Consider the following 72,089-nt stretch of genomic DNA (forward strand, 5'->3'; position numbering starts at 1 on the left):
TTCCTTCTTTGATTGCTTGCAGGTAATCCGGGCAGCTTCTCTTCCAATGTCCTATCTTGTGGCAGTGGTGACACTCTGCCTCCTTCGGGTTAGAGCAGGGCTTGGCGGGATCAACTTTGGTCCCACTAGAAGAGGCACCATCTCGGGCTTTCACCTTGCGATAGTTCTTCGATGAAGCTTTCCTCTTCTTTCCCTTCCCTTGTCCAATAGCCAAGACAGGAGCAGCGGGCGGATTGGGAGTAGGTGCAACAGACTTGTCTTTGAAGTTGCTCTCAGCAACCCTCAAGAGACCTTGGAGCTTGCTTAGGGTGACCTCTTCTTTGTTCATGTGGTAGGTCATCCTAAATTGGTTGTACATCGGAGGTAAAGAGTGAAGCACCATGTCGATCGCCAAATCCTCACCGAAGTCAACATTTAACTTGCGAAGGCGGTCGACATACCTTTGCATCTTTTGCAAGTGCACGGTAAGAGATTCTCCATGACCCATCTTCGCGGAAATCATGTTAGTGAAAATCTCGTACCTCTCTTGTCTCGCGTTTTGGTGGTACCTCTCCAATAGGTCTTGGTGCATCTCGTACGGGTACATGTCCTCGTAGGACTTTTGGAATTCGGAGTTCATGGTGGCGATCATGATGCAATGTACCTTCGTTGCATCTCACTCATGAGTTTCAAAGGCGGTGATTTCGGCTGGAGTAGCGATTTCGGTATTGATTTTCTCGAGCTTCTCATCAAGGACATACTCTTTGTCCTCATAGCGAGCAATGGTGCGAATGTATCTTATCCATTCGCTAAAGTTCGTTCCATCGAAGGTGACCTTTTGGCAAAGGCTCATCAACGTGAAAGAACTAGCAGCAGCGTTGTTTGCGTTTGATATCTACAATTAGAAAAGGACAAAGATAGATTAGAATAAGAATCCCTAATTATCACCCAATAAGAAAATTAGGGCTAGGATCCAACAATAACATTTACATACTAGAAAAGGGATGCCGTAATCTAACATGCAAATAAATTGAAGGTAAGTGAATGACGATTCACTAATTCTCCATCACAAAACTTAAACTATTAGTCCTAAGTGTTTTTGAGAATTTCTAGGTTCGGATGAGATTCATTGAAACTATTCAATGGCATGTTTAAATCTCGATATGCCCCTCTTGTTTGTGACTGGGATACCGAGGATCACAAAGCGGGTGTGAATTACCATGCAAATTCACATGGCGCCTTCATTGTAACAATCACCTATTCGATGTGCCGGTAAACCACACACGCTCCATCGAACTATGATAAACAACGAATCACCCTTTGCCACCTTCGCTTAGAACCAATTAGTGTGCCGGTAAACCACACACGCTCCACTAACATCTTAGCAAGGTGCAAAGTGTAATTTCATGGGATTGCATCAATTCACTTTTCCTAAAGTAACTAGGATTGGGAAATTTTAAAATATGTGTAGTTAATTTATATTTCTTATTATACTTTTAATGAGAGGATGAGGTTGCCCTATCCTACCCGTTCGGCTAACGACCCTCCACCAATCAAGTGAGCGGTAGGTGAGAGTGTACACCCATTAAGCGCCATTTTATAGGCCGCAACCTTATACCCACCTTATAGATCGGCTTCGTGAATGAGGCCTACTAACGGTAAGACTAGCATTTAGTTATACATATATATATTATTCTAGTAATATCATATTAGTATAGGGTTGTATTTTAAAACTTTTAAAATCTAGGGCTTGAAATTTAAGTTGTCTAAATTAAAGCTTTTAATCACAAAAGTAAATTTCAAAACATGAGGGTAGGTTTTAAACATTTAAAACATGGAGGATCAAATAACAAATAATTCCAATTAACAATTAATATCCTAATTATCTATATTTGATTTATTCAAGATTTCTTTTTAAGATAATTACCAAAATAATTAAAATAATTAATTAATTATCATATAAGGAAATTAAATATTTAATTAGTTGATAATTACCCTTAACTAGATCAAGATAATAGTCATATTTATCAGAAAAACGAATTAATATTGATCTAATTAGTTTATGGTAAGTTAAGATAAGATAAACACAAAGAAATCCCGAATCTGGCCATTCCTGACGCCTGGACTCGCCGAGTGCACAAATGGACTCGCCGAGTCAGGCCTACTCGCCGAGTCCACTTTGAGACTCGCCGAGTCCATGACTCAGAAACCAAAAATTCGAATTTTGCAGGTTTGTTTCAGTTAATCAAGCAACAATTTACAGAAAACCAAGCTAGGCTCTGATACCACTGATGGATTTTAGCCATAAGAACTTTCCTATGTGCGCATGCAAAACCCTAATGCTCGGATCTAGGCTTTCTAATAAACATGCTTTGAATCCAAGACTTCTAATTACTAATTAGGTTAAACAAGGACATTGAAACAGATCTAGAATCATACCTTTGAGTTCCTTGTTGATCTTGAGGTCTTGGAGCTTCTAGAGTCACAAATGTCACTCCTCTAATGGCTTACAAACACCAATAGCAAGGAGAATGATTTAGGAGAGAGGAGAGGGGAGGAATTCGACCAGAGTTCTCTTACTTAATCAGAAGTATCGAATTCCCTATGCCATGGGGTCTATTTATACTGGTAGACTCCTTAAGGGTTACAACCTAAACCCTAATTGGATAATCTTCTCTTAAGGCTATCCAAATCCATTCCTAGATAAGCATATGGACGAGTTTAGCTTTCCTAAAGCTCTTAGAATCCGTCCAAACCATATCCTAATGGATTTACAGTCTAAAGCTTAACTATCAAACAATTGACAGTTTATACCCCTTTATTTAATTAATCTCTTTAAGTCACCAAATTAATTCTAATTAATTCTATGACTTATATTAATCAAATAACAAATATATATTATTCATTATATTATTCCCATAATATATTAATAATATTTATTCTCTCTTAATAAATCATCCTATCAAGTTGCTATGGTGAAGGCAACCCAAAAGGACCATGCACAACCGGATATAGTTACAGCCTTAGACACTATTCCAACAGTGTGTACATTCTTTACTATTCATTTGTTATGATATTATACATGACGTCCTCCGCCCCCGAATGTTTCCGTCGTTCTGGTTTGGGGGTGTGACAATGAACGATACATTCACGTGGGTACTCTATTTACTCTATGGTTGTCTTATTGACACATATTGCTAAGGAATCCTAAAGCAGTATTGTCTAATCAATTATCCTTTAGGATAGGTCCCACGAGATCGTCATCTTAGGATCACAGAGTGAGAATAATAGGAATGAGTAATTGGGTTATTTGCTTGATGCGAAATATATAATTAAAACTAATAATTTTAATATTATGGGTTGAGAACCATATGTGCTCACCAGGCTCCTAAGCCTGACACACTCAGTTTCTGTGTATCACACCTAGCGATACGAAGGTTTAAGCATACTAGTGTTTGAAGTCATTGAGAGATTTAAGGAGTTTTAGGCTATTAAATAAATTGATGTAAGGCATGTAAAGACTGGTTTATGCTTATGTTTCGGAAATGCTTTTGATATTGATATCATTTCATATTAATAACATTTTTGGACAAATTCTGCACTAATAAAAGAATACTCTGTTTAAATAAGCATAAAGAAAAAGGTTTTAATTGACTGTAAAATTGGGGATGTCACACTATGCTTACAAACAATTCAGGGATTATACAATGAAGATTTTTACAAGAGCCCTTGGTCTTATTCCAACTAAGAAGGTTTATCAGACACTCTTTGAGATGTAGAGTTGGTTCGTTCCTCATTAGCACATACAAGAGTCTTGGATTGTAAGGCTTACGATCATTATGAAGTGCTCGACAGACTAGAACCTAGAACAAATATGTGTTACTTTGTTATAAATCCAAACAAACCTTTTGGGTAGTTGTTTTACAAACTCTAGGAGAAAAAAAATTGTTGTTTGACGGGTTGTTTTCTAAAAGAGGGAGTTGATATCCAAAGGGCTATTGGGAGCCACATTAATCTTGATAAGATTCAAGAGTCAACCAACGAAGAACCGAGATTTTGCCTTAACGCTCAACCAAAGGTTAAAAAGCCTATTGAGAAATATGACATGCCTCTAAATCCTCCTCATATTTATGATAGAGGGCATCATGTACCTAGTAATATATATTATATACTACTGAGAAAAATAAGTCACTTGTAGATGGCAATCAGAATATACCAACTATTGAAAGTTATGGAAGGACCTAAAGACTGCAAAATTGAAGAAGGCTATGGAGAGTGAGATTCAGTTCATGAATGTTTAGAACCTGGTTGATTAAACACGTAGACTTAAAACATTGGGTGTAAGTGGATCTTCAAGAAGAAGACAAACATGGATAGGAATACACATATTTCTAACCAAGATAGATTATGAAGAGTGTGTAAGCTTGAAAAGTTCATTTATAAACTAAAACAAGCATCTCATAGTTGAAATATTTGTTTCAATGAGAAAACTCAAGAGTTTAAATTTCGAGAGATGAATATGAGCCATATGTATATGTCAAAGCTAGTGGAAGTGTTGTAGTCACGCTTGTATTATATATAGATAATGTATGATTAACAGGAAATGATGTCCTAACTTTGCAAAGTGTAAAAGCTTAGCTTAATTTTTTTTTTTTGCTATGAAACACATTGGAAAGTAGTATAAGTACTGAATATAAGGATGTGTAAAGTTAGATCTGGGCAATTCATTGTATTAAGCTAAAGTACATAAAACCTTGAGGAAAATCAAGATGTAGAACTCCAAAAGAGTTTGTGCCTATAAACAATGGCTTAACGTTGAGCAATGTTAATGTCTGAGTTCTACTAATGAGGTAGAGGAAATGAGCCGAATACCACGTGCTTCTACTATAGGATGACATGTACTAGATCTGATGACTTTTATGCCTTGCCCATGAAAAGTCGATATATGATCAGTTTGGCAAGAATTGACGAATTGAAATAAAGAACATACCTAAGTGTCCTATGAGGAAAAATGAGATGCTTTTGCTAGTAATGAAGAGATTAATGTAAAGTTACATTGATATTAGGTTACATACTAATAGAGACGATTATGTTCGCAGTCCGAGTTCATGCTCTTACTAAATAGTGAGGTTATAAGTTGGAGAGTACCAAGTAATACATCATAGTGGACTTAACAGTAAAACTTGAGTATATTTCAGCTAGTAAGATTGCAAAGAAAACTATGTAGCTATAAGATATTCATCAGTGACCTCATTGTTGTATTCAATCATTGGTGGTCCTTTTAAAGTCTTTTGTGACTATAAGGGTGAAATCACATTGAATGAGGATTCCAACTCACACAGGCTCACATGGAATATACTCAGTAAGTACCATGATATTTGATAGTCAGTCGAATGTGATGAAATTGTAGTCAATAGAGTCATATCGGAAGAGAATCTTGTTGATCAATTCCGTAAGCCAATGTCACCGACCAAGTATGATAGTCATGCAAGATCAAAAAGCATTAGATTTACAAATGAATTGTCTTGAGCACATTTATTTAGTTTGATTTTAATTTGGGAACTTAAAAAGTATAAGTTTCTATCTGATTTTGCGATTATTAAGTGGATATATTAATATATGATGAAGATCAGTCATTAGATTAGTTTATCACTGTGTTCCTCGTTACATGTTTTGACCAACTTCCAAAATATCAATTTATTCAAATTTCCATAGCCGTTCCTACTTCTGTAAGTAAGTAGTGATTTAAGATTGTCATAGAGCATTGGTAGATTTTTCATGGAGATGGACATTGAATAAGATTACGACCAATACTCATGAGTACTTTAAATAGAGATCTTAAAGTATTGGAGTAACCCGCGCTTAGAGTTTACTTCATGTATTTTGTCACAAGTAATTCTAAGAGGATAAAATCATATATACTTCAAACAGAGATACATGAGGTTTTTGTCCTATAATTTATTGTGTCTTGGTTTCTCTCCAATGTTGTTCTTAACTGGAAACCATACAAGGATTGACCAGATATGACATGAGGAATAGCGAAATCTATGTAGTAAAAGTTTATTTTGTTCTTCTGCCTTAACAGGGGAAGTAGATATATGCAGTCCCCTCGATGATTTGGTGTTGACATCATAATGCATAGTCATGCTCAAACTGAATTGATAATGGATCAGTTGTGCAGTCTATTAAGGTCGAAACAAGTCTCTATTGGGAAACATAATCTTGAACTTTCGAGAAGGACATTATTCCATGTATCACGTTCATATAGATATCTTGAATAGAAAATGATTATTTGATCACTTATCTCTAGGTTGTATCATAACTTAGAGTTATGAGTATGACAGTATTCATTGGATGGCATACTCTCTACTTATTACTAGTGAATATTAGACCATATTGTTGTTGGTGACTTATGCAAATGGGAATTGTTGGAAGATAGTACAAAAAGTCACAATAAGTTTGTAATCTTACCAATAATAGTAGGATCCTTTTGGGTTGCACGTAGGAAAAGATTAAAGCAATAATTGACAAGAGATAGATATTTAGGATTTAATTTGTTAATTTATTAGTTATTAATAAATTAATAGAAATTAGTAAATCCTTAAGGTTTTAGCGTGATAGATAGTTTCTTAGTGACCAAGCAACCACTTTAAGGAACCCTTAATCCCTCCCTTATAAATAGGGGTGTATGGCTAACTCTTAAAGAGGCTAGAAGGAAACCAAGAAACGGATATCTTATGATTATCTCTCAAATTTCAGATCTTCCAAAATCTCCCTAAGATTTACACATATTGGCGAGATCCGAGACAACATCCCTAAATCATTTAGGATTCAGTGCCATTTGCACTTCTCGTGTTCATCAAATTTGTTGATCTTCTCCTTGGGTGTGACTACGAAAGAGGAGTTTTGTTTTAGGTTCTTCACATCCTCTCTCCATCGAGAACAAGAAAGATTTCAAAGCCTTCAAGGGTATGATTTCCAATCTTTTTTATGGTTGTATTTTAGTTGCATAAGATTTGGTTGAACATGGATCCTCTATTGAGTTATGGGATCTTTTTTTATTGCTACCATTGTACCTTTATGGCCTACTATATGTTCCTTTGTATCCTAATAACCCAATAGCCTTCTTGTTAGATATATAATATTGAGACCATGAGTTGTATGGTACATATGTATGCATGTTTATGTTTGTTTATGATAGTAAGATTATGCTTTTGTATCACGTATATTTCTATGTATCGAGTTTAGAGAGGGTTCTTATTGTTCTACATGAGAAAGTGTGAGTTTGTGGAGTTTATCCAATGAGCTTCTTGAGACATAAATCAGGATTAGGAAATTAAAAGCTAAGATATGATTGTTGAGAGAGGAAGTACTAGGTTAAAGGAAGTGGAGGATTGGCTTTGTGGTCTTCAAGCAAAGAAAATGGGCATTTTATGCCAAACAAAGGGGTCGATGGTTGTGCGGGTGAATTTTATTCATTTTTTACTACCATTGTTAAGGAATGGGACTAGATATTTTTGGTGGGAATCTTCTTGAGAAGGTATGTTATGTTCCTTGTATGTAGGTTGTACCGATGATGGGGTTGGTGTAGTCTTTCAAGCTATTCGATGAGATATAAGATGGCCTCTTTAGGTAACGACTACACCATCGACCATACACATGTTATAACTATTCCCTTTTCTTCAACTATTTAGAACTATCCTCCCACATGATCCCAACAACGATATGTTACTCATTGACAACATGGTATATTCAACCCTAAAAATCAACTCAATCTCAACAACATCACCACACATTCACATATCATTGACCTTTCTAATACCAACTAAATATCCACCATGGATGATGAGTTTCAAGCTTTTATTAGTAACAAGACATGGGTACTTGTACCCTTCCCGACAAACACAATGTGGTTATTTAGGCATACATTAATATTTGATGCTTCCTTAGAGTGCTACGAAAGATGTCTAGTAGTTAATAGAAGGTCTTAATATGTTGGCGTCGATTGTAAAGAACCATTCAGGTCGGACTTCAAACCATGTGTAATTTGAACCACCCTCGACATTGTTATATCGATCACACAAATGGTCAATCCACTAAATCAATGTATAAATAGAGAATTTGTGTCGTATAAACATCATCTAATATTACACGTTGACAATGCCAAGTGAACAAAGAATATAGTAAACAAATTTCATACCCAAAAATTATAAAATAGCAAGTCAAATTTGGAAAATGTAATATTGTTACGATCTTATGATTTTATGATTCTACAAGTGAAAAACGATCCCGATCATACTACGATCCCGATATCACATCTTTAGTTTTATTATATAGCCGAGTATCAAAATTCGTCTATTTATATTTGAAATCCAGCGTAATAAGTTGCAAAATGTCTTCTAGATCATCATTATTTTATCAACTCAACTCGAGTTAGGCAGAGCACACCTATTGTAATCCCTTTATGATCTTATGTCTTACTTATACGTGATCAAAATAATCTTATTTCTAATTAAGATGACTTTTTCTTAATGTATGTGCTTTATAACAACAAAAATTATGGGTGATTCTTAAGAAGTTAAAGTTAATTACATCATCTTGCAAACAAATTTGAATATAAGCTCATTTTGGTAGGATCTTAGGATCACGATCCGATCTTATGATCACAATTTTGCAAAACGTAAAATGATTTTAAATGAGATCTCCATTGCGACAACCTTGCTATTTACTATTGTGATCTCATTGTTTAAATCATGTTTATCTTATTTTAACCAAGAATGTTAGTATGAACATTCAATTTAAAATATAGAGATGACAGAGAAAACAATTCAATATTAATGCTAGATAATACTCAGTATTGATGACATGCACTAGATATTTTGTTGCACAATAACTATAATTCACGCCATTGAAAGAAATATAAATTATATAATTTATTTGATATGTCATTACTTGAAAGACAAATTGAATGTAAAAGAGTTATTTTTTGTTTTAAAAATGGAATTCTTATAGATTATAGGGCAAATATAAAAATAGTCACAACATTTTACATGTAATTGGGAAAAAAAAAATTGTTGGCTCTAACCACAAATGAGACGTGGAGTTATCATTCTAATCAATTTAACAATTTAATAGGTTTTATGGTTAACTTCGTTATCTTTTTTGCAAAACCAGCCCTAAAATAGAGTTTAAAGTTCAAATTTAATTCTTATAGTTTGCAAAAAAAATTACACCACTTGTCCAAAACTCGGTTTATGTTTTTTAATTTCTTTATTTTCATTTATTTTTTATTTTATATTTTTTGTTTGTATATATATATATATATATATATATATATATATATATATATATATATATATATATATATATATATATACACACACTTTATTTATTTTCTTTTTTAGTATATTATTTTATGTTTTTATATTTTTCGTATTTTTAGTTTTTTTTTGTTTTTATTTTCAAATTACTTTTAAATTTTTTTGTATTATTAATTTTTTAATTTTTTCGTTTCTTCTTGACCTTTTTCAAAAAGTATAAAATGTATCCACATATTAGAGTATCTTATAATTTTGAAGTTTCGTTTTTTTTATGGATTTCTATTTTTCTTTATAATTTTGGTAACTTATGGTTTTGTAATTGTTTTTTATTTTCATTGACGTAAATAAAAAGTTATATTTATGTTTATAAATTCGACCAAACTTCCTAAAAAATAAAATGAAAAAGTGAACAAATTAAAATACAAAAACTACAAATTATATTAATACAAAATAGTATATAAAAAACGAAACTAAATAAAGTATATATATATATATATATATATATATATATATATATATATATATATATATATATATATATATATATAATCAAGTTTAGTTTTGACTAACAAATAAAAAAATAAATGAAAATAAAAAAAATTACAAAACATAAAACTAAATTTTGAACATGTGGTAGAATTTTTTGCAAACTGGACCAAATTTAAACTTAAAACCTATATAACTCTACGTCAAAATAATAGGATTTTTCTAATTACACGTGTAAAAATTTCTTTTATAGTATTTGCCATAAATTATATTATATATAATAATATACTATACCACCGCCTTTTTCCATATATATCATACATTAATAATCAAATATATATAATTTGTGTGATGCATAAAACCGACATCAGTTATTATTTATTGTTTCTGGAAACGTGGAAGAGATTGATTGCCATGAATGCGTGTGAGTATATATATATATATATATATATATATATATATATATATATATATATATATATAGCCGAGAATCAAAATTCGTCTATTTATATTTGAAATCCAGCATAATAAGTTGCAAAATGTCTTCTAGATCATCATTATTTTATCAACTCAACTCGAGTTAGGCAGAGCACACCTATTGTAATCCCTTTATGATCTTATGTCTTACTTATAGATGATCAAAATAATCTTATTTCTAATTAAGATGTTTTTTTCTTAATGTATTTGCTTTATAACAACAAAAATTATGGGTGATTCTTAAGAAGTTAAAGTTAATTACATCATCTTGCAAACAAATTTGAATATAAGCTCATTTTGGTAGGATCTTAGGATCACGATCCGATCTTATGATCACAATTTTGCAAAACGTAAAATGATTTTTAAATGAGATCTCCATTGCGACAACCTTGCTATTTACTATTGTGATCTCATTGTTTAAATCATATTTATCTTATTTTAACCAAGAATGTTAGTATGAACATTCAATTTAAAATATAGAGATGACAGAGAAAACAATTCAATATTAATGCTAGATAATACTCAGTATTGATGACATGCACTAGATATTTTGTTGCACAATAACTATAATTTGCGCCATTGAAAGAAATATAAATTATATAATTTATTTGATATGTCATTACTTGAAAGACAAATTGAATGTAAAAAAGTTATTTTTTGTTTTAAAAATGGAATTCTTATAGATTATAGGGCAAATATAAAAACAATCACAACATTTTACATGTAATTGGGAAAAAAAATTGTTGGCTCTGACCACAAATGAGACGTGGAGTTATCACTCTAATCAATTTAACAATTTAATAGGTTTTATGGTTAACTTCGTTATCTTTTTTGCAAAACCAGCCCTAAAATAGAGTTTAAAGTTCAAATTTAATTCTTATAGTTTGCAAAAAAAATTACACCACTTGTCCAAAACTCGGTTTATGTTTTTTAATTTCTTTATTTTCATTTATTTTTTATTTTATATTTTTTGTTTGTATATATATATATATATATATATATATATATATATGTATATATACATATATATATATATACACACACACACTTTATTTATTTTCTTTTTTTGTATATTATTTTATGTTTTTATATTTTTCGTATTTTTAGTTTTTTTTTTGTTTTTATTTTCAAATTACTTTTAAATTTTTTTGTATTATTAATTTTTTAATTTTTTTCGTTTCTTCTTGACCTTTTTCAAAAAGTATAAAATGTATCCACATATTAGAGTATCTTATAATTTTGAAGTTTCGGTTTTTTTATGGATTTCTAGTTTTCTTTATAATTTTCGTAACTTACGGTTTTGTAATTGTTTTTTATTTTCATTGACGTAAATAAAAAAGTTATATTTATGTTTATAATTTCGACCAAACTTCATAAAAAATAAAATGAAAAAATGAACAAATTAAAATACAAAAACTACAAATTATATTAATACAAAATAGTATATAAAAAACGAAACTAAATAAAGTGTATATATATATATATATATATATATATATATATATATATATATATATATATATACGAAAAACTTAAAAAAATACAAATATATATATATATATATATATATATATATATATATATATATATATATATATATATATATAACCAAGTTTAGTTTTGACTAACAAATAAAAAAATAAATGAAAATAAAAAAAAATTACAAAACATAAAACTAAATTTTGAACATGTGGTGTAATTTTTTGCAAACTATAAGGACCAAATTTAAACTTTAAACCCATATAATTCTACGCCAAAATAATAGGATTTTTCCAATTACACGTGCAAAAATGGTTTTTATAGTATTTGCTCTAAATTATATTATATATAATTATATACTATATCACCGTCTTTTTCCATATATATATATATCATACATTAATAATCAAATATATATAATTTGTGTGATGCATAAAACCGACATCAGTTATTATTTATTGTTTCTCGAAACGTGGAAGAGATTGATTGCCATGAATGCGTGTGTGTGTATATATATATATATATATATATATATATATATATATATATATATATATATATATATATAGCCGAGAATCAAAATTATTTATATTTGAAATCCAGCGTAATAAGTTGCAAAATGTCTTCTAGATCATCATTATTTTATCAACTCAACTCGAGTTAGGCAGAGCACACCTATTGTAATCCCTTTTATGATCTTATGTCTTACTTATACATGATCAAAATAATCTTATTTCTAATTAAGATGTTTTTTTCTTAATGTATGTGCTTTATAACAACAAAAATTATGGGTGATTCTTAAGAAGTTAAAGTTAATTACATCATCTTGCAAACAAATTTGAATATAAGTTCATTTTGGTAGGATCTTAGGATCACGATCCGATCTTATGATCATAATTTTGCAACACGTAAAACGATTTTAAATGAGATCTCCATTGCGACAACCTTGCTATTTACTATTGTGATCTCATTGTTTAAATCATGTTTATCTTATTTTAACCAAGAATGTTAGTATGAACAGTCAATTTAAAATATAGAGATGACAGAGAAAACAATTCAATATTAATGCTAGATAATACTCAGTATTGATGACACGCGCTAGATATTTTGTTGCACAATACCTATAATTTGCGCCATTGAAAGAAATATAGATATATAATTTATTTGATATGTCATTACTTGAAAGACAAATTGAATGTAAAAGAGTTATTTTTTGTTTTAAAAATGGAATTCTAATATAAAAACAGTCACAACATTTTTACATGTAATTGGGAAAAATCTTTTTTTTTTTGTGTTGGCTCTGACCACAAATGAGACGTGGAGTTATCACTCTAACCAATTTAACAATTTAATAGGTTTTATGGTTAACTTCGTTATCTTTTTTGCAAAACCAGCCCTAAAATAGAGTTTAAAGTTCAAATTTAATTCTTATAGTTTGCAAAAAAAATTACACCACTTGTCTAAAACTTGGTTTATGTTTTTTAATTTCTTTATTTTCATTTATTTTTTATTTTTATATTTTTATATTTTTTGTTTGTATATATATATATATATATATATATATATATATATATATATATATACACTTTATTATTTTCTTTTTTTGTATATTATTTTATATTTTTCGTATTTTTAGTTTTTTTTGTTTTTATTTTCGAATTACTTTTAAATTTTTTTGTATTTTTAATTTTTTTATTTTTTCGTTTCTTCTTTACCTTTTTCAAAAAGTATAAAATGTATCCACATATTAGAGTATCTTATAATTTTGAAGTTTCGGTTTTTTTATGGTTTCTAGTTTTCTTTATAATTTTTGTAACTTACGGTTTTGTAATTGTTTTTTATTTTCATTGACGTAAATAAAAAAGTTATATTTATGTTTATAATTTCGACCAAACTTCATAAAAAATAAAATGAAAAAGTGAACAAATTAAAATACAAAAACTACAAATTATATTAATACAAAATAGTATATAAAAAACGAAACTAAATAAAGTATATATATATATATATATATATATATATATATATATATATATATATATATATACACGAAAAACTTAAAAAAATACAAAAATATTAAAAAAACAAACAAATATATATATATATATATATATATATATATATATATATATATATATATATATATATAACCAAGTAGTTTTGACTAACAAATAAAAAATAAATGAAAATAAAAAAAAATTACAAAACATAAAACTAAATTTTGAACATGTGGTGTAATTTTTTGCAAACTATAAGGACCAAATTTAAACTTTAAACCCATATAACTCTACGTGAGTGCAAAAATGGCTTTTATAATATTTGCTCTAAATTATATTATATATAATTATATACTATACCATCGCCTTTTTCCATATATATATCATACATTAATAATCAAATATATATAATTTGTGTGATGCATAAAACCGACATCAGTTATTATTTATTGTTTCTCGAAACGTGGAAGAGATTGATTGCCATGAATGCGTATATATATACCGGCATTCACTCCCATTATAAGACCTCTCTTTCCTCACCATATTTACTCCCACAGTCCCACTCCATCTTCTTCGTTAAAGGAGTTGCAGGTTCACCCATGGCCTAACATGGTGGCCGCAGAAAAGTTGGGATGCAGCCAAGGATGACTTGCCGACAGCCATTAATGACCTTACAGTGTATTGCAGCCATGCATGGATAATCCATTCGGCAAGTTGTCCTTGGCTACATCCTTCTTTCTGCTTCTCATGCTTGGCTTTTTCTTCTCGCTTATTGGGTGATAATTATATTCATCGTCTTTTCGTTTTATACCATTTAATTTTCTTCGAGTTTTGATTTTATATTCGGATTGCTTTACAGATTATGAGATTATTTCATATCATTCAATTTCTTCAAGTTCTAATCTTATATTCGAGTAGTTTTACAGATATGAGATTAAGATTATGTTCAATAACGAGTTTTTTAAACAATTTTTAGTTTTTAATTTTTAAAGAACTCGAAGAAAAAAAAAAAAGAAACTTTGTTTAGGAGTATGAGCCTAATTATTTTATTTTAAATTAAAAACTTCTAAAAAAGCTATTTCAAATAATTTCTTGTGTAGATTTTAACAATTACTTTTGCGGAGCTTTTCAGTAAAACTAAACTTTGACGTTCTGCTAAACTTTGTTCACAAGAGTGAACTTGATATTTTTATTTTAAATAAAAAAACATTTAATTCAAAAGCTATTTTAAATAACTTAATGTTTTTATTTCAAATATAAAATTTCAAATTCAAAACCTACTTTTCAATAAAAGCTTTTCAATAAAATATGAGTGAGTTTAATATTTATATTTTAAATAAAAATCTTTTAATCTAAAAGCTATTTTAAATAGCTTAATGTTTTTATTTCAAATATAACATTTCAAATTTAACAGCGACTAAGCTTCTCAATAAAATATGAGTTTAATATTTTTACTTTAGATAAAAAAAATAAATAAATAAATAACTTTTAATTTAAAAGCTACTTTAAATAGCTTAATGTTTTTATTTCAAGTATAAAATTTCAAACTCAAAAGCTACTAAGCTTTTAAATAAAATATGAGTCTAATATTTTTATTATAAATAAAAAAAAAAATTAATTCAAAAATCTACTTTAAATAACTTAATGTTTTTGTTTCAAATATAAAATTTATAATTCAAAAACTACCTCAAATTGTTTTTAACATCAATTACTTGCCCAACTTTTATACACATAAAAACTAAACTCAGCTCCTAGCTAGTTTTGCCACCAAAAAACATTTGACCTGACAGAAGGAGCAACTCTTGTTATGGTTTCAAATCCCTTCTGAGTCATAGATGGTAATAATTTGGAGTAGATTGGTTTGTCATTCCAAAAAAATTATAATAAATAAATAAATAAAACCTAGTTTTGCCAAATGTATATCCTAAATTTTGCATATGCGCATTCATTCATGAACTACCAAGTACGAGTAAATACGTTTTATGTGCTTCTCTTTTATATGTTAAGCGAGGCAGTAACATCAAAATGTAGAAAGATTCTAACTTGTAATTTCCATTAAAACCACGTTTACAAGATAGTCATCTTCCTTCATATATACATATTACACACAGAATTTAGGCTTCTAAGCCACAAGAAAATGAGAAAACATTTGCACACACTTCCTAGCATATTGTTTCACACAGACTCGGGCTCGACTTTTGCACTATTTACAAAATAAAAGCACACACTAACATAGTACAAAGGTACCCTATACACACACTAACATTTAGACACATTACCCTTTAGAAGATACTAAACACAACTCATCTCCCATAAGATACCAAGGTTTTATCTTTACTCTCATCTTTCTTTTCCAATGTTGACTTCAAGGGCCGAGGAAGTGGAAGTGGAAGTGGTAGACTCGGTTCTGACAACGACCCAGATACTGATACTGCTGATATTGGTACTGGTACTGGTGGTGTGACCTCTTTTGGAGTGTACACAAAAGAAAGGTCCCGGTTTGCACCAAGTGCGACAAGTTCTTTCTCTTCCAGACCTTTTGCAGGAGCTAAACCGCATCGATCGGGTTTGTGTTTTGCTAATGCATCTTTAAATTTCTTGATCTGTATGATAATTACATGTCATTAGCTTCAAATTATCGTCTTTTTCTATCATTAAAACAAAAAGAAAAAAGAAAAGATTGAGGAATATGAACACAAACCGTGGCATTTGTACAGCTGAAGCTACAAACACGACCTTCAGCCCCTCTGTAAAATCGAAAGAATGGAAGAACATGAACGTTAAGGCTATAACACATGGATTTATGATCTTCATAGTTCACTTGAAGGAATTGTACGTCTGGATTCATCTCTGCTAACTGACATATCTGTAAGAAAAATTAAATGGGTGTTGGTTAAAGATTGAAGATTGGGAGAAATTAAAGATTTGATTTTGAAATTGAAATTGAAATTGAAACGAACCTTTGGATGAAGAGCTTTGCATCCACCACAACCAGGTGAAAAGAAATCAACGACAACAAGTTTATCGCCTGCAAGCAGAAGAGATTCAACAAGATCTTCTGCGCCTGTTATTTCCTTCATGTTTGGTTGAAGACCTTTCTCCCACCATCTTAAAGATTTCCCGATGCTTAAACTCATCTGTTTCATCATAAGTTCAAGATTCGTAAATTAGTTTGATCCACCAGACAAATGCCCAAAGATACTGACAATTGGAAGAAACAAGAAAGTTTAACAATCGAAAGGAAGAACAGCATCAAAAAAGCTCATGAAGTCGCTTCCATTCCCGAGTTTTATGAACATGGTGAAACAGTAATCAAGTATTTTGTAAGAATTTGTATCTGGTTATGTCATCAAGTTCTTCTTTTTTCTTGTTTTTTTGGTGTAAAGAAACGATTTTTATGCTAAATGCTATGAGAAAAAAACTAAAGCCCAAATCTTCATAATAGGGTAAAGTATACGCAACAATCAAAAGCAATAACGAGCAATTGCAGAAACCCTTTTATCATAAATCACGCAAATTCTATAAAATTTTGTAAGATTCAACATTGAATGAAGAAAAAGGTTAATGAGTTGAAATCAGAAAGCAAACCTTAACATCAGATGCAGCAACCGCTTGGGTAAAGACCCTTCTTTGTTGACCACCGCCTAAAGCCACCTTCCGACCAAAGAAATCACCGTCTGCCGATGATCGGAAAGTCAAAGATGTTGCCGATTTTGAAGAAGACGCCGGCATCTTTATCATTACAGGAGACGATTTGTCCAGTTTATTGCAAAGTAAACCATGGTTACAGGTAGAAAACATATAATCGTTACTTATAATCTTAGCCATGATTCCTGGGTTTCGCGAATTCAAATTGAATGTAAGAAAAGGGTTTTTTGAGATGCAGGATGAAAGGTTTTTGGATTGCGTTTAGTCAAAATCGGAAAAAGGGAGTTATTGAGAGACTATGCCTCTGTGATTGATTATTGTGTAATCTATACTATACGTGCAAGAGTATAAAGCGGTTTCGAAATTGAGATTGAAGAAATTTGTGGGGTCCTTATTTTTTCTTTGTGGATAGTTTCACTTTTTCTAGGATCCGCTTTTCCTATTTTATTTCAGATAACGTAATCCAACGGTGGATGATGTGGTTTACCAGTTCATGACAGTAGGATCTGTCTTCTTTGATTTACACTTTACCCCCTTGTACTTATATAATTGTCTATTTCAGTCCTCAAATTTTGAGTTTAGTTTTTCCAAACTCAAATTGTATTCTAAACCAATTTTATTACTAACAAATGTTCCTATAATATTTTCTAAAAAAAAAATTTAACTGTTAAATATTCGCTTGTTTCCTTACATATACCATTCCAAAACCACCTATATTACATGTTTGAATTTGAATATTGTAATACTTGTGAGCAAATTGAATTGGTGTCTATTAATTATATGACATCTTATTACAATTTTGTAACATGTGCTCTTGTTAAAAGGAATCTCTATTTTGCTTGATGAAATACTTGTTAAAATCAATTAGCATTGTTTTCACACAACTTTGTAGAGAATTTGTTTTTGGACCAATAATAATTAACATGTAAACTAGAGATATACAATAATACAAACCATGAGTTAAAAGTTAAAACATCATACTAGAAAATGAACATCCTATAAAACTCATGGGGGCAAAATGTAAATATTAGAACGAGATGAAATTCATGCGTCAGGACCACGATAAATAGATAAGGTCCTATATGGTAGATGGAGATGCACGTGACCGACCCCTTCATCACCCACGTGGATCCACATACGTTAAAGCTTGAGAATGTAAATTGACGATATTACCCCTGTGTTGAAAAAGAAGTGGATGTTATTTGGATAAAACTCGTATGAACACAAAGGAGAGACATAAACTGATAATCACTATGACCTTTTGTCACCTTTATTCGTACAAAACCTAATTTTCATGGTAGGCATGTGTTCATGTCAAAATCACTTTTGCATAAAGTTGAAAAAGTATTTTTTTTTTTTAAAGTGTCACATTTATTTCGTACAAACCTATTTTTTAATCGGGTTTTATGTTTTGCTAGCTGAAGTATTCCGGCCAAACTGAATAATCATTGGCTTGCTTTTAAACACAAATCCATTTACTAAATTCTGCAAAAAAAAAATATTAATAATAATTACTTCAAGTATTCATATTAAAAAATAACAAAACTAATTCCAACTAAAAAGAAATTGAAAACCATACAAGAGCACGATGAGCAATGTCAACTGATGGGAATGTTACAAATGCTTGACCCCTCATTCTTCCCTCCTGAAACCCAAAAACAAGTTTGACTTTATTTGACTTGAAATATGAGATTTCCAATTATAAGAAATTTGAATGAGTTTATGAAAATATTAATTCTTAATTGTTATTTGTTACCTGCATTAACTTCACAGAAAGATTTGTTTTAGCTGTTTCAATGCTTCCAAAGAACGAACCTACAGCAAAAAGTAACAGAATGGAATCAATCATTACATTCCATTGTTATGTTCAATTCCATTCCCTCTTTGATCACTGCTTACCAAAGACAAAATAGAAGTCATCTACAACCACATCTTTTGACAAGTTTTTTATGTACAACACAGGAGCAGGATTTCCAGCATTATAATTCTGCAAAAAAGTAAACTTACAATAAATATAAATCTTATTTACTAATTACAGTTTTTTACAGTTTACCTTAAACATTGGAAGTGATAAAATTTCTTCAGGGGGTAATTTTCCATGCTCTAAATCTTCAATACTAGCAAAAGATTTACTACATAAATTCTCATTCTCCATCTCCTCCACATCTTCTGCTATTTCATCATCTATTTGTTCAGTTTGAGTTTGTTTAGGAGTAATTTTAATCTGTAACAAAAAAGAAACATAACAAGTAAAAAAAAAAAAAAAAAAAAAAAGATATTAAACAAAGTGTTAATAGTAAATAAAACCTGCAACACGGGATTTTTCTTTTTTATCAATGGAATCTCTTTAGGAACTAAAGTTGCAGCTCTCAATCCAACAGCTTCATGTGCTACATCCTTGTCAACAGCGGGACCCACAATGGATTCCCGTTTTATACGCTTTCTCCTACCTCCAACATTTTCCTAAAAATGTATAAATAAAGTATTTGTGAAATTATAATTATAATTATATTGACATGAAAATGGAATTAGACAATTAGTTACCTCATCTGAAGACTCCAATTCTGATTCACCACTTGAGAGATGTGCAACTACAGGAGGGGGTGGGGGTGGGGGTGGGTGGGTAGGGGGTAGGGGTGGGGTGGGTAGTGCTGCACGAAATGGGGCTGGAATATTCATTTTGTTCATCAAATGCAACACCTATAAAGAAACAAGTGATATAAATAATTATTGTATTATAACATAAAATGACAAATTTAGGCATGAAAAATATCACCTGTGTGTAGAAGCGAGGAACAGCAATGAGAGCATTTAAAATGTTGGTCAAGATATTCCCATCTGGTGGAGGGTATGCATATCTGAAGTTAAGTAATTAATTTAGTTTAATAATTAAAAAAAAGAAAAGAACTTTACAAATGTTAGTTAATATACAAAGATTAAAAATTAAAACAAGGAAAACTTACTCAAGGTGAGGAGGAAAAGGGTACTCCACACCAAGTTTTTCAGCAATAGGTTCAAATGCTGACGTGGACTTGGTCACTGATTCTTGCTTCAAATCTTTGGCCACATCAGCTTCATCCTTTGCTGACATGGCGTTGTTCCCTAACTTTGGTTTGTTTTGCTGAGTTTTAGTATCATGTGGTGATGTTGTAGCTCTCTCAACTGACAAGACTTTACCAAGAAAACGTAACCTGATTGGATATTAAGCAGCTATATAACTTAAAATTTTATAAAGATATAAAAATTTATAAGCTTTGAATTAGTTAATTAATTACCCATTTAATTGGCGTTGTGCTTGAGTTGCTAAACCGTCATTATTGAAATCAACAAATGCACAGTTCCTCATCCTGCATTAATAAGACTCATGTCAATTAACTGAAATCAAGAAAACATTAAGTTAAGATTATTTTATCTTTCAAGTTTCAACAGTTGACAATGAAGCTATGAAAAATGTGAATCACAGTACCTTCCAGTAGTGCATGGACGAACAGAAGAAGCACCATAATGGGAAAAAAGACGGGTGAGGGTATCATGGGGAATAGCTTCAGGAAGATGACGTATCAAGAGTGTAGTAGATGTGTCTTTTTCTGGTGGTTTTGTTGAAACTTCGCCCATGTTTTGAAATGCATAATTGTATATCCCTTGAGGATTATTAGGTAGTGGTTGAAAAGGTGGAACATTTGCCATTAGAGCGTCTGCAGTGATGAGTCCAATTATAAGTTGTTGTTTTTAAAGCTTTGGTTGAATTGAATCGCATATACAGAAAGAGAGAAGAACATGAATCGGATGTCTAATGCGCGAGCATCAAAATCAAAACCCTACTCAATTGATTCTCATGGACAATACGTCGAACACCTTGTGTGCCCCTGTTCTATCAACCCACAAAAAATATATCACAAGCAAGGAAAAAACCCTAACTTGAAACGCAAATTATACATCATGCAGAACACATCCCCATTCCCAATACCACCACCATCCCACCAAACTAGTTACAATTTCTGAGAAAGAAAATTAGCGGGAATTTGAATTTGGGGCGTACCTGTAAAACACAGTCGAAGCTTATTTTCTTAACAAATTTCCACCCAGATGGCCAAATAGCAAATTGAGTGTCTGTTGATCAAAATATACAGCTAACGGTAGAAATGTAGAATCAAGAAGACAGAAAGGGAACACGAGACTGACGAGAGCAGTCGAGCTCGAGCACAATGCTAGACTACGGGCCTTAGGCCTAAGACTCAGCAGATTTCAATATTTCATAATCAAGATCAGCCCAAATTGGTTTCTTCTAGAGTGGGCTTATTGGAACCCCAATCGGAATACGAAAGTCTGAACTTGGCAATCAATCATTTTCCTCTTCCCCACAAAAATGTACATCGAACTTGAAAGCCATGATTTTTCTAAAAGTCAGCATGCATTTAGGGGTATTTGGTATTCGGGTTAATGATTGAAAATAATTACTGTATTTTATATGCAACAGTTATGTACTTATATACTTGTATAATAGAAATGGATATACAATATATAACGTTTCGATTGTTTGGTAAATTTTGGTAGAGAATTAATAGATAAAATTATAAATTAAGATATTCTTGTATATTGTTGAGTTATTTAGATTTAAGTTATGATTATTAAGTTTTTATTAATTATAACAATATTTTCTTGGGATGTTAACCGAACTAGTCCTTATAAACCAATCATTAACAAAAAAATTTTTTTTTTTCAGTTTTTGGAAAATGGTCCCATTTTCTAGAGCGTCACATTTCGAAGTAGTTACGGTAGTTCCAGAATTGATGAGTGGTTGGTGAGATTTGACTTAAAATTTGAAATTAGAAAGCATACATTCTAAATTGACATTGTGCATTTCGGACTATCTTTGGACATTTCGGATAAATTCTGGAATATTTTGATAACACATCCTTTGTTTTCTATATTTCTTTCACTTACAACTAAGAATTTGGAATTGTTTTTTCTGACATTTGAAAATGAGTTCCTCAAATGCATGGAAAAAGCTTTGTGAGCACCTGTTTGTTTTTATAATCTTAAAAGAACTAACCCGAAACTTTTACCAACATTAAGAAAGATGTTACGGACCATTTTCAGTTATGTTTTATGGCTCTAGGATGTGTTGTAAAATACTTTTCTAGTTTTTTAAGATATAAATTGTTTAATTGCAGTTATAAATTTTGTTACAATTGATGTTGCAAAAAATATAGATTTATACATTTTTGAGTTGACTTTACCGATGATTTACATAGATGCTCAATGTTCATATCGGGTTTCGTGGACAAAAACCATTAGACCATGCCTATAGTGTTTTGGTTTGGGCATGTCACATAGTTTCGAATGTATTAGGGATGTTAGGGGTGTAGCGTCCATCACTAATGTTTGAGTAGCATCATTCATGACAACCATAACAAATTATATATGATTGTTTAAAATCATATTATACTTTCTTTATATGTGATACCCACGAGTGCTTCGGACTTGCATACAGTGCAAACAAGCATTGTCTATGTTAACTTCAAACAACTACATGTAGCTTTCCATTAAGTCAAACGTAATATTCAACAACTTTAGGTCATTCCTGTAATGTTATACTCGTCTACCTTGATTTTTTATTCCGAGAAACTCTTGTATATCTTTGGACATTGTAATCATTAGAATTTGCATATTATAAAGCACTACTTTCTACCTTCCTTGGCTTCTGAAATCGGTAATGGGATTTTCAATACCAACGACCGATCTTGTACACGGTAAAATTCACGAATCATTTCTAACGTAGTCCTATCAGCAAGACCCTATTGTTTAACATCAACATGTATAACTTAATATTGATGGAGGTGACGTGATAGTGAATGTTGAATATTGCATATTGTGATAAAAAAAAAGATAGAATTTTTTAACACAATGATATGGTTCCAAAAATAATTAAACTTATAAAGCGGTAACTAGTCCATGGAGTTATCAACGTCCAAAAACATGTCACACTAATATAAAATAATAGTTTTCTCCAATATTTGTCGGCTTTCGTTTTATGGAATTTCTTTTTGCTTTCAGTTAATCTTTTAATGTTTTCTTTGATTTTCTTCTTACTTTCATGTTTGGTAGCGGTGAGTGTAGCTTTTTTATTGTCAAATCCCATATTTCTCCATATATATATATATATATATATATATATATATATATATATATATATATATATATATATATATATATATAGAGAGAGAGAGAGAGAGAGAGAGAGAGAGAGAGAGAGACAGAAAGAGAGTTAGGTTCAAATGTTTTCACTATCTGTTATCTGCATGTATGATTGATTCTGGACCAATCATTTTAGTTATTTTAAGAAAGTAATTAATACATATTAAATGCGGAAGATGTAATTAATACTCATTATATCTTCAACATGTAATATGCATTAATTACTTTCTTAAAATAACTAAAATGATTGGTCCAGAATCAATCATACATGCACACAATAGATAGTGAAAACAAAATAACCTAACCATATATATATATATATATATATATATATATATATATATATATATATATATATATATTAAAATTCTCCTACCTTAGCTACAGTAACTTTGTTAAAGATTTGACAAAAATGGTATTTCCTTTATATATATAGTTGTGTCTCATTTTAACTTTGCTAAGGATTTGGCAAAAAAGATCCTTTTTTTATATATACATGCTTTTTGTCAATTTTGCCCCTATTCTTTAGTCATTGACACATTTTGTCCTTCCAATCAAAATTTTTACATTTTTTAGAAACCTTTTAACATTCAAAGTTTGGCCACAAAATTTTAAGGAATTGACAACTTCGGCCCCTTTTCTAAAAACTTTCTAATTTCAACCCTTTAATTTTTTAGTCATTTTGACATTTTTGGTCCTTACAGTCTAAATTTTTATATTTTTTCATAAAAAACACACAAAACGGCCCGAGGCAAAGTCCGGGTTTGTCCTCATATTTAACTTTTATTGTTTTTTCCTGTCCGTTGCACTTTCTGCCGGCTCTCATTTTCTTTTTTTGGTATATTTTTAATATATTGGTCCGCATATTTATTTTATTGTTTTTTTTTCATGCCTCTACATATCCGTCTCCGTCTGTGAAAATTAAGGGTCGAATTATCACACTTGCAACTTTTAACAAAAATAACACTCAAATCAGACACACACGGCCCATGCGGAGCATGGGCAACATATTGTGATATCCCCCTTTTCACGGCCAGAAAAGACCGATTTTTGTTTATGCTTTATAAAAATCAGAGTATCTCTTTCAATAAAAACGTTGCGGAATTTGTTCCCAGAAAAACATGATAATTTCATTATCAAAGCATTTCCGAAAAAATGTATTTTTATTCCTTTAAAAACATTTGGGATGTCATCGTCAATACAGAAACATAAGCATAAACAGAACTTACATTCATTTTACACTAGTGACCTATATCTCCTTAACCTCTCAGTGTAATATAACTTCACATCGTCACCTGTGATACAAGTAAATTGAGTGGGTCAGGTTGGTAACCTGGTGAGTACATAGGGTTTTCAACCCACAATAATATAATTATTATGTTTAATCATCAAATAATTAACCCAATTACCCATCCCCGTTATCTTCTTTATTCCTAAGTACCTTCCCTAAGGATTTATCCTAAGGGACGTCTCCTACATCATATTTACCTCTCGTCTCCTTACATCGCATTTCCTTATATGTTTGTTCCTAAGGACTCTCCCTAAGGATCATTACCTACATCGCGTAGACAATATTGATTCAGGGATTACTTCCTCAATACATGCCCAACAAGGGTTAGGGTATCATCGCATGAATACGTAGTTACAACATCGCCTGAACTCGTAATTCATAGTAAAGGGTTAGAGTATCATCGCATGAATACGTAGTTACAACATCGCCTGAACTTGTAATTCATCACCTACAGGTTATGAGCCTGCTGGTGTTTCCATGGGGTTGTCTATAATAGTCCGTGGTCACCATCTATACTCTGGTAGATGACTACATCTCCAAATTATCGACGGACAAGGTTATAGTATCTTTCATCCTACATCATCGATTCATTATCACTTATCTATCCTCACCTAATTATCATCACCTATCTCTCATCACTACAAGAAAAATAGCCTTTAATGACGCGCAAACAATGACACTCACTGATTCACGTTACGCATTTTTGGGCGTCCTTAAAAATATTGTCAGACTTCCAAAATTTGAAGGATAGTGGACACGCATTTTTGCGTGCCCTTAAATTAGTGTTTCAAGAAAAAAAAAATTAAAAACACGGAGGGCGCTTTATCTTAAGCGTGCGTCTTCTGTAGGTGTCGCTTTATAATTTTAAGGAAACGCGCCTTGAGAAATAACGGGGGGAAACGAAACCCTAAAATTTTGAAAACCCGCCTTTCTTTTCTACCTTCTTTTCTTCATCTTCACAATCAATTCTCCCCTTTTGTTTCTCTATTTCGATGGTTGTTTCCCTATTTCCCTAATCACGTCGTCGCTGCGAATCACACACCGAAGGCTGAAGCAACGAAAACATTGTAACTTTCTCTTAATTGTTTCATGGTGGTTGAAAAGGTTTTCCTTGTGTATCAGTTACCACTATCGTCGCCGTCATCTGACCTTCACTTGGTTCTAACGAAAAGGAAAAAGCGTGGTTTGTGTATTTGTAAACCCGATATAGAGATTTTTGGGTCCGATTTTTTGGGATTACCATAAATCCCCCTAAATCCAACCATTACACTTGCTCATTCATTCCCCATAAATCCCTTCATCTTGATTACGATCTACAAACCCCCTAAATCCCCCAGTTAGAGTATCTACCATGGATGCTGTACGCCGACCTAATCTCGATCTTAGTAATTCTTCACCCATTTCATCAATTTACACCAAAACCCCTCAAACACCAACCTCTTCAACTTTTCCCTATAAGTACCGATTATCTTCTTCCAATTTCAATGGTTACCATAGCAAGTGTAAAGTACCAACACCACCTCAAGCTTTACCCAAGGCAAATTCGAACGAATCAGTTGAATCCAATAAGAAATTGATTGATTCAACTGCTAAAGGTTTGATCGGGCTTGCTGCTGCAGTCTCTGTTTGTTTAGATTCGCCAGCTCTTGCTGAGTCCTTGACAATAGCATTCCCATCTTCTCGTACTCATGAGGTAGGTGTTCAGTTCGATCATCTTTTTTAGTAGTTTGTTTTGGTCGTGAAGATAAGGTGTTCGATCTATTGCTTATATGGGTTTGGTAAAATTTGATTTCGTAACAGGTGAATGTTGTGCAGCGAACTCTCGTAGAGACTTGGGGTTTGAGATGCAAAAAATTGAAGATCACAACTTATAAACATATCTACCAAAAAATTTTATTAGATGTTGTTAAATAAGTATCCCAAGGATCTTATTGTTCACTGTAATCATTTCTATAGCACTCCTCTCCTCTTTTCAGAAGATACTTCTCAGTTGTGCATACCAAATGTTTATGAACTTGATGTTATTACTGGAAGCTGAGAAAAAGAATTAGTGTTGGTTAAAAGTGTTGTTGAACTTTGGTTGTATTATTGTTATTATCATTTTTATTTTCCATACTATATCTTGTGTATCGATATGCTCTACAGGCAGCAGACGTAACTCTGCACTAGCAACACTTGATGGAATTGATGTGATGGGAAGCAGATTAGCAGATGAGGTGAGTATCCTCCTCGTTAATCATTTTTAGGGTTAAATCCAAGACCTAGAAATATTCATTTCTGCTATGACACAACATTGTAGTTTGAAGTAAAAGTGGTGGTTTTGGTTGCAGGTGATATCTGTGATAGAACGCAATCCTAAAGTTGAAAAGATATCATTTATAGGTCACTCACTTGGTGGCCTGATATCAAGATATGCTATTTCTAAGCTCTACACACAGAATCAGACATACCAAGACAGATCTGGAAAAATTGTTGTAGTTGAGACTATTAACTTTATTACAGTTGCGACTCCACACCTTGGCTCAAGAGGACACAGACAGGTTTGTAAATTGTGAGTTAATTATTTGGAAATAGTTGATGGAAGTGTTGGTGGTTTCAGGTCCCAATGTTCTGCGGAGTCAGAGGCCTTGAGAAAGTAGGGTACCACAGTTCAGTGGTGGTTAGAAGAACAGGAAGACATCTATATTTCAAAGACAAGGCTAATGGACAAAGACAGACCCCTCTCTTGGTTCAGATGGCCAATGATTCAGAACACCTAAAGTTCATGTAAGTCTTTCATTGACATCCCCCCCCCCTTTTTTCAGCTAAACACAGTAGAAAAGAATGAGAATTTGGAGATCTGTTTGCATGAATTTTGTAGTTGATTTTGTAGATCCGCATTGCAGTCATTCAAACGCTGTGTTGTTTATGCAAATGTCCATTCAGACCATATCCTAATATTTTTTCCTGAAAAAATCTACCATTAAGTTTTGGATGTTTTTTTTCCTTAACTCAAGCACTTGAAATAGATCTTGTGGGATGGAGCACATCATCAATCCGTCATCAGATTCAGCTGCCTAAGGTAAGAAAATAAAATAAAATAATACTACTGGGTATAGTGTAATTAATTTATCTCAGTATTTTTATAGATTAAAAATCTTGTGAGAAGTGGTAGATATCCCAATATTCTCAAGGAAGATGCAGAAAATATCACAAAATAAGAAACCTCTCTGGACCCACAGCCCAAAACCCACAAGACTAAGACAGCCACTGCCACTGCCACTGCCAGCATGGAAGGTAGCAACCAATTCATTATTCAACTGTTGAGTTATATGAATTCTAATACCATCAATTAAAAATGCAGAAATGATGATTAAGGGATTGAGTCAAATAAGTTAGAAACGGGTTGATGTTAGCTTTAAAGGAAGTAACCAATGATACCTTGCACACAATACAATCCAGGCAAGCATCACACCCCCGCCCATATGTTTCTTTACATTTCAATCTCTATTCTTTATTATTATTATTCATGTTGTTGTTAAAACTTAAAATAAAATTTCCCAATCTGTTAGGCAACTTTATGCCAGTCAGACAATCTGTGGAAGATCACAACTTATAAACATATCTACCAAAAATTGAAGTTTTTAAGCATCTAAATCTAGTTCTTTCCCAAGTTTGAGATGCAAACCAAAAAAGTAGCAATGGGAAGAAATTCTTCTAAAGCACTTGCTAGTCCAAAAGTTTCAAAAACTCAGAAGAAGGTGCCTGAAGATTTCAATAACCAAGAGAACAAAGCCTCTCAGATGATTACATCCTCTGCTAGAAAAAAAAAACCAGGTTAGTTGGTTACCCTTTTTTATTTTTTGACATTATTATTACTTTTTGTTCACTGAGGATTATAAATTTGGATGCTTTATGTATCTATATCTTTTGTAACTAGCAGCAGCCACCTACCCAAAGGATAGCAATGAGAATGTTGATGCAACTTATTTAAATACTAGAGGCATATGTTTGGACAATGATTCTTATATTGCAATCAACAACATGTCTGTGGATTCTGAGGTAATCATATATCTGTCCATTTGTTGTTTGACTTTTGGATTTCATTTTCATCAATCATCATCATAAGATAAATGGCAATATCTTGTAATTATGGATTCTCACAAAGTGAAAGTGTTTCTTTTTGATATGATGTAGGGATGTGAGACAACAAAATCTTTTTCAAATGGAACCATATTTTCTCTGGCGTTCCATATTTCCAGAAATACTGAAGGAGAAATTGTAGATGGAGGTATATAATTAAACTGCTATTTTGCTTACATGAAACAGATTTAGCTTAATATTAGCATAAAATATGTTTATTTGTGATACATAATTAGGATATGGTCTATCAAGTGAAGTGTCAGCCATATACCAATGATGAAAGACTCAAAGCTAAAATGTGTTGATGAGACTCTAGTGAACACAATAGATCGAGATGGGAACATGCTTCCTATTAACATGATCAATGGCCTTGCTCTTACTCGTGATCCGCTAGTTGTTCTTCTAAGTTTTTTTTTTGACATGAAAATCTATGTATTCACCTTCTGTTACATCTTTTGCTAGTGCTGACATGGCAGTGAGACAACAGCCACATCAGAAGATGTATAAGCTGAGAACTGGTTGTGTTAATGTGTCCCATTCTCATAAACTTGGTAACAGGGAGCACACAAAGGCTACAGCTCAAGAAACATGTGACAGTTGGCGAAAAAGGTGTTGTTTTAGCCCCCTCCCCCCCCCCCTTTTTTTTTTTTGATATTTTACATTTGTATAAACCTAATATGCTTTTGATTTCTGAAATAAATTGATTTGTGCAGGGGAAACGAGGCTTATAAGAGTGGAGATTTATCAGAAGCTGAAGTATGTTATTCAAAGGGTATTAGTTCAATACAACATACAGAGACACCTGGCGTTTGTATACAACCTCTTATTTTCTGTTATAGCAATCGTGCAACTATACGCATGGAATTGACTGAAATTCATTCCATTTCCTCTAGCCAACCAAACATGATAATGGAATGTAATGATCTATTCCATTATTGTTATGGATTTTATTTGTTTATGTATGCTCTTACAAGATTTGTTGTAAGTCCTTTAATCCCAAGCCACTAGACATCAGGATAGTTATTAGCTTTTGTACACAATTGTCTAACTAAATGTACCTTTTAAACTGGGATAGTGCAGGCCTATGCTTGAGATCACATTTTCAACAATAGACATACCAAAGCTCCTAAGTCAGGTATTAAAAATTCCACCTTTTGCCCTTGGCTTGATGCATATTTACTATTTAGCTTATTATTTTGATTTACACTTGCAGGAAATTAGAAGCAAGGAGCTACATAATGATGTTTCATAGGTACTCCCTGGTTATAAACAAGTATGAATATGATTTACACTTCCAGTTCACATTGTATCCAATTATGGAGAGGATATTTGGCCCCATAGTAGTAGCTCGTTTGCAGGAGTAAGCAATTTTTCTTTAATTTAGTTTTTCTTTTACCATTTGTTTAATTTAACTATTCATTTTTGATGTAATTATTGATTTTGCATGAGAGAAAAAAAGTTTTATATATGAATCTTGAAAAATGGGATGTTTGTTTGATAAGTGAGGTCTTGAATATGTTTTGTGTAGGTTGTGTCTATACCACTACTCACAAGTTATCCATTCATAGCCATGTTGACTGGATTTGCTCTCCCGTTGACTTTAAATTTTGCATCCATTATAAAGAATGTTTTATCTGTAAGTTTTTCAGGGACTAAATCTGTCTACTTCATTAATTGCATGCTACTATTAGTTTATTACTTAATATAAGATAATATTTGCACATATTGCAAAATGCAAGAAATGTTATAATTATTTTTAGCTTGATAATTTGGTTTCATGTCATCAACAGGTATCCATCATAACGGGGACATTCATGCTGCAAAATAAAGTTGTGGTAATCTTCGCCTCCTCAGTTCTATAGCTTTTTTTAGGGTTAGATTCATAAAGTAACAATGCACTTTCATTGATTTATTTATTTATTACAAGTTTATAACATCCTAATTTCATTTTTTTCTTATTAGAACATTGTACTTTGAAAAATCTACCCAATTATCTTATTGTATAGCTTGAGTGCATCTATGGCTTAATCTTAATAATAATTCAGTTTTATATTATCTTATTGTCAAGTTAGTTTAGTAAGCTTAAGAAGAGTAAACATGGTATCCTTATCTCAGTTGCAGTCAAATCACAAGCTTCCGGGGCCAATTCAGTTGTTGCGACATTTTCTGAATTCAAACACCTTCTTCTTGTGTATAAGTTCAATAGCAAACTCATTACTTTCTTGTGTATAAGTTCTATTAGAAGACAAACATATTTTTGATCCCTTTGAGATTTATCCATTTGTCTACTATTGGAATGATTATTTGTATGACATCAACTTTTGTGCAATGTATTATATTTTTTGTATATGGTATTTTATTTTCTATTATGAGACATGAAATGGAAATTTAATTTGAAAATTAGTAAATCTATAAATAATTTTTTTTAAACAGTTAAAATTATGATACGCAAAAATGTGTGTCATCTGCATTTATGACATGGCCTTTCTTGACAGGGGCTTTCTTGATACGCATTGCGTGTCATTAACACGCGCGTCGTAAGGTTACGATACGCAAATGCGTGTCGTCTTCCTTTATGACAGGGCCTTTCTTGATACGCATTGCGTGTCATAAACGTGCGTCGTAATTGCGCATCGTAAATGAGCGTCGTAAATGCGCGTCGTAAATGTGCGTCGTCTCTCTTTATGACAGGGCCTTCCTTGACGCGCATTTGCGCGTCGTCTGAGCCCTTTACGACGCGCAATGAGCGTCGTAAAAGGCTGTTTTTCTAGTAGTGCATCATTTTATTTTATCACACATCAACTATTTCATCTACTCATGTTTTATCCCAACATATTTGTAGATATAAAATAAATATATAGTTTAAATCATTTAAAACATGTATACATATCTTTCACCAGCATAGACAACAAGTATTCAGAAAATATGCACACATAGCACGTAATTTATATTAAAATACTTCATATCTATGTGTAAGATGAAAGGGACTATGCACTCACTTGGAAAAGGTGGTGAATCTGCTTTCGAACAGCGCTTCGTTATCTCAAAACATTTATCCCTCAATAAAACCTAGTATCAATATCACTTGGGTTTAGTCTAACGCTACCCGCAACTAATTAATAGTCTAGCTATTATTATTATATAAGCGTTAAACAACACTCTATATAACTCATAATAATACCCCAAATAATTATTTTAAGGACCTAATAACATTACTATATTGAAACATAACCTAACTAAAGATAGGGTAGGTACAACTCACTTACAGCGGGTTTCCTTGGAAACCGGGCTCCGCCGGAGCAGAGTTTCTGAGCCGAAAGGCTCTTTTCTCGAGGCTTCGGGAGCCTCAGGGCTTCCTTCGGGTGCTAGGGGGTTTACCTAGACTTTAGGGGGGGGGGGTTGGGGCTTTAGAGAGAGAAACTAGAGAGAGAAAGAAGGGTTTGAAGGTGTGAGGAAGTGAGGGAACCCGACACCTCTATTTATAGGGGTACTGACTGATGGACTCGCTTTCCTATGAAGACCTACTCGACGAGTTGGGGCATGTGGCAGCCTTCTGGTGGTGCCACGTGTCCAATTCTGGTGGTGTCACGTCACCCCCTATCGCATATCAGTCTTCAAACTTAGAAAAATCATAATTCTCGCATACTAGCTCCGTTTTCGACGTTCTTTTTTTCAACGCGTAGGTAAAATCAAGATCTACAACTTTCATTTATACTCTGTCGGCTAATTCTTGACCGGTCTCAAATTTAACAGTAGGAGACGATTAGACTGTTAAATGACCGCGAAGAATTCGTAACTCCTTCAAACGGACTCCGTTTTCGTATGTATTTTTACCGTTGAGTTCCTATTAATGAGATCTTCAAATCTCATTTAGGTCGCATAATCCAAAAACCGCTCGAACTAAAATTCAAGTTTCGGGCTGTACACTGCTAAGTCGAAATTTTGAAAAATCATAACTTCCTCATACGAAGTCAGATGGGCGTTCTTTTTATGGATTTTATCGTTTTAACATACTCTATGACTTTGGTTTAGACTACTAAGACTAAAAATTCTTCTATCGTAAATTCACTTTTTATGCTTCCCGGTGTCGTGCCGGTTTTGCCGTAAAACTTCAACGGGCCATAACTTCTTCGTTATAACTCGGATTTTGGCGTTCTTTATATGTACAGAAACCTTGATACATATTCTACAACATGGTTAAGACTATTTATTATAAGTAATATTTTGCCAAAAAGTCATTTTCGACACTTATTGCCACTAAATTGACTAGCCCGGATCTGCGGGCGTTACAATTATCTCCCCCTTAGGATGATTACGTCCCGGAATCATCAATGAAACAGGATTGTATAATGACTCAATACATTATCTCTTCATCCTAGGTAATAACTGTAACTTCTATGTTGCTTTGAACGAGTATCTAACTCTTGGACTCCTTGACTGCAGGCGGTGCTCGGTCTTGCACCTGCTCGTTAGACTTTCAATCATGACCTTCGTGTCACAACCTCATTCTTTATCAGAGACTCCTTCTTCTTCTTAACAAACTTAGGATAAGTTAATTTGATAACTACAATTGACCGATGTGTCATATTCTAATGACCTATCATCGTATGAGCAACACTTTGACTCAGGTCTCTTAGAGTCAAATTCCGGAATGGAATATGCCTTCCTTCATGGTCTAATGTGATATAATCACATTTTAACATGTATCATTTCTAGCTACCAACTTCTTTAACAACGAGCGCGATACTTCTATTGATCGCTTTGATTTCAATCGTTTGGTTTAAGTCGGACGCTACATCAAACTTGGTTCTCTGAACCACGTAACCTACTCATCGTAGTCGGACTCAATGTGATATGACCACTAGTGTCGGGATAACAACAATCTTCTTAGTCATTACCGAAACAATGGTAACGACATACTTGAATAAAACGAAATCAATTACTACCTTCTTGGTAACCTTGTGACTTTCTGTAACGCCCGTAGATCAGGGCTAGTCAATTTAGAGACGATAAGCGTCAAAAATGACTTTTTTGGGAAAGATTATTTAGAAGGAGTAATCTTAACTAAGATGTAGTTTATGTTACGAGGTTTCTGGATATATAAAGAACGTCGAAATCCGAGTTATAACGAAGAAGTTATGACCTGTCGAAGTTTCACGACAGAACCGGCACGACACAGCGCGACGTAAATAGTGAATTTACATTAGAGCGATATTTATCCAAAACAATCTAAATGAGAATTGAAGATCTCATTGATAGTAGTGCAACGACGGAAAGACGGACGAAAACGGACGTCAGACGAAGGAGTTATGAGTTTATAACGGAGTTTTCCTGTCCCGGCCTACTAAAAATAATATATAAGTAATATAATTATAATATATTAAAAATAAAGTCAAAATTAGCCAACGGAATCTAAACGAGAGTTGTAGAGCATAATCTCACCTTCACGTCGATATAAAGAACGTCGAAAACGGAGTTCGTATGCAAAAGTTATGAATTTCTGAAGTTCGGGGCGCGAAACCCCAAAACTGTCAGATACCCTGACGTGGCCAGTCTTCTGACACCTCCGGGAGTCCCCCAGATGCAACTTGCGATGACGCATGCAGTGACGACCAAGCCCACGACGTGGCAAGGGCCAATTTTGCCCTATAAATAGATTTGAAGGGCCAACCAAGTTTGGTTGCTCATTCTCTCATCTCTCACCCATATTACCTCGATTTACGTGTAAAGAAGTACCCCAGAAGCCCCGGTATCATCCCGCGACCCGAAGCGAGTCCCGAAGCCCGAAGATCCCGAGAAATGCAATTCCCGAGTCGGAGCTCTGCCCGCGAGGAGCCCGATTTTTGTGAAGATCTTCCAGATCTACTAAAGAATACTACTTCTATAAGTCACAGTGTTGTCTGATCATCTTCTGATCAAGAGAGTGTATAGTCTCTTTCACAAACACGTTTTTAATACAAGTATTGTTTGAATGTATTAAGTATATGTTTTGTGTGAGTGTGTAGTTACTTTCTTCTAACTTATAGATAGGAGTTATTCTCTATGAGATACGTGTTGTGTATGTGTCTCATCTATTATTTGTAATGTGTATTGGATGAACATGTTATACAGGTTTTAAACTATGTATAAAAGTGTATATTTATATCTACGAAAATGTTGGGTAGAACAAGGGTAGATGGGATAGTTGGTGACTATGGAGTTAGCGCCTATTGTATAAACCTTGGTGACTATGGAGTTAGCGTCTATTGTTAAGTAAACCTTGGTGACTATGGAGTTAGCGCCTACTGTTAAGTAAACCTTGGTGACTATGGAGTTAGCGCCTACTGTAAAGTAAACCGTGGTGACTATGGAGTTAGCGCCTATTGTATAAGCCTTGGTGACTATGAAGTTAGCGTCTATTGTATAAACCTTGGTGACTATGAAGTTAGCGCCTATTGAGTAAACCCTGGCAACGATGTGACTTCGTGCCTATACCTCAGGTCAATCCTTAAGAATGAAGTATAGATGATTCTTAGGGTAGATCCTTAAGATAAATGGAGATAATGGGGATGGGTAATTGGGTTGATTGTTTGATGATTAAATATAATAAATATATTATTGTGGATTGAAAACCTTATATGCTCACCAGGCTCACAAACCTGACCCACTTAGTTTTCTTTGCATTACAGGTAATGGCACAAGAGTATAAGTTGGTGGACTTGACGAGAGATTTTGGATTATAGATCAGTAGTTATAAATAAATGTTGTAAGGTCTATTTTATACTGTTTATGCTTTTGGTGTGTATCGGAACATGACATCCCGAGATTTTGTTATTTAATGAAAATACATTTCTTTAAAGAAATGCTTTGATAAATTCTTATCACATTTTTGTTTTGGGAACAAATTACTCAACCGTTTTCTTTAAATGATTACTCTGATTTATAAAACAAAGCATAAACAAATCGGTCTTTTCTGGCCGTAAAATTGGGGATGTCACAGTTGGTATCAGAGCATTAGTTTAAGCGAACTAGGAATTTGTAGGATTTCTAGACTTAAACTTAGAATGCTAAGCGATGATTGTGAGATGAGTTTCTACCATATTTTAAGACACGAGCACTAGTATATTTTAGCAATGATGCCTAAAATGCTTTTATGTGCTAAATGTTATGTGTTTTCCATATATGCTATTATTTGTTCGGATCTATGGTCTGTTGCCGACCGGATCTGGAGACCTTATGTGTTTAGGATTCTAAGCGTTTGATACGATATTAGAACTAGCATGTAAACATTTCAGAATGATAAGGAGATTTATACGTCTATCGTAAATAAAGCTTTCCTATCTTAAATTCTCGCCCGGTGCACCGAACGTCTGCTTGGATGTACAAAACGTTATGGTGAAGAATCGTAGAGAATTGAGTAAATGGAGGAAATGAAAGGCTTATAATATTGAATGACACCTATCGGAAGATATCGTAAGAGTGGTGTCTTGCCTTTAGTTTATGTTTGATAAAATAGCGGAACGTTTAGAGGAGTACGGTACGTCTGAAGTACACCTTCGATTGGCAGGATGATGGAACGACTGGTGTAATTCTTGAAGTTGTCCCATAATCTAGAATTTCCATCACCAATCGAGTTGAAGTATGATTGATGATAGAAGATACGCATGGAAGAAGTCCTAGTAGAGTCTAGGAAAAAAATTTATGATTATTTGGACACATTCGTATGTGTTAACTTGTTTGGTGACTTGGTCGACTGAGGGACAATACTTGGGACGAGTATGAGTAGGTGTGAATGGTAGTAGAGATCTATACTACTGGAAGCACAAGACTCACGCTTGGATCAAGGAAAGTCACAAGGTTACCAAGAAGCTAGTGATTGGTCTCGTTTTATTCAAGTATGTCGTTACCATTGTTTCGGTAATGACTATTGTGATGATTGTTATTCCGACCCCAGTGGTCATATCAAATTCAGTCCGACTACGATGAGAGGTCATCGGGACACGACTCATCGGTCTGTTATAATAGATAAGGGAATGTACTTATCCTAAGAAGAAGGAGTCCTCAAAAAGGATTTATTTTGTAACTCGAATGTTATGATTGAAAGTCCAACATAGTACGAAGAGCAGATGCAGGATTGAGCATCAAGGTTATTGCTTAGGATGGAGAGATAACTTATGGATTCAGTATACAAATCCTATTTCGTTGATGATTCCGGGACGTAATCATCCTAAGGGGGAGATAATTGTAACGCCCGTAGATCAGGGCTAGTCAATTTAGAGACGATAAGCGTCAAAAATGACTTTTTTGGGAAAGATTATTTAGAAGGAGTAATCTTAACTAAGATGTAGTTTATGTTACGAGGTTTCCGGATATATAAAGAACGTCGAAATCCGAGTTATAACGAAGAAGTTATGATATGTCGAAGTTTCACGACAGAACCGGCACGACACAGCGCGACGTAAATAGTGAATTTACATTAGAGCGATATTTATCCAAAACAATCTAAATGAGAATTGAAGATCTCATTTATAGTAGTGAAACGACGGAAAGACGGACGAAAACGGACGTCAAACGAAGGAGTTATGAGTTTATAACGGAGTTTTCCTGTCCCGGCCTACTAAAAATAATATATAAGTAATATAATTATAATATATTAAAAATAAAGTCAAAATTAGCCAACAGAATCTAAACGAGAGTTGTAGAGCATAATCTCACCTTCACGTCGATATAAAGAACGTCGAAAACGGAGTTCGTATGCAAAAGTTATGAATTTCTGAAGTTCGGGGCGCGAAACCCCAAAACTGTCAGATACCACGACGTGGCAAGCAGTGCCACGACGTGGCCAGTCTTCTGACACCTCTGGGAGTCCCCCAGATGCAACTTGCGATGACGCATGCAGTGACGACCAAACCCACGACGTGGAAAAAGGTGCCACGACGTGGCAAGGGCCAATTTTGCCCTATAAATAGATTTGAAGGGCCAGCCAAGTTTGGTTGCTCATTCTCTCATCTATCACCCATATTACCTCGATGTACGTGTAAAGAAGTACCCCAGAAGCCCCGGTATCATCCCGAGACCCGAAGCGAGTCCCGAAGCCCAAAGATCCCGAGAAGTGCAATTCCTGAGTCGGAGCTCTGCCCGCGAGGAGCCCGGTTTTTGTGAAGATCTTCCAGATCTACTAAAGAATACTACTTCTGCAAGTCACAATGCTGTCTGATCATCTTCTGATCAAGAGAGTGTATAGTCTCTTTCACAAACACGTTTTTAATACAAGTATTGTTTGAATGTATTAAGTATATGTTTTGTGTGAGTGTGTAGTTACTTTCTTCTAACTTATAGATATGAGTTATTCTCTATGAGATACGTGTTATGTGTATGTGTCTCATCTATTATTTGGAATGTGTATTGGATGAACATGTTATACAGGTTTTAAACTATGTATAAAAGTGTATATTTATATCTACGAAAATGTTGGGTAGAACAAGGGTAGATGGGATAGTTGGTGACTATGGAGTTAGCGCCTATTGTATAAACCTTGGTGACTATGGAGTTAGCGTCTATTGTTAAGTAAACCTTGGTGACTATGGAGTTAGCGCCTACTGTTAAGTAAACCTTGGTGACTATGGAGTTAGCGCCTACTGTAAAGTAAACCGTGGTGACTATGGAGTTAGCGTCTATTGTATAAGCCTTGGTGACTATGAAGTTAGCGTCTATTGTATAAACCTTGGTGACTATGAAGTTAGCGCCTATTGAGTAAACCCTAGCAACGTTGTGACTTCGTGCCTATACCTCAGGTCAATCCTTAAGAATGAAGTATAGATGATTCTTAGGGTAGATCCTTAAGATAAATGGAGATAATGGGGATGGGTAATTGGGTTGATTGTTTGATGATTAAATATAATAAATATATTATTGTGGATTGAAAACCTTATATGCTCACCAGGCTCACAAACCTGACCCACTTAGTTTTCTTTGCATTACAGGTAATGGCACAAGAGTATAAGTTGGTGGACTTGACGAGAGATTTTGGATTATAGATCAGTAGTTATAAATAACTGTTGTAAGGTCTATTTTATACTATTTATGCTTTTGGTCTGTAACGGAACATGACATCCCGAGATTTTGTTATTTAATGAAAATACAATTTTTTAAAGAAATGTTTTGATAAATTTTTATCACATTTTGTTTTGGGAACAAATTCCGCAACCGTTTTCTTTAAACGATTACTCTAATTTATAAAACAAAGCATAAACAAATCGGTCTTTTCTGGCCGTGAAATTCGGGATGTCACACTTTCCCTGATCCAAGTGTGAGTCATGTGTTTCCGGTAGTGTAGGCCTCTACTACCATTCACACCTACTCATACTCGTTCCAAGTATTATCTTGTAGTTTTCCAAGTCATTATCACAAAAAAAAACAATTTTAACACATAAAAATGTGTCCAAACTATCAGAAAAATTTCCCCTATACTCTACTAGGACTTCTTCTATGCGTATCTTCAATCATCAATTCTGCTTCAACTTGGTTGGTGGTGGAAATTCAATACGATGGGATAACTTCATTGATTATACCAAAAGTTCTTTCTTTTTGCTAATCGAAAGTGTACTTCTCCCATACTAGACGTATTTATTTATTAGACACAATCTAAAGGCAAGATACCTCTCTTACGATATCTTCCAACAAGCGTCATTCACTATCACAAGACTCCTCGTTTCCTCCATTTACTCAATTCACTACGAGCCTTCACCATGACGTTACATTCACGGAAGCATGTGTTCAACGCATCGAGACAAGAATATAGATAGAGAAGATTTTAGACACATAATCCTCCTTCTTACTTCGAAAAGTTACATGTCATTTATAATACCATAATTAAACGTTTAGAAATCTGAACACATAAAATTTCCAGATCCGGTCAGCAACAGACCATAGATCCGATCATATAATGCATATCATAAATCATTTTGCACATAAAAGCATGTTAGGAATTTTCCCTAAATAAACTAGTGCTTGTGTCTATTCAGGTGTATTACCTAAATTTTATTAGACACGCTCCTCACAATCATTGCTTAGCATTCTAAGTTTAAGTCTAGAAATCCTACAAATTTCTAGTTCGCTTAAACTAATGCTCTGATACCAACTATGACATCCCAATTTTCACGGCCAGAAAAGACCGATTTTTGTTTATGCTTTATAAAAATCAAAGTATCTCTTTCAATAAAAACGTTGCGGAATTTGTTCCCAGAAAAACATGATAATTTCATTATCAAAGCATTTTCGAAGAAATGTATTTTTATTCATTTAAAAACATTTGGGATGTCATCGTCAATACAGAAACATAAGCATAAACAGAACTTACATTCATTTTACACTAGTGACCTATATCTCCTTAATCTCTCAGTGTAATGTAACTTCACATCGTCACCTGTGATACAAGTAAACTGAGTGGGTCAGGTTGGTAACCTGGTGAGTACATAGGGTTTTCAACCCACAATAATACAATTATTATGTTTAATCATCAAACAATTAACCCAATTACCCATCCCCGTTATCTTCTTTATTCCTAAGTACCTTCCCTAAGGATTTATCCTAAGGGACGTCTCCTACATCATATTTACCTCTCGTCTCCTTACATCGCATTTCCTTATATGTTTGTTCCTAAGGACTCTCCCTAAGGATCATTACCTACATCGCGTAGACAATATTGATTCAGGGATTACTTCCTCAATACATGCCCAACAAGGGTTAGGGTATCATCGCATGAATACGTAGTTACAACATCGCCTGTACTCGTAATTCATAGTAAGGGGTTAGAGTATCATCGCATGAATACGTAGTTACAACATCGCCTGAACTCGTAATTCATAGTAAGGGGTTAGAGTATCATCGCATGAATATGTAGTTACAACATCGCCTGAACTCGTAATTCATAGTAAGGGGTTAGAGTATCATCGCATGAATACGTAGTTACAACATCGCCTGAACTCGTAATTCATCACCTACAGGTTATGAGCCTGCTGGTGTTTCCACGGGGTTGTCTATAATAGTCCGTGGTCACCATCTATACTCTAGTAGATGACTACATCTCCAAATTGCCGGACAAGGTTATAGTCTCTTTCATCCTACATCACCGATTCATCATCATCTATCTATCCTCACCTAATTATCATCACCTTCCTATCATCACCTATCTCTCATCATTTTATTTTATCACACATCAACTATTTCATCTACCCATGTTTTATCCCAACATATTTGTAGATATAAAATAAATATATAGTTTAAATCATTTAAAACATGTATACAAATCTTTCACCAGCATAGACAACAAGTATTCAGACAATATGCACACATAACACGTAATTTATACTAAAATACTTCATATCTATGTGTAAGATGAAAGGGACTATGCACTCACTTGGAAAAGGTGGTGATTCTGCTTTCGAACAACGCTTCGTTATCTCAAAACATTTATCCCTCGATAAAACCTAGTATCAATATCACTAGGGTTTAGTCTAACGCTAACCGCAACTAATTAATAGTCTAGCTATTATTATTACTATATAAGCGTTAAAAAACACTCTATATAACTCATAATAATATCCCAAATAATTATTTTAAGGACCTAATAACATTACTATATTGAAACATAACCTAACTAAAGATAGGGTAGGTACAACTCACTTACAGCAGGTTTCCTTGGAAACCAGGCTCCGCCGGAGCAGATTTTCTGAGCCGAAAGGCTCTTTTCTCGAGGCTTTGGGAGCCTCAGGGCTTCCTTCGGGTGCTAGGTGGTTTACCTAGACTTTAGGGGGGGGGGGGGGGGGTGGGGCTTTCGAGAGAGAAAGAAGGGTTTGAAGGTGTGAGGAAGTGAGGGAACCCGACACCTCTATTTATAGCGGTGCTGACTAATGGACTCGTCGAGTAGGAAGACCTACTCGCCGAGTTAGGGCATGTGGCAGCCTTCTGGTGGTGCCACGTGTCCAATTCTGGTGGTGCCACGTCACCTCCTATCGCGTATCAGCCTTCAAACTTAGAGAAATCATAATTCTCGCATACTAGCTCCGTTTTCGACGTTCTTTTTTCAACGCGTAGGTAACATCAAGATCTACAACTTTTATTTAGACTCTGTCGGCTAATTCTCAACCGATCTCAAAGTTAACAGTAGGAGGCGATTAGACTGTTAAATGACCGCGAAGAATTCGTAACTCCTTCATACGGACTCCGATTTTGTATGTATTTTTACCGTTGAGTTCCTATTAATGAGATCTTCAACTCTCATTTAGGTCGCGTAATCCAAAAACTGCTCGAACTAAAATTCGAGTTTCGGGCTGTACACTGCTAAGCCGAAACTTTGAAAAATCATAACTTCCTCATACGAAGTCAGATTTGGGCGTTGTTTTTATGGATTTTCTCGTTTTAACATACTCTATAACTTTGGTTTATACTACTAAGGCTAAAAAGTCTTTTATCATAAATTCACTTTTTACGCTTTCCGGTGCCGTGCCGGTTTTGCCGTAAGAGTTCGACGGACCATAACTTCTTCGTTATAACTCGGATTTCGGCGTTCTTTATATGTATGAAAACCTTGAAACATATTTTACAACTTGGTTAAGACTATTTATTATAAATAATCTTTTGCCGAAAAGTCGTTTTCGACACTTATTGCCTCTAAATTGACTAGTCAGGATCTGCGGGCGTTACACATATCTAGTTTAAATTTAAACTTACCTTAAATAACTCTAATTCTTAAAGTTCTTGTAGGTGTGACATAATCTCTTTATTTTTAAAGCCTATTTTTTAAGGAACACCTACGAAATTAATCGGGTGCAAATTTTGTATGGATTCAAACTATTGTTCCAGATTTTATATTGATTTTTATATAATTGGTTGTACGCAAATCATCATTACTTATTAAAAATAATACAAGATTCTACTATTGACATAGTGTTTTTCTAAATATATTGTGAATACATTTCAAATAGTTTTCACATTCCGGAACAGATCATGTTATTCCGGACACATCATAATATTATTAGAGGGGGGGGGGGGGGGGGGGGGGTAACGGATAGGCTACCAAGATACTGGGGACTAGTCTAACAAACAAATTAAAGAAAAATAGAATCTAGACCTATAGAGAAGATACTTTCTGAAGATGTTATTTGTATTTCGAAAATATACTTCATATTCCGAAAAGGTACTTTACGCATTAAGGCATGAAATTTAAGTAGATAAACATGTGAAACAAAGCTAGTTGGTAGAATCTATGTATTCTTTCAAACAAAAACAAAACAAAACAAAAAACAACATTTGAGTTCCTATTTTTAGATTTTTCATAGAAATGAAAAAGAGTCGAGCTACTTGTGAGATAACCGAGCTCACATCGTTAAGTGCTCGAGACGAGCTAAGCCTTAATGAGTCTGAACCCGATCTCGAGCCTTGACGAGTTTGAACTTAAACTCCAGCCTCTAGTTAAGAGCTCGGTCTTGAGCCTCTAGTTAAGAGCTCGGTCTCGAGCCTCTTAGGTAAGAGCACGTTTAAGCCAGCGAGCTTTAACAAGTTTTTGTACAATATAAATTCAATAGTTTTATATATATATATATATTATTTATAGAGTTTAAAATTACATAACAAGTTCAAATGTGTCATCAAACAAGCTCGATGTCTATTACTAAAAAGTTGAGTTTTAGCTCGTTAAGGCTTCACAAACAAACGAGCATTAACGAGCTGATCTCGAACTTTATATAAGCTTCACACATTGGTCTCCAGCTATATATTCCATGCCCGAACTAAGTTCAAGCTTCTATAACTTCAAACGAGCTTAGTGACGGAGCTAAGAATTTTGAGATGGGGTATAAAGATAGTCGAAATTGAAAATAATATTTGTATAAAATTACTTAGTATTTGAAGACGAGAGCATTTGTACAACAAAGTTTACTTTTGGGATGAAATAGTTATAAAATATTTGGATTGAGAAGTGCAATTTTTTGCAAAGCATAAAGCCTATTTTTTGTAATTTACTCTAGATTTATAAATTATAAACAAAATTTATTTGAAAAAATTGTCCAAGCAGATTTAATAATGATCTTATTTTGAACGTATCGACCAGATCTATTTAATAGAATAAATTGTTTTATATGCTGTTATATACCTACTGATAAATTCCATTACTAATATTAATATTATTAGGGTATAAAACGAATATATAAAGAAAGAGGGGTGTATATCGGAACTTAAGTTTAAGACAAAGGGAGGAAGCTGACATCAACTCAACGTCTTCCATTAGAAAAAGAGAACATGAAAATGTATAAATTGTAAAGGTATGGATACAAGATACTTAAGCTTGTTCATACATCAAAATTCTTTATGGGGATACAACTGTGGACAACTAGATACGTCATTGAACTAGCCTAGTTGGATTAATATCAAGCTCGATTCAGTTCGATTTCTTTATATTTCTATCTATAAATTGCCAATTGCCACTATCGGAAGTAATCTGTAAATTTTTTGTTACTCTTTATACTATCCGTGTTTTGGTGGGGACTTAGGTGTACATTGTTTTTTATCTGCAAATTTTCTTGTTTTTTTCTGGTTGCTGTGCGGACCATACGTGTAGACATTAGAATTTGCAGATTGTTTGTTTTTTTGAAGAATGAAGACCTAGAAAGGTTTGCGCGTCCTCTTCTTGGCGCAGATGTGGTCCTGTAAACCAGAGTCTTCATGTGGTCCTGTAAACTAGAGTGTTCAAACATTTTCAGACATCTTATAGCCTAAAAAACACACATATCTTAGGTTGTTTTTTATTTATTTATTTATTTTAACTTAGATCATTCCAACTTTATTTATGATAAACAATTTGGAAAAAAAAAAAGTTACAATACTTAAAGAAAAAAGGTTCGACGACACAATCATGACTTTTGTGATAAATTTATAAATAAAAATTTAATTACAATAATGGTTGTTAGAATTTTTTATATAGATATGAAAAAAATATCATAATATTGTCTTATATTTTTTGTATCAATTTTGTATAAAACATTATTTAATGCAATATCATTAATTTCTTGGAATAGATATTTATGGCTAGTTTTAATTGATTTAATTGAAAAGGTATAATGAAATTTTCATTTAAAATCAAAGTTTCTTTTCATTCATGTGTTAAATTCTTTTATCCTTAAGTACAATGTTTAGGTATATCTTTGAGACCAAAGTTTGTTGGCTTTTATCAAAAATATATGTTATTTCGTACCATTTTATTTTCGCTTTTTATACAATAATACATAAAGGTCAATCTACATTTGTTAATTATCTATAACAAAGTCATAAAATTATTGAAAAACTCTTTTTAAATTATAAAAAAATTGGTTTAATTAGATTTTAGTTTATTCTAGTAGCATGCAGATGTTAAAAAACAAACAGTCTTCTTTTTTCAGACTGTAGACGTTTGGTCCACCTCTTCTACTACAGAGGTATGCATATATGGTCCACAGACTGCATACATTTTGTCTCTGAAAAAACAAACAACACCTTAGTCTACTTATGTCTGTTTTGTGGATTTGTAATCTGTACAAAATTTTTTTGTTAAGCATGAATCATTTTACTAATTTCTTTAAACATGTGGACCATTTCTAAAAGATACGTAGGGGCCTTTTCTGTAAATTACAAAGAGAGTTTTTGAATTTATTTTCTATATAAGAACCAAACATGCCAGTGCCAAACTCGAACATAAAAAATGTACAATGACCTTTTATGTAAATTAAAAGACAACTTTTGTAATCTATTTTTTACACATGGACTAAACATACCAACATACAAAACTATTATGTTCAAAGTCAAAAACCCAGAAATTTAATATTCATAGGCTACTTGTTTATTATTATTATTATTATTATTATTATTATTATTATTATTATTATATATAATAACTGTATAAAAAAGTATTTCGATATAAGTTGTTGCTGATGGTTCCATTTATATAGGACAGACTAGACAACTTCTGTTTCGCATTTGCACCGCGTACAAACATTATCCTCTCTTGGATGTTGTATTTATGCAACTATTAGCTCCAATAATCTTGATTTTGATTCTCTTTTACAATTGAAGGAGTTCTAGGATGTCATATTGATTGATGTTAAAATCCATGACTGTTTGCGATTTACATAATGTAGTTCTTTGGTGGATTTCCGTTTAAACATCATGCAAGTGATCATAATAGTTTCCTCTTTTAGTTGTTCATGTGCTTCATATATATCTTATTTTCAGTCATTTCCTACCTCTATGTTTTCAAAATCAATAAGGGTAAAGTTTAATTTGTTTCCATTACATCAGAGACCCTTTTCCGTCTATAGTGATCACAGTGGAAGGAATTAGTACGAAATGGAGTTTTGTTGAAGCACAAGTAAGGTTTTTCGTCATGTTTCTTAATTTCTTGGTTGATGTGATTGATTAATTCAATAATTCTTACTATACGAAGAAAATCAAGAAATTGGCTAATTGCAGGAAGCAAAAGTTGAGAAACTTATGAATTTACTAAAGGAAAAGCAAATTGGTGTTGTTGGTGTTCTTACTTCTGCACAAAATCATTGGGTTTACTTTTTGACCAACCATGTTTTCCAGAGATATACAAAATCAACCTATATGTATCTTCTTCATCTAATATTTTAAAGTAAATAGTGACTTTGCATGAGGATTATTACAAGTTGGTGTGTACAGAAACCCTTCATCGGGGTTGTTTACCAGTTTATTTATAATTTGGGCTTTAGCCCATGTAATCCATCTAAAGGCTTTGATCAGTATTCAATTTCAGTTTAGATTCTTGGAGTTAGTGTGATGATAAATATGGAACTTCAACTAAGAAACATCGGAATGTGTATAAAAGTTTGTTAATTTTACAAGAATCGTGTTGTGATTAACTTATTTTTCCCTAAAAACCGGGATCAATTTTGGAAAATTCATCCTCAATTGATATTGGCATCGGTTTTGCAGGTGAGGCAAGTTAAAAACGTAGTGTTTTAGAGCTTCCATACAAGCCCACCACTGTTGGCATTGATGAATTTGTCTTGGTTCTTTAAAATTGCCAAAGGGATGATAATAACTCTCAGAAAGAAGAATACTCAATACTCTATATTTAAACCAACTAAAAGGAAAGTTTCAAAAATTTCCAATCAAATGTCATGTATACAACATATTTGTACCTAAATCTTTGAGCAAAAAATGAATTTTATTTTGTTTTTTCAGTTCATTGAAGTCCCTGTTGTGATTCTGATATTCAGTTTCTTTTGGAAAGATAAGAATCAAAATTTGGTAATTCATCATTTTTCTTTTTTACAATTTATTAGATCGTTATATCTAAAATATATTTTATACAATCAACTAGGGTTCAATACTTCCATTATTTTTTAGTCAAGAATATGAATTTGTACGTAAAAATTAGTTCCCATTAGCATCTTGGTAATTAAGTATATGTTTTTTTGTAGCAAGTTCACCAAGGCGTTGTAAGATCAATAATGGATGATGTTGGCTACAAGATAATGAAAATGGGAAATGTGTATGTTTCATCCAGGGCACCACAAGATGTTGTAGCAACATGTGGCAAATGCTATGTTTTGAAATGGGTTACATGTTAGTACTTACAAAATAAAACAAACTCTCATAAGTGATTCGATTAAGTAACCATGTTCTTTCATTATTTGTAACTACCCTTTATGATTATTCTTCTAATATGCAACCAGAGGCTCAAATGAATGTCATGGAAGAGAAACCAATTGACTCAGAAGCTGTAGAACCCGAACCAAAACCCACTACTACAGTTCTTTTTCTCTGTAGCTATGAGGGTTGTGGGAAAACATTCATTGATGATGGAGCTTTAAGGAAGTATTCTCATGTTCATGGAGAAAGATAGTTTGTTTTCCATTATGAGAATTGTGGAAAGGTAAATTTTCTCTTGATATTCTCTCTTTATCATAACTTATCGACACTTTAATCAAATATTAATTTTATTACATGGTTTTCTTTGGTTAATCCATCAGACCATTGAAACTTTTGACTTATTTTGCAGAAATTTTTGGATAGCTCAAAGTTAAAGAGACATTTTATAATATATACAAGCCAATGAGATTTTATTTGTCCATATGAAGGTTGTGGTAAGTTAATCACCCTTTTTCCCATCAACATCAGTCTTAGACCTTCGTACAAAAGCAATAAAACAGTCATCTCAGTATAGTGCATGCCATGTTCTGTCTAAAATTTGCTTACTCAATCATTATTGCAGGCTTTCTCATTGGATTTCAACTTAAGGTCACACATGAAAACTCATCCTCAATAAAACTATCACATTTATGGGAAGAGCAATAAATAAAAGTGTTACAATTGTGGAGTTCATAAAGGTACATTTTAGGTGTATTTTCAATTATGAGGATAGGAAGGGCATTATCGTTTTTTTGCTATATACACAACTGAAGTCTTCATGTGTTTCAGAGAAGAATTGTTGGTCTTCATCAAATTATGTCCATTAGATCCACATATATAGTCGATACATGGACACCCTTAGAGGAAAGCTTACTCCCGTAAGATAAACTTTAAAAAAATCAATATTTGAAAACTTTACACATTAAATATGTCTTTAATTTGTATTTTTATACAAATTTTGTGTTCATACAGTCTAGGAACCACAAGACACGTTTCTATGATAACTATAACTCTTTCCACGAAAGAGCTCAATACATTATCTGTCGGGTCAGTTTTAGCTTTTAAAATTTGTTTCCTATAAAGGTGTTGTACTTTGAAAAATATATTAATAATTTTTTATTAAAAAGTGCAATGCTATAATCGGTGGATTCATACATCTAACATGGTTTGAGAAATTGTCAGGTATCAGCCTCCATTTCCAGTTGACTAAGTGAAGGTTGGACCCGAATTTGAGTATGAAGGAGGTATGCGATTTCATTAATCAGATATCTATTTGGATAAAATGCAACAAATAGCAACATACTTTCATTTTATTACTATAATTTGATAGATTTTTCAAAGTATATTATTATCTTTATAAGAAATAAAAACCGAGGAACAATGTTATAAAAAGAAATATTTTAAGTAGCTTTTTATTTAATTAATCAAAAAAAACCTTTTGCTTTAATATCTTGACCATTCAAACTCGCGCCAATTACGCGGGTGGCTTTCATCTAGTTTATATATATATATATATATATATATATATATATATATATTAGTTATATAAATATATTAAATAATAACCATGATTTTGAGTTTCTAAAATTCAACAAAATACCATATTATTAAGTTGTTAGTATAACATTTTGAGATATTAAAAAACTTATCTTTATTAACATATATATTAAGCTATAAATAATTAATTTTTATCCAAAAAATAGTTTCTTTTAGCCTAAATAAAACTTCTTTTAGCCCCAAAACATCAACTTCTTTAGCCCACAAAAAGTCCGTCTAAAATTAATCGGGGGCGGGGGCAGGGTCGGGAGTGTGGAGGTTGGATATTTTGGAGGCATGGGCGGGGGATGCACCTCACCGTCCCGTTTACCCCCGTTGACATCCATGCTCCTACCTATGTTAAATGTTTTGTTAAAGGGTGACAAATGTATTAAAGTATTATCAATTTTATTTAATGTGACACAACATCTAATATTGACATAAGGATAGGTAGAAATAAAATAAGAACTTAAATATCCTTCTATATTTTCTTTCTATTTATCTTAGTCATGTGAAATAGTGACATATATCATATTTTGATAAAAATAATAATATTTTAATATACATGTCATCATTTTAAATGAATAAGAAAATATATAGTAAAAAAAGTAAAAGAATATTTAATTTCTCAAATAAAATGTAGGATGATATCTAATTTCTTTTATAAAAATCTACTAAATTTATCAATATCCATAATTTCTTACATATTAGTTACCGACAAACTGTTTAAAAAAATTATACGTATACAAAGACCATGTCGCTCTTAAAATAAGGGAACCCAACAAGAACAAAAAATCAATTGATAGCGCCAAAATTCGACATATATCCAAATTTGTACACGAGTTGCCGGTAGCCATCTATTCACTCTAAAAATAACGTCACATAAAAAATCGTACAAATTAATCGGATTTAATATAATTGAAGTATCTATATATTCTACAATAATAATAATAATAATAAATTAAATATAATGGGATGAAATAGTTAAAATAATGTGCCATTTCCGAAGTCCCATGTTTCCATGCATTAATCCAGGATTGTTGAATTCATTTGAAGAAAGGAATAAGTAATAACAATCAACTAAATTAAAAACAACTTTTTCTTAAATTTTAATTAAAGATAATAAAAGAAGTAATCGGCCTGAGATGCTCTCCCTGGAAGCATGAAACCACACGGAATCTTTGATTTCAATTGAAAGCAAACCCCTTCCCAGAAGCAATTTCCTCTATGATTTCCACAATCTGTTCATTCGCATTTCCAATCCATCTGTTTTATCTCATTTGCACAATCGACCCTTTTTTTGTCATATACCTTCTTTATCGTTAAATTGTTGACAATGAAAACCAGGATAGTGAGGATTTTGAATTTTTGATGATTTGATATATTTTCTTTAGCAAATAATACATTCGTGTTTGGATTTGACATTTTTGTAAAATGTACATTTTGAGTATAATATTAACACGTAGTTTATTTTGTGATCAATATTCGATATTTCAATCTAAACTATCGTTATAAAATATGAATTTTATACTTGGATATCATAAGATGACAAAAATAATCTTATTCGTTGCATACCCGCAACTAAAACCAGAGTTGACCATATAAATACTTGATTTGATAGACGATGGGGATAAGGACACATAATGATGTTTCTATTGGTCGGGTCCTCAAAACCGACCCGTATATATATATATATATATATATATATATATATATATATATATATATATATATATATATATATATTTTCATGTGAGATCATTGTATTTTGTGAGACAGTAAAGATATAATCATAGCCATACATCTTCGGTTTCAACAAAAGAAATCTAAAATACAAAAAAAAGTGAAGAAAAATTTTATATATATATATATATATATATATATATATATATATATATATATATATATATATATACTATAATAAATGAAAATATTTTTGTCATATGTCACACTCATATTGATTTGGCCATATGTCATTTTGTGGTTAATTTCAATTATATTTTTTTCACATGATATTTTGTGGTTTTTCTATTTTATTCAATTCACATAATATTAAACGTAATAGTTGTAATAAATGTAATAATAAATTGATATCAATTTCAACAATTACTTTTCTTCTAATTTCAATATTTCTAAATTAAAACTCCATTAGTCTCATTTGTGTATTTAACTGAATTATATGTTTAATTTTAAAAGAGAAAAAAAACTTTAATTTTAATAATTGAATATTTTTCTAATTTTTCTTGTAAATTCAAACTTTTTCAAATATTTAGAATTTATGTATTTAATTTTTTTTAAATGAATCCATGTAATACATGAGATTTACACCTACGATATATATATATATATATATATATATATATATATATATATATATATATATATAATTTCTTATTTTCATCATTCTACTAGAATAGTATAATTTATAATTTATTTTAGAAATTTTAATATATTCTAATAAAATAATACATGATTATTCTAATCTAGTATGTTTTGAATTTTTGCTTTGCTGAAATCGATTATTTTTATTTTTATTTTTATCTTTTAAATTCTAAAATACAAAAAAGTGAAAACAAAAGATTTTAAAAATATATCTTTTTGTTAACCGTCATCTTTTATTTCAGAAAAAAATATTAAAAAAAAAGTTTATGTCACTTTGGAAATACATTCAATATTATAACAGAATATTCTATAATAATATTACTTATATATGTATGTATATATATTTGAGGTGTTGAAATCCGGATATCCGAAATTTCGGATAATGGATTTTTAATATGACTTCGTATCCAAAAATTCGGATATCCGAATTTTGGATACGAATTTGGATATTAAAAAGTGATACTCGGAAATTTTAATTTGTATACTTTAAAAATAAAAAAAATTTAGTCTACAATTAACTAAATACAAACTTAATCTACAATTTAACTTAAAATCTGAAACTAATAATAAGATACAAATTAGCCGTTTAACATAAATAATTATAACATCCGAACTAAATATTGATGATTTTGACATCATTCCATTGGACGTATAAACACTTTGGGCGTGTTTGGCATAAGTAGTTGTTAGCTGGAAGCGGGTAGCGGTAAGCTGGTAGCGTGTAGCAGGTAGCTGATAGCGGGAAACTATAGCTTTTATTTGTTATATGAATGTTTGGCAAAAATAGCTGGAAGTTTTTTAAATATATAAAATTACATAAAAGGACAATTGATTAAAAATAAATAAATATATAAATATATTTTTAAGGGTAATTATAGAAATTGATTTCAAAAGCTCAGGAGCATTTTGTTAAACGCTACATGAAGTAGCTTTTAGAATCGGAGCGTTTTGTTAAAACTAAAAGCTAAACGCTCGTACTTCCAAACAAAGTTTTTTGTTTAAACTAGTGCGTTTTGTTAAAAACTAAAAGCTAGAAGCTCCCAAACGCTTCCAAAAGCTCCGACTTTCCAGTAACATTTCGCAAAGAACACTTTGTTCTATGGGCGTGTTTGGCACGGAGCTTTTGGAAGCGTTTGGGAGCTTCTAGCTTTTAGCTTTTGACAAAACGCTATAGTTTAAACAAAAAACTTCGTTTGGCAGTACGAGCGTTTAGCTTTTAGTTTTAACAAAACGCTCCGATTCTAAAAGTTACTTCATGTAGCTTTTAACAAAACGCTCCGGAGCTTTTGAAAACAATTTCTATAATTACCCTTAAAAATATATTTATATATTTTTTTATTTTTAATCAATTGTCATTTTATGTAATTTTATATATTTCAAAAGCTTCCAGCTGCTTTTGTCAAACATTAATATAACAAATAAAAGCTACAGCTTCCCGCTACCAGTTACCAGCTACACGCTACCAGCTAACCACTACCCGCTTCCAGCTAACAGCTACTTTTGCCAAACACGCCCTATATTTCTATTTTTCAAGGCTTCCAAGTACTTAAATAATAAGTAGTACCTGTTTTGAAAGAATTCTCTTATAACCTTTTTTATTTGCATAATCAAACCAATTTGAATATATAAAAGGCATTAAAGAAAAAAAGATCAACGAAGATATAAAATGAAACAGCAAATATAATACTTTGATGGAAAAGAAAAAAATGCATTAGTTCTTCACCCTTCGTTCAGTAAGGTAATGAAGCGAAAAAGCTAAAATTCAATATCTCAAATTCTGACTTTAATTACAAACCAAAAATATATTATAAAAACATTTAATTGTTAAAAAGAAATTAAATATCCTTTTACTTTTCTTCCTACACATCCTTGTACCCATTTGAAATGATGACAAGTGTATCAAATTAATTATAATCTTTATATAAATATGACAAATGTCACCATTTTACATGTATAGGAAAATAAGTAAAAAGAAAATGTAGGAGGATATTTAATTTCTACAATTCGGATATCGGATATCCGAAATTCTGGATATCAAAAAATTCGGATATATTTAAGATCGTATTTGCGGAACGGATGTTGGATAATGGATATTTTTTGAACACCCCTAGTAAATATGTATTATTCTACTAGAATATTATAATTTATAATTTTTTTTGAAAATTGGGTGTCAATGTTTTACAAAGTAACTATGGTTTCAAATAAACCTCTTTCTCAATCTCTCTCTCTCTCTCTCTCTCTCTCTCTATATATATATATATATATATATATATATATATATATATATATATATATATATATATATATTCCCGTATAAATAAAGATTTTTTTGTCACGTGTCACATTCTTATTTATTTTGCCACATAATTTTGTGGTTATTTTAAATTAATTTTTATTACACATGTTATTATATGGTTTTTTCATTTTATTAAATTCTAGATAATATTTAAATTTAAATACAATAATAAATACATATCAATTTCATTAATGAACTTTTCTTCTAATTTCAAAATTACTAAATTAAAGATTCAATAATTTTCTTTATTTATTTATCTAATTTATTTGTTTAAATTTAGAGAAATTAAATATCCTCATACTTTTCTTCCTATAAATCCTCCTACCAATTAAATGATGACATGTGTCATATTAGTATACTAAAATTTTATTAAATGAGCATTAAATGTTACACATGTCATTATTTAATTGGGTAGGAGGATTTGTAGGAACAAAAAATAGGAGGATATTTAATTTCTCTTAAATTTGAAAGTAAAAAAAACAATTTAATTTTTATAATTTAATATTTTCTCATTTTTCTTATAAATTCAAACTTCTAAAATGTTTAGAATTTTGGATTAAGTTTTTTTTTATTAAATATATTAATGTAATACATGAGTCTCATACCTAATATATATATATATATATATATATATATATATATATATATATATATATATATATATATATGTCGTGATGTTTTACAACTTGCGACAGTAAAACTTTTTGTTTTCAAACAGGGATGAAAATTTCACTTGACCTGGTGAGGAACCCGGTTGACCCATCCCAATCGGGGACGGGTATTCCCCGCTTGAACGGGTACCGGTTACGGGGCTGGGGATCCCCATTATGTTAAAACCGAGGATGAGGTCGGGGCCGGGTATAACAATCCCCAACCCGCCCGTCCCTTCTTTGATTATATATATATATATATATATATATATATATATATATATATATATATATATATATATATATATATATATTGATCATTTATTGAATTTGAATTAAGTCTACCAAAATGAATTAATCTATATTAGACAATCAGAGAAAGAGTCCTTAGATCAAATCATGTATATATAATATATCGATCGTTTATTGAATTTGAATTAAGTCTACTAAAATAAACTGATCTATATTAGACCATCAAAGATAGAGTATGTATATCAAATTATGTTACAAATTTCAAGAGTTCATCAATCGTTACTTTGTTCGACGATCTGTATACCAAATCGTCACTTTTTCGTTTTGATGCTTGTTAAACGTTATCATTGATGTAAACAGAATCTGATTATATCATCTGGTTTTGATCGCATATTAAACTTGATTTTTTTGTGTAAGTTGAGTTTATTATGTTGATACACTGGGGATGGGTTAGGGAAAAATCCAAAATACAAAGGGAGGAGATTTAATTCCCCACATCCGTCGGGGATAGGGATGAGGATGAGAAAATGGACGAGGTTAGACACTTAGGGATGCGGACAGGGATGGTCAACCCCGTCCTAAACCCGTCCCATTTTCATCATTATTTTCAAATGTTATTATATCTTGATTTTGTCTAGTGAGTATATATAATTTTACTACCGTATGATGATATACGATAACATGATAATAAAGAAATAAAACAAATAACAGATATGTAGTGCACATGAAATCAAAATAGTAAATGAATTTCAAATTTGTTTATATATTGAAAACGGGACGCTGATTTGAGAGTAATTATTATATATATTAGGGATAATGTCACTGTAGCACATGGAACTTTTAACATTTGGCTAATTTGGTCCTTAAAGTTTTTTTTGGTACATTAGACCATTAAACTCATAACTGACCTTTTAATTACACCATTTTAGAAGGTTTCCCGGTTACAATGCTTATGTGGCACGCTGATGTGTCCAATAAGCTTACGTGGTCCAGTTGTCGATACAAGCTTATTAATTGAAACCCTCATTCGGACCTCCTTTCAATCTTTACTTACCCTTCTCTGAAAAGTCAAAGACTTCTCCCTCCCCGACTATTTCCATCCTGAAGAAGAATGTCTTCGAGCTCATCGACGTCAAGGAATCAGCTACAAGTCACTCATGTTCAGTCGCAAGAAGGGGTAAAGGTTTGTGATTGTGTCGTTCCAGCTAAAGAACGAACCTGTTTGAAGATAACAAACCCTGGGAGGCAATTCTGGAATTGTCAAAACAGTATGGTAGGTCCCGATTCTCTTGATTTTGATAAGTTAGTATTTTATGGTTTGATGTGTTGTTTCTATCTGTAAAAACGACAATGGTGTATTTGTATTTTGTTTCATCTGTTAAAAACCCTAATTTTATTTCCTTCTTGACGATTACTGTGAATAAAACCCATTTCCCTGGTACATTAAAGGTAGTTGATTTGTGATTGTCAGTCAAACCCTAATTTTATTGTCTTTTTATAGACTAGGTTGAGGAAATGTAGCTTCTTTGAATGGAAAGATGAAGAACAGGCAGACGGGTACTACAAAAACCTGCTATATTCTCTGAAGTAGAAACTGGATGCCAAAGATGAAATGTTTGAGATGAACAATTTGAGGAGAAGGATTGCTGAAGTGGAGTTTCTGCTGTCACAGGAGCAGTATAAGGTGGCAAAGAGTGAGAATGAAGTTCATGATGCAATGAAGGCAATAGGCAGGTACAGGATGATAGTTGCCCTGTTGGTTGGTTGCTTGGCCCTATGTGTTTTGAAGTTAGGGGGGTCAATGTAGTTAGTTTGGTTGGTTAGGGTAAGCTTTTGTTTTTTTGGGATCCCTTGTATTTTTTGTAAAGGCAGACTAGAAAGTCAGTTCCATAAGGGCATTTTGTATGTATTGAAGCTGGTTTTAGTTATAAGTTGGGGCTATCAACCTTAATGTGTTGATGTTGTAAGGTGGTAAATCCCTAATGAAAGGGAATATGATAAGTAATGTAAAAAAAATATTCAAACTCCCAATTGTAGGGCATTTTGTATAATCAGATGATGTTTATCAAACATATGCATGATCTATATTCCCAACAAATATATTTAATTAGGAAGTGGTCCATGTGGAAGTACACTATGTGTATGGGGACCATTTTAATAATGAAAAAATGGGACCTGTGAAGCCATTAAAAAACCAAATCCGGGGCCATATAAAACATCCCCATGCATGCACATTATTCCAATTTTTTCCATGCATAAATATTCAAAGTCAAATGTTATGATTTTACTTAAAATGGTAACATACTTTCATACTTCATGTCATACATAAATAAAGGACCAACATACCCTTTCTTGCATACATAAATAAATGACCAACATACCCTTTTCTATCATACATAATTAAATGACCAAATTACCCTTTTCTTACATACATAAATGAATGACCAAATTACCCTTTTCTGTCATACATACTTAAATGACCAAATTACCCTTTTTCTTGCATACATAAATGAATTACCTACATACCCTTATATGTCATCAATAAATAAATGACTAAATTACCCTTTTCTGTCATAAATACGGAATGACCAAATTACCCTTTTCTTGCATACATAAATGAATTACCTACATACCCTTATTTGTCATCAATAAATAAATGACCAAATTACCCTTTTCTGTCATAAATACTTAAATAACCAGATTACCCTTTTTCTTTCATACATACTTAAATGACCAAAATACCCTTTAATGTCACACATACTTAAATATAAATTACCAACATCCTATTACATAAACTTTAAATATAAATTAACATCATCCTATTGTTGGATTAATGTCTAAGTCCATAACTATAATTGGTAAGACTTGACCCGACCCGGCATGGTCCATTTGGGTTGCATACCATCATGCACTTGGATAGACTATAATGAGAGAAATAAGACACTTATGGTTATTAATATATTATAAGTTCTAGTATATTAATAATAAGAATAATAAGATTATTTAATTAGTATTGATCAAGAATTAATCTAGGATTAATTAAGTGATCAAAAGAAGACTAATTAAATATATGGGTTGATTGTGTAAATCATCCATACTTGTATAGTGGGCTAATGCTCCATGGATAATCAAGTTGGGCTAAAACCCATAGGATGGTCCATGGATGCTCCATGGTGTATTTGTACCCATGGATCATGGAAATGAAAGGCCATGTCAATTAGGGCTTACATGGTGTAACCCTAACTATATAAGCATCTTATTCTTGACCAAATCGGCCACTAGAGTGAGAGTAAAAAAAGGGCTAGCCGATTTCATGAGTTGTAGAATTCTCTCAAGTTATTCTAAGTGTTTTGGTGATTGTGATTCCATTTGAGGCTTCCACACTATTGGGGCTAGGCACTCAAGCTTCATGAAAACTTTCTACATCAAAGAGGTATGTATTCTATCTTGTTACACTCATTGTTTTGTATACTAGATTAGGATTATACCTTGGATGTTCTTGTTTGTATGTATAATAGAGAAAACATAGATCCAAGGTATTTAGGGTTTCATGTACACTTAGGAGTGTTAGAATGCTCAAAACCCAACAGTGGTATCAAAGCCTAGGTTTGTTTTCTTGTTATACTTGCAAAAGAAGCTGGAAAATCGAGTTTTGATGATGTCTGCCCAGCAGACTCGCCGAGTCCAAGGCAAAAAGCATCCAACTTGCCGAGTTGGTTCGAGCACTCGACGAGTTGGACCCCCAGACAGCATAAACTCGACTTTTTTGGCTGGAATTGGACTAGGAACATTACCCAAAGATGTTTTGGACTTATAAACTTGTTTTTGATGTGGTAATGTTCATGCTAATCCAATTTCAAAGATAATTGTCAATAGATTCATGTTTTGTATTAGTTTAAGGTTTAGACTAATTACATGAAAAAGTTTGATTTGAATTATCTTGTTCTTATGAGTTGCTTAGATTAATAGAAAGTTGAGTGAAATAGTTGTTTTCAATCCAAATTAATCTAAGAGTTGATTCTAAAAAGTGTTTTTGTAACTTGTCCTCAAGTTATATGAAAAGTCACATTTAAGTTTCATAAAACTCATAAAAGTTGGCAATGGTTACAAAAGATGAAGAGCCTTGTTCTTAAGTTATGGAGGTTCAAGAGTCACTTCATTAATAAATAAATAAATAAAGTGTAACCTTAATTAATTTCATAAGTTATAAAATAAAGAAAAGTTAATTCTTTTATTAGTTTAAAGTCTTCCATAACTTGTCCTCAAGTTATGGAACTTGAAGAGTTTTTGAATTAAAACTACTTTAAACACATAAGTTATGGAATTAATTAGTTTTGAATAGTTTCAAAACTTGCCCTCAAGTTTTGGAATTTGTAAAGTTTTCACTTATGAATACTTTAATTCCAAGTTAGCCCTTAGAATTTTAAAAGTTAAAATTCAACCCTTATACTTTATAATATTATAAGTTAATAATATATATATATGTATAAGAGTAAAGTCAGTCTTACCGCTAGTACGCCTCATTCACGAAGCCGGTCTATAAGGTGGTATAAGGTTGTTGCCTATAAAATGGCAACTTAATGGGTGTCCACTCTCACCCACCGCTTGCTTGACTGGTGGAGGGTCATTAGCCGAACGGGTTTGACAGGACTATAATTCTCCCTTCATTAAAAGTATTAATGATAAATACTAAGTAACTAAACTCTTAATAATACCCAATCTTAGTTACTTAGGAAAATGTGAATAAGGTGCTAATCCATGAAATTACACTTTACACTTTGTCTAAGTCGTTAGTGGAGCGTGTGTGGTTAACCGGCACACTAACCTGGACTTAACAAGGTAGGTAAAGGGTGACTTAATATTTATCTTAGTATCGATGGAGCGTGTGTGGTTTACCGGCACATCAATTGAGGGGTAATTTATTAAGGGTACCAAGTGATTTGCATGGTTACTTCACACCTTGTTTTGTGATCCTCGGCATCCCAGTCACAAAACCTGAAGGGCACACTCGAGATTGAAACATGCCATTGAACAGTTCAATGAATCTCAAAGATCTAGGAATTTCAAAACCAATTAAAACCTAATAATACATTTCGTTTATCTTGGTGGAAATTGGTGAATCGTCATTCACCTACCTTCAAATATTTTATAGCTTGGATTACAGCATACCTCTTCTAAGTTATAAAATAGTTTGTTGGGTCCTAGCCTTAATATTTCATATTGGGTGTCATATTAAGGACTTAAGATCAACTATCTTGAATGTCTCCCAAAAGATGTCTGGTTTAGACATTTATGATATTCCCAAATCTCTTGAAACAAACTTTCCTAAATGAAGATGATGTCCTATGGAAATCATACTTCATTCACCTACTCCAACTATTCTCCTTAACCCACAAGTTCTTGGAAAAGTTTAAGGTCACTCAGGCCCTATTGGCAAGGCAAGGTCTCGGTGTGACCACATCTTGGAGATGTAGTCACATATTGACAAGCCGGGAGAGTTGGGTGTCAAAGTCTTGAGAAAGTTGGTGGTTCAATCACTTTCTAAGTCACATAGTGAGTTCCTTTGGGACACCTATGAAAAAGACTAGGACAAGACCCTTAATGATCTTATCTATTTGTTAAGATCAACTTCCTTAAAACTTTATGGACACTGACAATGATGACATTGGATATCTAGTAAAGCTCTCTCTTCCCAATGGAAAGGGATCAGCCATAGTCAACTCGGTTGACCAAATGGTAAAGAGAAAAGCTAAGTCTGTGATAGTCCCGTGTACCATTATCAAAGGGTCCATATGTTTATATTGCCAAAGAAAGGGGCATTGGTTGCAAAGCTGCCAAATTTACCTAAGGATGTTAAAGTCAATAAGTTTGACTCTACTTCAGGTAAAGTCCACTATCTAACTCTGCTAAGTTTCCATTCTGAGATTCTTGATACATGATGTGACTGGGTCACATGTTGATGTTTAAGAATCAAAGAAAAAGTGAAGAAACTTAAAGAAAGAATATGCTGAATCTGATCGCGTAGATGGACTTCTATCGCATGGTTTGAAGATCGGATTCTTGAGCTACTTCTTAGGAGTTATGAGATATTGCTTAGGAATAGATAACAACAAGTTTTCATATGGATTGTAAGGATAAGTTTTTCCGCAAAGTTTTAAAATAAAAGAAAATTTTTGATTTTATTTATTTTAAAATATCCTTACAATGGCATTTGAGGAAAAATTGTTGCTTATATGATTCCATTAATAGCAAGAGTGGAAATATGAAATTGATTCTTTTATTTGTGGTAATGTGTAAATTTACCAAATAAGGAAAGATTCCCATCACCCAAGTTTCAATTGGACCGGAACTTGGAATCATGCAAGTTGTATAGCATGATGAATGAGAATTTTCAAGTATTGGAAAATTAAGACTAATTACTCGTTCACATGGATGTGTGAGTCAAGTAAAGGACTAAGGGATCGAGTACACATTCTTGTGCACTGATTAAGTTCACCACAAAAGATTGATAAGATTATTCGTCATAGTTTACTAAAGCTCAGTAAACATGATTATACTTACAAGCTTAAGTGTAACTCTGAGACATTGGAAAAGGTTCCAATGTATGGCAGAGCGAATAAGAAGAATCAAATTAGGCAGAAGGATAAAAGTTTCTCAAATCTGAAAAGATGGGAGAGTACTTTAGTATCAGTTTGGTGATCATCTTAATGATTAAGAAACCATATCAAAATTAGTTCTCTAAGGAAAATCTTAGTGCATTCTTGTGACTAAGAAGAGGAACTTGAATTGTTGAAATGGTTAAATCAAGAAGATGAGTCATACTTCGTTCCAATACAAGTCTTAGAGTCATACTCCAAGATTGTAACTTGAGTGACATGTCTCAAAGAAGGTTTAAAACACTTGTCAAATGTAAGAGTAAAAGTTTTCTACTCTTGTACATTTGAAATTGGTAAGTTGTGATGTTTTGGATAAAACAAAGACCAACTTAGGCCAATTGTGTGAAGTGTTTGTCTTGGTTAGAATCCACACTATCTCTTGGATGTTTGACAAGGGAGTCTTATAGGTCAAGAGGAAAGTGGGAGTCTTAAAGGTCTTGAAAGTTTCAAGAACTAATCAAGAATAAAACCTGAAGTTCTTCACTAGCACACGACTTGAGGTTTATAACCTATCGTGTAGACATATTCTGTGCCCATTCCAGTTAAAGTTGGCTTTGCATATGAGTTCTTAGAGTTCTCAATTTGTTGCACAACAACTTGGAAGCAATGGCAGACCCTTGAGCTGCCAGGTGGCAAGAAGTTAAGATTGAGTTCAATCCATATGAGTTTGGATTTGTCATTATCCTTGTCTTGTGTCTATGGTTTTGACAATTCACATGGATAAGAACTCATACACCATTAAATCTAAGTGTCATAAGGTTTCTCTCCGATTCATGAAAATGATGGTGAGGAAACACTTTCACTAAGTAGATTTTAGCTAGATAGCAATTGTGATATTTGCATTCTCAAAGTCGTTAGTGGAGCGTGTGTGGTTAACCGGCACACTAACCTGGACTTGTGAGAAGTGGCAAAAAGGTCTAACCATTATGATTATGGCATCCCTCTTCATAATTGTTTAGACACACAAGTGTGCTATCTAAGGGAAGGTGTATGATTTTGATAAAGTCTTATCAAAACAATCTAGTATCAGAAATCTGAACTTTGGTAAGAAAGTCAGCTGATTTCTGAGTACATGTCAAAGCTAGTGGGAGCATAAGTGTTATGCTAATAATCATCATGTTAGTGGGAGCATGATAATTATGATGAGTATTGCAAGCTAGCAATGTTAATTATAGAAAACAAAAGGTTTCAATTGGGAAAAGGTTGTTTTGCTATAATTAAGGGAGAGGAAATTATACTTCATCTCAAATCTATAAGCTTAGATCATGAGGTTTTAATCATTTAGTCAAGGATATATATGAATTTCATGTTGGAATGGCTTAACATAAGGAAATTCTGTATACGGGTCCATTATTTGCGTTCTAAAATTCGATTATGATTACGACATCCCTTTTCATAATCTGAATTATGAGAACTTGGCAAATTGAAATGGAAATGTTATAGCAAAAGACTGGTTTAGTCTTTATGTGAGACATCATGAATCGTGTCCCATATGCTTCGGATATAGGATCGATTACATGTGCTATATTCATCCTTTCTAAAATTTTCCAAAGGCCTGGGGCATTAAGAAGGGAAAAGGTTTAGAACTGGATATGACTAAAAGGATTAAACAATTGTTGAGGACAATCTAAGGTTTACCAAAGATTGGTTGCTCAAGGACAGTTGGAAGTATAGTAATACTTTTGGAAGGACCATATTGACATAATCTGTAAGGAGTCAACTCTTGTTCAGAAGTGATAGTCAAAATGGAATCTGGAAATGTTTCAAAGTTAGAATTTTCAATCTGTGTAAGATTAAGGAAACTTAATGCAAGAAGGATGTTTCCAAGGAGCTGATCTCCTTTGGAATACTCTGTAATGATTGTTGTCAAGTCTTTCTGACTTTGTGCATAATCATTACAAGGGGATCAATGCATATAAGTTTAGAATCTAACAGATTTCAGTAAATGGCATGAATTTGGAATTCTTGTATTTGCAGTAAGGATTTGGGAGTGTGAAAAGAGAATCATTGAAGTTATGTTCAATGGATCTAGTTCACAAAGTAAAGATCATAGACAAACATAGTATGCATACTTGGTGTATGGCATGACTAGTGTTTAGAAAAAACATAGTGTACATGCTTGGAGCATAGGACAACTATTGTTTTAAATTCAAGAATAAAGTTGATAGCTGAAACAGTATACAATGAATAATGTGTAATCATATGGTGATAAATAAAAGGTGTTTTATTTATGTTCATAGGGTTTGATACCATATTGGATTCAATTATTATTGTGTTTCATTTTGCATGTTTTGACTTCCCGAATAAACTAGGTTATTCTTCCGGAATGACTAAGTTATTCAAACCATCCACAGTCGGTCATATGTTGGAAGTATATATGAATTAAGACTGTCATGGGTTGGCTTGTAGAGGTCTAAGGTGTTGGACAAAGGGCTACAACACTCATGAGTGCTCATAAGTTCTGAGTATTGGATTCAACCCGCGCTCATTGGAATCACTTCATGGATTTTATCACGAGTGATCATGAGACGATAATATCTTATATTATTCAAACCTAGAGATATGAGTTGTTACTATGGGTTGGTTGTACATTGATTGCACGAAAACGCATTTGGTAACTCGGTGCTATAAAACGTGTTTTTGTGTATGATTGAACAAGTAGTAGAACAAGCCATATGAGTCGAAGTTTATCCATTCCTTTTACCTTCGGGATAAAAGCGATATCTGTAGGCCCCTCGATGATTTGATGATGACAAATGGAAGTGCTCGGCCGGGCCAGGACTGATTTGATTTGTTCAATTAGTCAGTCGTCATAAATCGGAAATTGGGAAACAATAAATGGACAGAGAGAATGATTATAATCCATGTATCAGTCCATATGATATCTAGAATGGAGGAATATATGATCCCTTATCTAATGGACAAGTCATTGACAAAGGTCAGAGTTCATCTACAAGGTCAGAGTACGACATAAGCTTTTGAGAGCTACGATTGCCAGTTGGTTCCTGAAGTCATACGCAATAATAGTTTTAGACTTATCTAAGTGGGAGACTGTTGGATTAATGTCTAAGTCCATAACTATAATTGGTAAGACTTGACCCGACCCGACATGGTCCATTTGGGTTGCATACCATCATGCACTTGGATAGACTATAATGAGAGAAATAAGACACTTATGGTTATTAATATATTATAAGTTCTAGTATATTAATAATAAGAATAATAAGATTATTTAATTAGTATTGATCAAGAATTAATCTAGGATTAATTAAGTGATCAAAAGAAGACTAATTAAATATATGGGTTGATTGTGTAAATCATCCATACTTGTATAGTGGGCTAATGCTCCATGGATAATCAAGTTGGGCTAAAACCCATAGGATGGTCCATGGATGCTCCATGGTGTATTTGTACCCATGGATCATGGAAATGAAAGGCCATGTCAATTAGGGCTTACATGGTGTAACCCTAACTATATAAGCATCTTATTCTTGACCAAATCGGCCACTAGAGTGAGAGTAAAAAAAGGGCTAGCCGATTTCATGAGTTGTAGAATTCTCTCAAGTTATTCTAAGTGTTTTGGTGATTGTGATTCCATTTGAGGCTTCCACACTATTGGGGCTAGGCACTCAAGCTTCATGAAAACTTTCTACATCAAAGAGGTATGTATTCTATCTTGTTACACTCATTGTTTTGTATACTAGATTAGGATTATACCTTGGATGTTCTTGTTTGTATGTATAATAGAGAAAACATAGATCCAAGGTATTTAGGGTTGCATGTACACTTAGGAGTGTTAGAATGCTCAAAACCTAACACCTATTACATAAACTTAAAATCCAATTTATCATCATCCCATTACATAAACTTTAAACACAAATTACAATAAACACTAATCAATTACAAGAGCTTTTCCCTTCGAATTTCCTGGATCATCAACACCACCAATTGTTTTGCCTAATTTCAGCTTCAGTATTCTCTCTGACTTTCTTCTCCTTATCCTCTTGAAAATATCTGAAATTGGCCTAACACAAACCTGCTGGACTTGGTTAACAGGAGCAACCTCTTGAACATTACCATTATCCACTTGGGCATTAGGATTAACCTCATCAACCTCCTGAACATTTACATTATCAACTTGGATAACAGGATCAACCTCCTCAGCCTCCTTATCTTGAACAACTTGCTCAACCACAACAGCTTCCTCAACCACATCAGCTTCCTCACCCATAACACCCTCATCACCTTCATAACTTCTAGGTGGAGTGAATTGCACATATTGAATAAAATCCCCTGCACTACTAGATTCAACATCAGTAGGAGCAACTTGCATATCATTTTGAGTAGTATCCATCTCAATTAGAGTCATTTCAACCTCTTCATGTTGTTGTGGTTCACTTGTACTACCCTACATGGCATGATATAATTATGTTAGTAACAAATTATATCTAATTAATCTTATATTTTAAATTGTTTTACCTGTCCTGCATTTTGGTTCACACATACTTTTTGTTTCTTCTGTTTCTTCACATTTAACTTTTGGGGCCTTCTCTGTGGACAAGTGGCCTTGTTGTGACCTATCTCCTTGCAAATACTACATTTGATTTTCTTTCCAGCCTTAGAAACCCTGTGTGTTCCTGTATTCTCTATAGTGGATTTCTTCCTCTTAGTAGTTGGCCTACCAGGCATCCTTCTATTAATAGGAGGCAATGGTGGAGTATAGTTTGTCTCTGGCCACATGTCACTGCTATTCATGGGAGCAATTCTGTAATTGTATGCCTTTCTAAATGTGGTTGTGCTAAACATGTTGTCTACATAGACTTCTGAATCCCTATTAAGAAAGGATATGCTAGCTACATAATGAGCACATCCATATCCATTCAATTGCCACAACCTACATGAGCATGTTTTTCTTTCTAAGTCCACCTCATATGCATCTATTGCTCCCCTTACCTCAAACTGGTTTAATCCACTTGGTAGTACCTGATAATGCCTTTGAGCTTTTTAAAGCAAATTCACCTTATCCCTTATCTCTGGACAAATATGATTTCCCCATTGTTGTCCCTTTAATTTCATGTTGTAGATTCTGTCCATCATGTATAATCTTATCTCCTCTAACATGGTTATTATGGGCTTCTTCCTAGCATCTACTATTACAACATTAAAACTTTCTGAGAACCCATTTTCAACTGCATCACAACACCTTCCAGTTTGAAAAAAAGCTTTAGACCATGTTTTAGGATGTTTCTCCATGAGATATTGATGGGCTTCTGGGTTCAATGTCTCAATTTCTTTCATCACAACTTTAAAAGCATGCTCAGTTGTGGCTTTAGGTGCTCTCCAAAACAAGGTATGATATATGGCACCAGTAAATCTCTTCTGCAAATTCTGGCAAATATGTCTAGCACACTGCCTGTGCTCTACATATGGCAGCAACTCTTTAACAGCCTCTATCAAACCCTGTATTAGTAAAAAGGTTAAATTCAGATAGTCTAAAATTAACATAAATGCATTACTATGTAAAATACTAACCTTATGTTGGTCTGACATTAAACTGAAACCATTGCCTAAATTCAAGTGTAGATCATCAATGAGAAGCTCTAGAAACCACTTCCAATTCTGCTTGTTCTCCACATTAACCACTGCCCAAGCAATAGGATATATCTTGTCATTTGCATCCCTCCCAATAGCACAAAGCAATTCTCCCTTACAAACACCTTTAAGAAAACATCCATCTAGACCAATTACCCTTCTACACCCTTCAATCCAACCTTGTTTAACTCCTTGAAAACAACAATAGAACTTGCTAAAATATTTCTTTCCATCTGGCCCATCCTCCATATCTAGTTTCACAGTTGACCCAAGATTTGTCCTTAAAATCTCATGACCATATGACCATAGCTTACCATAATGTTCAACAAGGTTTCCTTCAACAAGTTTCAGTGCATACTTCTTTGCTCTTCTACATTGCCCCATACTAACTTGGATACCAAACTTGGCCATTACCTTTAACCTAAGCTTCCTTACACTTATTTTCTGACTTTCTACAATCTCTTTGGTATAGTGACTCCCAATCCATGCATATGTCACCAATGATCCAAACTTGAAGTTCCTAGCACAATTATGATCAGCTTTTAGTGACTTGATTTGGAAACTCTCTTCTTCACTCATCCAGGAAGCCCATAATCTAAATGTGCAAGTACCTTTGCTACACCTCACCAAAAGTCTTGTCCTATCATTTTTTTCAAAACACAATTGATATCCATTAGCTAAAGCATAGTTACACAACATTGATTTTACTTGCCCTGGACCCTTAAATCTCATCCCTAGAATTGGTTTTTGTTTTTTCCAGCGTAATAGCTCATTAAATATGGGATGAGCTTGTATGTTAACTTCAACTTCTCTCCCATTGTCATCATCTACAATGTTGTTTGCATCCTCATCATCAACACATAGCTTACTCAAGAAAGGATCATTTGATGTCCTATTCATATGCACTACATCCTCATTAAATTCAAAGGCAACATTTATAAGTTCATCTATGTTGTCTTCATTTTCACCATCAATACAAGACTCATGTTCATCATCATCATTATCTTCATCATCATGCCACCCATCAACACCAACCCCAATATGATCCACATAAACCGAAATTACACCATCTGTTCCATAAGCATAAAAAATAAAAGCAGAATATTCCACATCATCTGAAATGGGATTAAGCCCTTCCATGAAGGACATGTCTGGTTCACAGTAGTAAAACTTTTTACACTCTTCATGCATGAAACGTTCGCAGAAGGTCACAAACTCAGAATAAGTCATAGAAGAAAAGTCAACATCATTGAAGATGGTTTTAATACCACCAGTGTAAGAGAAAGGATTTTGATTAAATACCCCTTGGTAGTTGAGTTCCACCGTCGCAAATAGTCCATTAGGTTCCGATTGTGCCATTGCTGCGAGTTCTTTGTTTCTTTCAGCTCGATCACAGGAATGCTTCACAAACCCTAAATCAATTTCTTTTACAGCTCAATAATGAAGAAGAAGACTAGTGAAGTTCGATAGCTGAAGACGAAAGGCTTTAAGCGTCGTATTTCATTAATTGACGTGGCATATCTCACGTGGCATCGGATTAGACAAAAAATATATATTAATTGACAAAATGGCATCGTATAACCGGGAAACCTTCTAAAAGTTGCTAAAATGGTGTAATTAAAAGGTCAGTTACGAGTTTAATGGTCCAATGTACCAAAAAAAACTTTAAGGACCAAATTAGCCAAATGTTAAAAGTTCCATGTGCTACAGTGACATTATCCCTATATATTAAAGATATGAAAGTTAGAAATAGTAAACTTTCTAAGTGTTTGGCAAGATTGGTCCTTAAGGTTATGTGTGTTTCCTTCTCTTTTTTTGTCAATTTTTTTTTGTCATTTTTGGTCCTCCAACTTATGTTGGTTTTAAAAAACTTTACAACATTGACCCTTCACCTTTATGCTTTTGTTCACAAACAACCCTTTCACTTTCGTTTGAATTTTTCATAACCCTCGCCTTTTATTACATATTATTAGTATTTAGTCATTTGGCAGAAATGTTCCCTCATTATTACTATTATTATTGTTAGACAAAATTACACGATTGATCCCTGTGGTTTACCAGATTTAACACATTGACGACAACGATGGAAACCGAAATCACTCTTTTACTCCTAATCCGGTTTTTTATTAATTTATATTTATCTTTTTGGTTTTAAATTAATGTTTTATTTATTAGAAAATATCCACCCAATACCATAAAGTCACCCACCAGCTGCCATCACCACCACCACCACCACCGCCAAAATTACATAAATGGTCCATATGGTTTACCCGTTGTCACAAATTCAGTTCCTACTACCTTAAAAGACCAAATTACCCTCACATTAACGGACAAAAAACAACGGTCTATATTTTCCGGATTGGTTTTCCGGCCGCTGCCATACATGGCAATAAAGTTCAATTTGTGAGACCATTTCTTTATTTTCCTCATTTATTGCAAGAAATAATGATTTAGATTTCTTTACTTATGTAATTAGATGATATTGTTTATCTTCCTTTACTAGATTATCTCAATGCAATTCAACATGCTACTTTACTTTACAAAGCAATACCTTCCGACTCCGACAACGCTGGAGAATCTTTTCTAGTTCATATTTAAAGATTTATGGGATCCAAATGAATTAAATGTGTTTGAGGAGACATCGGCTCTATGTTAAAAATAATATTTTTGTGGTTGTATTAAAAAGACGGAGATAAAGCTTAAACATAAGCATCCGAAAAAGCTCAATTTTGTTAGCCATGAATGTTGTTATGCTTAAAAAATGGTAAACATCACGCCATCACCTCCGTGAATGGAGGTAGGTATGGAGAAATAGGTGGGGATTTGATAATGAGTGTTTATCCCTATTGCCATCTCTACAAACATGTACTCCCCTATCATAATTAGGGATGAGTGTTTATCCCTATTGCCATCTATACAAACATGTAGTGCCCTATCACAATTAGGGATGAGTGTCTTGACTGTGTATCTGACATTGGACTCGAAATCAACCCCATATATTAAATCATTCAAGAAGTAAAACATGCAAAACTAAACACAAAAATAAACAATTGAAAAGGCAGTAACCATACTCATAAATAATCTCTATTATTTAATCACCAATGTTAATTACATTTATTTTGTTACATGTTTCAAAATATCAACTAACTACTAAAACTCATATTATCTCTGAAACATATTCTCCTAATATGCTGTTTATGCTTAACCCTACTCAAAGCCTTCATGAAAGGACCTAAAAAATTATCTTCTGAGGATACTCTCTTCATTAGGAGGTAACCTTCTTCAACCCTATGTTTGATGTGATGGTACTTTCTGTCAATATGCTTGGATTTACCATGATCCATGGGTTATTTGGTCAAAGAAACCGCTCCTTCATTATCATAGAAAAGTTCCAATGGCTCTTGAATGGTCGGGACTACTCCGAGATCGCCGATGAAGTTCTTCAACCAAGCCGCCTCCTTCGATACCTCACTCATTGCGATGTACTCTGATTCACAAGTAGAATTAGCCACTATATCTTGCTTGGAACTTTTCAAAGTCACCACTCCACCACTTAACACAAATATTGAGCCTAATTGAGAACAAAAATTTTCTCGATCTGCCTGAAAGCTAGCATCACTATATCCAATTGCTCTTAACATATCACTTCCACCAAGGACTAAAATCATATTCTTCGTCCTTCACAGATACTTAAGAATGCTCTTTACTGTAGTCCAATGAGCTCTACCAGGATTTCCCTAAAAGCGACTGACCATGCTCAAAGCATAAGACACATCAGGGCAAGTAATTGTCATAGCATACATGATCGAACCTACAACCGAAGCATATGAGACTCAACTTATGTCATCTATCTATTCATTTGTACTAGGACTTTGAGTCTTACTTAACCTGACAATACTATGAATAGGTAGATCCGCCTTCTAACGCTTTAGTATTTTATCCATGTATGTACTTTTACTAAGACCAATAAGTGTTTTCTTTCTATCCCTTAGAATCCTTACCCAAGAATATAGGCTGCCTCCCCTAGATCCTTCATGGTGAAACACTTCCCAAGCCAAGATTTCACTTCTTGAAAAGTTGGAATGTCGTTTCCCATAAGGAGTATGTCATCAACATACACTACTAGGAAAGTTACTATACTCCCACTAGATTTGACATACACACATGACTCATCATCATTCCTAGAGAAACCAAACTCTTTGACTTTATCATGGAAACAAAGATTCCATCTGCGAGACGCTTGTTTCTATCCATAAATGAATTTTTTAAGCTTACACACTCTATTAGGAAACTTTTCATGTACAAAAACTAGAGGTGGAAAAAATTGACACGACACGAAACCCGACACGAACCCGGCACGAAATAAACGGGTTTGGGTAAGATATTTCAACCCGTTTAAATAAACGGGTTGACATGACACGACACGGAAATTAAATGGGTAAGGTTAGGGTTGAGAATTTCAACTCGAATATGACTCAAAAATGACCCGTTTATTTATATGCAAGTTTTTTGCATTATTTAAATAAACTAGAAATATACAAAACCAAAAGCATAAGTAAAAGAAAACCTTCGAATTGAATTGTTTTGTAATGTTGACATGACTTAGCCGTCTACATCAAGATTTCATTCAGTTTTTCCATTCTCTCCCAAACTACCCAGTCTCTTTCACCACTCTCACATCCTCATGACCATGTCATCCGCCTCCCCAACTCCCATTCTTTTAATTTTGTCATCTAAACTTGCTATGGCTTTATCTATTCTGCCTCAAAACAATTAGTTTTTCATTTCTGCCTATCAAACTCCTACTATTTCAACATGCTCAATCTTTTAACCTCACATGACATGACATATTTCAAGGTATAGCCCTAACTCGAAACCCGACACGAACTCGACACAAAAATAAACGGGTTGACATGACATGACACGTTAATTAAATGGGTCAGGTTAGGGTCAAGCACTTTCAACCCGTTTAGTGTTTTGACACGACACAAAACCGACACGACACGACACAATTGTCACCTCTAACAAAAACCTTTGGCTGGCTAATGTAAACATCCTCAAC

The 72,089-nt window shown here is 32.9% G+C and overlaps 2 protein-coding genes across 6 annotated transcripts; both read right to left on the reverse strand.

The window, feature by feature from the left end:
- Positions 1-15,876: 15,876 nt before the first annotated feature.
- LOC145058419 (thioredoxin-like 1-2, chloroplastic) lies at positions 15,877-17,713 on the reverse strand. The gene is made up of 4 exons (XM_079006326.1): positions 17,327-17,713; positions 16,699-16,875; positions 16,440-16,604; positions 15,877-16,341 (listed from the first exon to the last, which is right to left on the reverse strand). The coding sequence occupies exons 1-4, from the start codon at positions 17,564-17,566 to the stop codon at positions 16,042-16,044; spliced, it is 882 nt and encodes a 293-aa protein (XP_078862452.1). The 5' UTR covers positions 17,567-17,713; the 3' UTR covers positions 15,877-16,041.
- A 558-nt stretch (positions 17,714-18,271) lies between these two features.
- On the reverse strand, positions 18,272-21,768 carry LOC145058641 (RNA-binding (RRM/RBD/RNP motifs) family protein). 5 transcript variants are annotated; one of them, XM_079006530.1, is made up of 14 exons: positions 21,426-21,768; positions 21,209-21,252; positions 20,853-21,081; positions 20,662-20,733; positions 20,350-20,577; positions 20,163-20,244; positions 19,931-20,086; positions 19,694-19,849; positions 19,440-19,610; positions 19,286-19,373; positions 19,143-19,201; positions 18,966-19,031; positions 18,773-18,871; positions 18,272-18,561 (listed from the first exon to the last, which is right to left on the reverse strand). In XM_079006530.1, exons 3-13 carry the CDS (start codon positions 21,071-21,073, stop codon positions 18,791-18,793), a joined length of 1,380 nt encoding a protein of 459 aa, XP_078862656.1. In that variant the 5' UTR covers positions 21,074-21,081; positions 21,209-21,252; positions 21,426-21,768; the 3' UTR covers positions 18,272-18,561; positions 18,773-18,790. The 5 variants fall into 5 exon arrangements, with proteins under 5 accessions (XP_078862656.1, XP_078862652.1, XP_078862655.1 ...); XM_079006526.1 differs by having other exon boundaries at positions 21,164-21,252; XM_079006529.1 differs by having other exon boundaries at positions 21,209-21,257.
- Between the last annotated feature and the right edge of the window lie 50,321 nt (positions 21,769-72,089).

Source organism: Lactuca serriola, chromosome 6 (assembly GCF_051521515.1).
Source record: "Lactuca serriola cultivar US96UC23 chromosome 6, Lser_US96UC23_V15, whole genome shotgun sequence".
Lineage (NCBI taxonomy): Eukaryota > Viridiplantae > Streptophyta > Magnoliopsida > Asterales > Asteraceae > Lactuca > Lactuca serriola.

What these genes read in the sequence shown, in the direction of transcription:
- LOC145058419 (XM_079006326.1), bottom strand. Translation starts at nt 17,566, where the DNA reads ATGGCTAAGATTATAAGTAACGATTATATGTTTTCTACCTGTAACCAT. An exon ending in TTGCTGCATCTGATGTTAAG is followed by an intron (nt 16,876 to 17,326) that starts GTTTGCTTTCTG and finishes ATGATGAAACAG; the next exon opens with ATGAGTTTAAGCATCGGGAA. An exon ending in TCAGCTGTACAAATGCCACG is followed by an intron (nt 16,342 to 16,439) that starts GTTTGTGTTCAT and finishes ATTATCATACAG; the next exon opens with ATCAAGAAATTTAAAGATGC.
- LOC145058641 (XM_079006530.1), bottom strand. Translation starts at nt 21,073, where the DNA reads ATGGCAAATGTTCCACCTTTTCAACCACTACCTAATAATCCTCAAGGG. An exon ending in AGAAAAATCCCGTGTTGCAG is followed by an intron (nt 19,611 to 19,693) that starts GTTTTATTTACT and finishes TTTTTGTTACAG; the next exon opens with ATTAAAATTACTCCTAAACA. An exon ending in ACATTGCTCATCGTGCTCTT is followed by an intron (nt 18,872 to 18,965) that starts GTATGGTTTTCA and finishes TTTTTTTTGCAG; the next exon opens with AATTTAGTAAATGGATTTGT.